Source organism: Solanum lycopersicum, chromosome 9, assembly GCF_036512215.1.
Source record: "Solanum lycopersicum chromosome 9, SLM_r2.1".
Classification (NCBI taxonomy): Eukaryota; Viridiplantae; Streptophyta; class Magnoliopsida; order Solanales; family Solanaceae; genus Solanum; species Solanum lycopersicum.
In genome coordinates, this window is record NC_090808.1 from 7179897 (window position 1) to 7251985 (window position 72089).

The 72089-nt window shown below is 36.6% G+C and overlaps 5 protein-coding genes across 5 annotated transcripts; 2 read left to right on the forward strand and 3 right to left on the reverse strand.

Moving 5' to 3' along the window:
- The first annotated feature begins 1030 nt into the window (after positions 1-1030).
- On the forward strand, positions 1031-4063 carry LOC138338280 (uncharacterized). The gene is made up of 5 exons (XM_069289075.1): positions 1031-1154; positions 1740-1876; positions 2556-2720; positions 3497-3766; positions 3866-4063. The coding sequence occupies exons 1-5, from the start codon at positions 1031-1033 to the stop codon at positions 4061-4063; spliced, it is 894 nt and encodes a 297-aa protein (XP_069145176.1).
- A 3057-nt stretch (positions 4064-7120) lies between these two features.
- On the reverse strand, positions 7121-8729 carry LOC101265363 (uncharacterized). The gene is made up of 2 exons (XM_004246788.1): positions 8578-8729; positions 7121-7814 (listed from the first exon to the last, which is right to left on the reverse strand). Exons 1-2 carry the CDS (start codon positions 8727-8729, stop codon positions 7121-7123), a joined length of 846 nt encoding a protein of 281 aa, XP_004246836.1.
- A 24977-nt stretch (positions 8730-33706) lies between these two features.
- On the forward strand, positions 33707-34105 carry LOC101264754 (LOB domain-containing protein 24-like). The gene has a single exon (XM_004246786.2). The coding sequence runs from the start codon at positions 33707-33709 to the stop codon at positions 34103-34105; it is 399 nt and encodes a 132-aa protein (XP_004246834.2).
- A 10139-nt stretch (positions 34106-44244) lies between these two features.
- On the reverse strand, positions 44245-45167 carry LOC138338281 (uncharacterized). The gene is made up of 2 exons (XM_069289076.1): positions 44633-45167; positions 44245-44396 (listed from the first exon to the last, which is right to left on the reverse strand). Exons 1-2 carry the CDS (start codon positions 45165-45167, stop codon positions 44245-44247), a joined length of 687 nt encoding a protein of 228 aa, XP_069145177.1.
- Positions 45168-48043: 2876 nt separating this feature from the next.
- LOC101264456 (uncharacterized) lies at positions 48044-48532 on the reverse strand. Its single transcript, XM_004246785.1, has one exon. It carries the CDS (start codon positions 48530-48532, stop codon positions 48044-48046), a length of 489 nt encoding a protein of 162 aa, XP_004246833.1.
- Positions 48533-72089: the final 23557 nt, after the last annotated feature.

The window sequence follows — 72089 nt, forward strand, 5'->3', positions numbered from 1 at the left end:
TTTTGTGAAGGGATTGAGATTAGATTTGCAGATTTCAGCCTCAGAGGTATTTGCTGCAGCAAAATCCTTTCAGGAAGTGGTTGACTTTGTGATAGAGGTGGAGGGGGTGAAGCCAGACAACTTCACCATGGCGTCGACCTCTAAGAATTTCCGCACGGGAGGTGAGTTTAGTGGTTCTTACTCCAGAGGGTAGAGTTCAGAAGGTTACCCAGCCCGACCTATTCAGTCTTCACTACAGGCTGTAGCTGGGGGTCCACCGCAGACCAGTCAACATTTCTCTGAGTTTGGAGGTTATCCCCAGACTTCGTCATTCTCACAGAGACCTATGCTAGACTCCAGAGATTGTTATGGATGTAGAGAGACTGGACATATTAGGAGAAATTGCCCAAAACAGAGTTACAAACCCCCAATAATAAGAGGTAGAGGTGGTCATGGGAGAGGCCGCCATCCTGGAGGACGTGTTGGTCAAGGTAATGGTGGTCACCAAATCAGCCGAGGTGGCGGGCAAGTAAGAACTACTGCATCACAACATGGTAGGGGCAACAGACAGATAGGTGATAAGGCCCATTATTATGCTTTCCCTGGGAGACCTGAAGCAGAGACAACTGATGTTGTTATCATAGGTAATCTTTTGGTTTGTGATTGCATGGCTTTTGTATTATTTGATCCTGGATCCACATTTTCATATGTATCTTCCTCATTTTCTACTGGTCTTGATTTACATTGTGATTTGTTTGACATGCCTATTTGTGTCTCTTCTCCTGTGGGTGAGTCTGTGATAGTTGAGAAGGTGTATAGGTCTTTTCTTGTGACTTTTGTGGGGAGTAATACTCATGTACACTTTATTATTCTAGAGATGGTTGATTTCGATGTAATTCTTGGTATGACTTGGCTTTCTCCAAATTCTGCAATCTTAGATTGTAATGCTAAAACTGTGACATTGGCCAAGCCTGGAACAGATCCTCTAGTGTGGGAGGGTGATTAAACTTCCACCCCTGTTCGTATTACCTCCTTTCTTCGTGCTAAGAGAATGGTTAGTAAGGGTTGTTTAGATTTCTTGGCACATCTCAGGGATGATACTTTCCAAGTACCTTCGATTGAGTCTGTTTCGGTTGTCCGCGAGTTTCTGGATGTGTTTCCTGCAGACCTTCCTGGTATGCCACCAGATAGGGATATTGATTTTTGTATCGATCTGGAGCCGGGTACTCGCCCCATTTCCATACCCCTTTATAGAATGGCTCCAGCTGAGTTAAGGGAGTTAAAGGCCCAACTTTAAGAGTTGTTAGGTAAAGGCTTTATTAGGACAAGTGCATCCCCTTGGGGTGCTCCGGTTTTATTTATAAAGAAGAAGGATGGAAGTTTTCGGATGTGCATAGACTACAGGCAACTGAATAAGGTAACTATTAAGAACAAGTATCCTCTTCCTCGCATTGATGATTTGTTCGATCAGTTACAAGGTGCTTGTACCTTCTCAAAAATCGATTTGAGATCTGGTTATCATCAATTGAAAATACGGGCAGCAGATGTGCAAAAGACTGCTTTTCGAACCAGGTATGGGCCTTATGAATTCTTAGTAATGTTGTTTGGGCTTACGAATGCCCCTGCTGCTTTCATGAGCCTGATGAACGGGATTTTTAAGCCATATCTAGATCTCTTTGTCATTGTATTCATTGATGATATGTTGATATATTCAAAGAGCAGGAAAGAACATAAGGATCATTTGAGAATGGTATTGGAAGTGTTGAGAGAGAAAAAGCTTTATGCCAAATTCTCCAAGTCTGAGTTTTGGCTAGATTCAGTGTCTTTCTGGAGGCACGTAGTTTCAAAGGATGGAGTGATGGTGGATCCTTATAAGATTGAAGCAGTAAAGAGTTGGGTAAGACCTACTAATATTACAGAGGTAAGGAGCTTTGTTGGTTTAGCTAGCTACTACCGTCGTTTTGTCAAGGGATTTTCTTCTATTGCTTCCCAATTGACAAATTTGACAAGAGCACAATGTTCCATTTGTATGGTCGGACCAATGTGAAGAAAGCTTCCAAAAACTCAAGACCTTGTTGACTACTGCATCAATTCTTACCTTGCCAGTGGAAGGTCAGAACATCATTGTTTATTGTGATGCATCTTATTCTGGTTTGGATGCAGTGCTAATGCAGGAGAGCAATGTAATTTCTTATACTTCGAGGCAATTAAAGGTGCATGAACGTAACTATCCGACCAATATTTTGGAGTTGGCTGCAGTTGTGTTTGCATTAAAGCAATGGAGACATTATCTATATGGGGTTAAGTGTGAAGTCTATATAGATCAACGTAGTTTACAGTATGTCTTTACTCAGAAAGATTTGAATTTGAGACAGAGGAGGTGGATGGAACTACTGAAGGACTATGATATTACTATCTTGTATCACCCAGGAAAAGCTAATGTTGTGGCAGATGCTTTAAGTAGAAAGGCAGGGAGCATGAGAAGTCTAGCTCACTTACAGGTTTCTGGAGGCCCATTGGCTAGAGAGGTTCAGACTCTGGCTAATGACTTTATGAGGTTGGAAGTACTGGAGAAGGGAGGATTTTTGGCTTGTGTGGAGGCAAGATCTTTCTTTCTTGACAAGATTAAGGGAAAACAGTTTACAGATGAGAAACTGAGCCGGATTCGAGATATGGTATTGCGAGGAGAGGCTAAAGAAGCAAGAATTCATGAAGAAGGCATTTTGAGAATTAAAGGAAGGGTATGTGTGCCCCGCTCGATGATTTGATTCACACTATTCTGACAGAGGCTCATAGTTCAAGGTATTCTATACGTCCTGGTGCAACCAATATGTATCGTGACCTAAAGCAACATTTCTGGTGGAGTAGGATGAAGCGGGACATTGTTGATTTTGTTGCCCAATGCTCGAATTGTCAGCAGGTAAAGTATGAACACCAGAGGCCTGGAGGGACACTTCAGAGAATGCCCATTCCTGAATGGAAGTGGGAGAGGATTGCAATGGATTTTGTAGTTGGTCTTCCAAAGACATTGGGTAAGTATGACTCCATTTGGGTAATTGTTGATAGGTTAACTAAGTCTGCTCACATCATTCAGGTCAAGATGACTTATAACGCAGAGAAGTTAGCCATACTCTATATCTCAGAAATCATTCGATTGCATGGAGTTCCACTTTCCATCATATCAGATAGAGGTACGCAGTTTACTTCTAAGTTTTGGAGAACCTTGCATGCTGAATTAGGTACTAGATTGGATCTTAGTACTGCATTTCACCCTCAGACCGATGGTCAGTCTGAGCGAACGATTCAGGTGTTGGAAGATATGCTTCGTGCATGTGTGATAGAATTTGGTGGTCATTGGGATAACTTCTTACCCATAGCAGAGTTCTCATACAATAATAGCTATCACTCAAGTATTGATATGGCCACATTTAAGGCATTGTATGGGAGGAGATGTAGGTCTCCCATTGGTTGGTTTGATGCATTTGAGGTGAGACCATGGGGTACCGATCTTTTGAAGGAATCGTTGGATAAAGTAAAATGCATTATAGAGAAGTTTCTAGCAGCTCAGAACAGGCAGAAAGAATACGCAGATCGAAAGGTTAAGGACTTGGATTTTATGGAGGGTGAACAAGTCTTGCTTAAAGTTTCACCAATAAAGGGTGTGATGTGGTTTGGTAAGCGAGGTAAGCTTAGCCCAAGGTATATTGGTCCATTTGAAGTTCTGAAGCGCGTGGGGGAGGTAGCTTATGAATTAGCCTTGCCTCCAGGACTGTCAGGAGTGCACCCGGTATGTCATGTGTCGATGCTTAAAAGATACCATTGAGATGGAAACTACATTATTCGTTGGGATTCAGTTCTTCTTGATGGGAATTTCTCTTATGAGGAGGAGCCTGTTGCCATTTTAGATAGAGAAGTCCGCAATTTGAAATCAAGGGAGATTGCATCCATCAAGGTTCAGTGGAAGAATCGGCCAGTTGAAGATTCCACTTGGGAGAAGGAGGCTGACATACAAGAAATATATCCACATCTCTTTACAGATTCAGGTACTCTTTCTCGCCCTTGTTTTCTTTTTGTGATCGTTTGAGGACAAACGATGGGTAAATTGGTATCTATTGTAACGACCTATTTAGTTGTTTCGAGCAGTAGAATTACTTTTGATAAAAACAGACTGGGTCGACGGGTCACGTGACGGACCGTCATGGTCTCGATGGACCGTGACGGACTCCGTCGTCGCACACTTGTGTAATTCTTCTGCTGCTCTCCGCATTTCCTTCGACGACAGGTAGAATGAACTGTCATAAGTACAACGGTTCATCGAGGATCTTCGTTCCAAAACACTTAAAATCAAAAATCTGGGTGCTAGGATCATCTCTCTGAACTTCACGACGGAATTGCAGCATGGACCGTCGTAGAAACGACGGACCGTCACAAATATCCTTACCAAACTTGACTCTCTGAACTTTGTGACGAACCTGCAGGACGGACCGTCGCAGGTACGACGGGCCGTCACGGGCTGCGTAACCTCGACTAGGTCGGGTTTCTGCTAAAAGTTTTAAGGGGTGTTTAGGACTATTCATGACAAACTGTATGAAATTAGTGGGGTAAGTTTAATAATTTAATTACTTGGGGGTTACAGAAGATAACCTTGAAATAAATAGTGGGTTACTTTTATCATCTTTTATAATTAATTATATGGTAATTAGGGTAAACGAAAAAGGGTCTGAAGAAGGAAAAATAAAAAGAACAGAAGAGGGGGAACGAGCGAGAGAGAGAGAACGAAGAGGAAAGAAAAAATGCATTGAGAAGTAACTTGCTTGATCGCGATTCTTCGGTGGAGGTAGGTTATGGTTTATGCTATTTCATAGTAAACTCTAAATAGCGATTGATATGTATTGGGTGGTATTGTAAAGCCTTCTATATGCTTGATTGTGTGGTTGCATGTTATGAATATGTAATGGTGATGGATTAGAATGATGAGACTGTTTAATCTTTAAACTTAAATCCTTTCTATTAAGATGATGCATTGACATAAAAGAGGATTGATGAACTATAACAATGAGATAGGGGATCGGGTGTCACGTTCCTACACGTAGCATTAAGGGATCGGGTGTCACATTCCGACACGTAGTAATAGGGGATCGGGTGTCACGTTCCAACACGTAGTAATAGGGGATCGACTGTCACGTTCCGACACATAGCATTAGGGGATCGGAGTGTCACATTACGACACGATAATATTGGAGGGTATGAATCTTGAATTATGTAAATGTAATTAAATTCAAAGAACCTATTTCCCAAATGATTATGGTGTGGAGGCTTGAGTCCTCATGGGTGCGCTTGGTGTTGTTGCCAATGATTCTTGTACTTGTTGTTGTCACCAGTTAAGTTTTGTAGTTGATTTTATATTATTATTCGATATATATTGCTTTCTATTTTGAGTTAGCCGATGATACCTACTCAGTACGTGTTCCTTGTACTAACCCCTACTTGTAATTTTCTTCTTTGTTATTTGTGGAGTGCAGCAAACGTGCCATCGACTTCGACTCGTCCACAACTCTAGCCAGTCCTCAGCGCATCAGATTTCAGGGTGAGCTATTACTCCTAGCTCGTGCTGGATTCACTCCTTCACGTCTTGATGTCCTGAAGTTCGGACACGGACATCCTTTTACTTATTTTAGCTTCTTAATATTCTTAGATTTAGAAACTTGAGGATAGATGTTCTTGATGTGATGACTTCCAGATTTTGAGGATGATAGTTGATAAATTATAGAAGCTTATTTACTGGTTATATTAATAAGATTTTGAGTCTTCCGCATTTTATTTGTTTCATTATGGTTGAACTGTTGGAGTTTAAATTTGTTGGTTCGCTCGCATAGTAGAATAAATGTGGGTGCCACTCGCGGCTTGTTTAGGGTCGTGACAATCATATCCGACATTATAATGCAAATGACGTCCTTTACTGAAACCATAAACTCTTCATTGAGATTTTCGCTTGATTCACCTTCAAATGTAGCTGGACGTTCTTTATAAATTTAATATTGTTGGAAATTGATTGAGATATTTCATGTTGTGGTAAATTGATTGAAAAAAACAATTCATATTCCAAGTCTCCGACATAAGCGATATAAAATTATTCCTTCTTTCTAGAAAAACTATTGATTTTAGGATAGTTTTCTCCTCCTTTGACTTCTCCATATTCATCCATTTGAAGAATTTGATGATTTCAGAACAAAGCTATAAACTTGGGTCCATAGAAAAATTGTCTGTTTTAAAAACGAACTAATCATTGTCGATTTCTTCAGTTTTCTACTCCTTGTCCTGCTATCTCCGGTTGATTTCTTGATCTCCCGACTCTTGATAGATGAGATAAACTATTTTGTGCCAAAACAGATGAAACACAAAAGGAAATCTTTAAGAAAATAAATTCAAGAAGTAACACTTTAAAAATGGTCACTGCAATGTGTCATGTCACTCCTGACTTAGCGAACTTCTATGAGAATGATGCATGGAGGTATATCTGATGGGGAAAATTCAAAGCCACTCTAGACTTTTCGATAAACCAATGTTTGAAATTTTGGAGGCCATCCTCAAAATTTATGTCCCAGTTAAAGGTATCGGCTTATCTTTCTACTGTCGCTAAGAAAATCGTGGAATTTTTGAGATCCTCTTAAGAATTGTGTCCCAGTTGCAAATCTCAAAATACCTTCAGTCTTGACTTGTTGAGGAAAAATCTTCTTCATGAGAATTTTAGAGTCCCTCTAAAAATTTTGTCCCACTTTCTATTGTAAAGAGGAATAAAAATATTATGGGAATATGATCGAACACTTGTGGCGCCTACGTATACCGTTGAGGTAGGAATCAGGTCAAACGTAATACCCTTCAAGGATTAACAAAAAAAGAACTTTACAAATAAACTAACCCAGGACGACAGAGGCCGCCTACGTATCTCATTCTTGAGAATTCAGGTCAAACGTAGTTCAAATACAAATAAATATTTAAATGGGATAAAAGGGGTGACCGAGGACGATAGGCCTTCTACCTATCTCATTCTTGAGAATTCAGGTGAGACGTAGTTCATTACAAGAGGGATAAAATTTTAAACAAAGCGAATTCAAGAAAACTAGAACAACAGAAATACAAACTAAGATTCACACATAGTATCTCTTGACACAACTGAGTTGATCAGTTTCGGCCATGCGGTGTCATCCATATCTGACAGGACCAAAGCACCTCCAAATAATACTTTGCGAACCATGTAGGGTCCTTGCCAATTAAGCGGAAATTTTCCTTTGTACTCATCCTGGTGTGGGAAAATGCACTTAAGTACTAACTGGCCGATTTCAAAATTTCTAACTCTTACTCTCTTGTAGAATGCACCAATCATCCTTTGTCGATATAATTGTCCATAACAAACGACAACCATTCTCTTCTCATCAATCAACGTTAACTGATCAATAAGCTTGCTGACCAACTCAGCATTACTTAATTCTGCTTCTTGGATGATTCTCAAAGACGATATCTCAACTTCAACCGGTATGACTGCTTCTGTTCCATATACCAGCAAGTATGGAGTAGCTCCAGTAAACGTTCTGACAGTCGTTCGATAACCCAATAAATCATATGGAAACATCTCATGCCAACATCGATGATTGTCAATCATTTTCCTTAGATTCTTCTTGATGTTCTTGTTGGCGACCTCTACAGCTCTGTTCATTTGAGGGCGATAACCAGTTGAGTTTCGGTGAGTAATCTTGAGTTGCTCACATATATCTCTCATCAAGTGACTGTTAAGATTTGCACCACTATCAGTAATAATGGATTCTAGTACCCCAAACCTGCATATCAAATTGTTGCGAACAAAATCCGTTACAACTTTCTTGGTTAGAGACTTCTACGAAGGTGCTTTCACCTACTTAGTGGAGTAATCAATAGCAACCAAAATGAATCTGTGTCCATTTGAACCGGTTGACTCTATCGTACCGATGACATCCATACGTCAAGCTAAAAATGGCCAAGGTGAACTCATAGCATTAAGTTCGTGAGGCGGCACTCGGATAAAATCACCATGCACTTGACATTTATGACACTTCTGCAAAAACTTGCACAATCATTCTCCATATTCATCCATAAATAACCGGCTCGAATGATCTTTCTTGCCAAAATGAGCCAATTCATATGCGTGCCACAAACTCTAATATGTATCTGTTCAATAAGTTTCGTAGCTTCGACAACATCGACACATCTTAGAAGACCCAAATCTGGATTCCTCCTATATAATAATTCTTCCACTTAAAAAGAAATTTAGATCCATAAGGCGTATTTACTTCTTCTAGTTGGATGTAGCATCTTCAGGAAAATTTCAAGACTTCAAATACTTCTTTATATCAAAATACCATGGCAACCGTATGGTTCTGCCTCAACATCTAAACCATGTATCGGATGTTCTTTCAGCTCTATGTCCAGAGGATCAATATAATAAGTATCTGGATGCTTAATCATCGAAGCGATGGTGGCAAGGGCATCAGCCAACCATTCTGTATTATAGGAGTAGGTATGAACTCGCTCATGCGAAATCTTTTGCACAACTTCTGTACATACTGTACGTAAGGTTTAATCTTCGGGTTCTTCACGGCCCATTCTCCTTGAACCTGATGAATCAACAAATCTGAGTCACCGAAAACCAATAGCTCCTGGACATTCATGTCGATGGCAATTTTCAAACCAAGAATACAAGTTTCGTATTCGTCCATGTTGTTCATGCAATTAAATCGGAGTTCAGCCTCCATAGGATAGTGTTGACCAGATTCTATCACTAAGACTTATCCAATACCATTACGTTAATTATTGGACGCTCCATCAAATAATATCGACATCAATGTCCACGAGCTATTGGTTTTCAGAGACTCAGATTTGTTGATTCATCAGGTTCAACAAGAATGGGCCGTGGAGAACCCGAAGATTATACCTTACGTATAGTATGTACAGAAGTTGTGCAAATTATTTCGCATGAGCGAGTTCATACCTACTCCTAGAATACAGAATGAGTTGGCTGATGCCCTTGCCACCATCCCTTCGATGATTAAGCATCCAGATACTTATTATATTGATCTTCTAGAAATAAAGCTAAAAGAACATTCGATACATTATTCACATGTTGAGGCGAAACCAGATGGTTTGCCATGGTATTTTAATATCAAAAAGTATTTGGAGTCTTCAAATTATCCTGAAGATGCTACATCGAAAAAGAAGAAGTTGATACGCGTATAACTCTAAATTTTTTCTAAGTGGAGAAATCCAGTATAGGAGGACTCTAGATTTGGGTCTTCTACGATGTGACGATGTTGTCAAAGATGCAAAACTTATTGAACAGATACATGCTAGAGTTTGTGGCACGCATATGAATGGGCTCACCTTGGCAAGAAAGATCCTTCGAGTCGGTTATTTATGGATGACTATGGAGAATGATTGTTTCAAGTTTGTGCAGAAGTGTCACAAATGTCAAGTGCATGGTGATTTGATCCTTGCGAACTTAATGTTATGAGTTCACCTTGGCCATTTGTAGCTTAGGATACGGATGTCATTGGTACGATAGAGTCAGCCTCTCCAAATTGACACAAATTCATTTTAGTTGCTATTGATTACTCCACCAAGAGGGTGGAAGCACTTTCGTACAAGTCGGTAACCAAGAAAGTTGTAACAAATTTTGTTCGCAACAATTTGATAAGCTGGTTTGGGGTACTAGAATCCATCATCACTGATAATGGTGTGAATCTTAACAGTCACTTGATGAGAGATATATGTGAGCAACTCAAGATTACTCACCTAAACTCAACTGGTTATCGCCCTCAAATGGACGAAGCTGTAGAGGCCGCCAATAAGAACATCAAGAAGATTCCGAGGAAAATGATTGACAATCATCGAGGTTGGCATGAGATGTTTCCATATGATTTATTGGGTTATCGAACGAATGTCAGAACGGTTACTGGAGCTACTCCATACTTGCTGGTATATGGAACAGAAGCAGTCATACCGGTTGAAGTTGAGATATCGTCTTTGAGAATCATCCAAGAAGCAGAAATAAGTAATGCTGAGTTGGTCAGCAAGCTTATTGATCAGTTAACGTTGATTGATGAGAAGAGAATGGTTGTCGTTTTTCATGGACACCGACAAAGGATGATTCGTGCACTCCACAAGAGAGTAAGAGTTACGAATTTTGAAATCGGTCAGTTAGAACTTCAGGGCATTTTTCATCATCTATATGAGTACAAAGGAAAATTTCCGCTAAATTGGAAAGGACCCTACATGGTTCGCAAAGTATTATTTGAAGGTGCTTTGGTCCTTTCACAGATGGATGACACCACATGGCCGAAACCGATCAACTCAGATGATGTCATGATATACTATGTGTGAAGCATAGTTTGTATTTCTATTGTTCTATTTGGCTTGTATTTGCTTTGTTTAAAATTTTATCCCTCTTGTAATGAAATACCTTCAAACTGAATTCTCAATAAGGAGATACGTAGGCGGCCTATGTCTTCCTCGGTCACCCCTTTTATCCCCTATAAATATTTAGTTGTATTTGAACTACGTTCTACCTGAATTCTCAAGAATGAGATACGTAGGCGGCTTATGTCGGCCTTGATTGGTTTATTTGTAATGTTTTTATTTTTTAATCCTTGAAGGGAACTACGTTTGACCTGATTCCTGCCTCAACGGTATACAAAGGCGCCACAAGGGTTCGATCATATTCCCGTAAGATTTCTATTCCTCTTTACAGTAGAAACTAGGACAGAATTTTTGAGAGGGACTCAAAAAATCTCAAGAAGAAGATTTTTCATCAACAAGTCAAGACTGAAGGTATTTTGTGATTTGCAACTGGAACAAAATTATTGGGAGCATCTAAAAAATTCCACTATTTTCTTAGCAACAGTTGAAAGATAAGCCGATTCCTTTAACTGGGACATAAATTTTGAGGATGGCCTCAAAATTTCAAACATGGGTTAATCGAATTGTCAAGAGTGGCTTTGAATACTCCTCGTCGGATAATCAGATATACCTCCAAGCATCAGTCTTAGAGAAGTTCGCTAAGTCTGGCGTGACATGACACTAGGCAGTGACCATTTTAAAAATGTTACTTCTCAAATTTTGTTTTAAAGATTTTCCTTTTGTGTTTCATCTGTTTTGGCATAACATAGTTTGTCTCATCTCTCAAGAGTCGGGAGATCAGGAAATCAACTGGATATAGAAGGATAAGGTGTAGACAACTGAAGAAATCGACGCAGATTAGTTCCTTTTTAAAACTAACAATTTTTCCGTGGAAGCAAGTTTATAGATTTGCTCTGAAATCAGCAAATTCTTCCAATGGATGAATATGGAGAAGTCAAAGGAGGAGAAAACAATCCTAAAATCAATAGTTTTTCTAGAAAGCAGGAATCATTTTATATCGCTTATGTCGGAGACTTTTTTGGAATATGAATTGTTTATTACAATCAATTTCACACAATATGAAATTTCTCAATCAATTTCCACTAATATGAAATTTATAAAGAAGGTCCAGCTAGATTCGAAGGTGAATCAAGCAAACATATCAAGAAAGAGTTTATGGTTTTAGTAAAGGACGTCATTTGCATAATAATGTCGGATATGATATTATGCATTACCCGGAGGGGTCAGTTATTTTATTGTCAATCAAGACGATATACTATTTGGAAGTCATTTTATCGTTATAATCATTGGAGACGATATGATTATACAGAAAGCTCCCAGAAGATCACTATGTTTGTCGATTTAAGCATTATCTTCATTTGGTACCGAGGATGACATCAAGAGTTAAGATCATGCATCGTGAGAAGATTTCATACCTCACAGAAATTTATGTATCGCGACAAGATTTCATGCCTCGCAGAAAAGTTATGCATCGCGAGAAGATTTCATACATCGCAGAAACTTATGCATCGTGATAAGAATTCATAGCTCGCAGAAATTTATGCATTACGAGAAGATTTTATGCCTCGTTTAAACATATGCATCGCGAGAGGATTTCATGCCTCGTAGAAAAGTTATGCATCGCAAGAAGAATTCATACCTCGCAGAAATTTATGCATGGCGAGAAGATTTCATACCTCGTAGAAATTTATGCTTCGCGAGAGGATTTCTTGCCTCGCAGAAAAGTTATGCATCGCAAGAAGATTTCATACGTCGCAGAAATTTATGCATCGCGAGAAGATTTCATACCTCGCAAAAATTTATGCAACGCGAGAAGATTTCATACCTTATAGAAATTTATGCGTCGCAGGAAGATTTCATACCTCAAAGAAATTTATGCATTACGAGAAGATTTCATGCCTCATTGAAATTTATGCATCGCGAGAGGATTTCATGCACCGCAGAAAAGTTATGCATTGCCACAAGAATTCATACCTCGGAGAAATTTATGCATCGCGAGAAGATTTCATACCTCGCAGAAATTTATGCATCGCGAGAGGATTTCATGCCTCGCAGAAATTTATGCATCGCGAGAGGATTTCATTCCTCGCAGAAAATTTATGCATCGCGAAAAGATTTCATACCTCGCAAAAATTTATGCATCGCGAGAAGATTTCATACCTCGCAGAAATTTATGCATCACGAGAAGATTACATGCCTCGTTCAAATTTATGCATCACGAGAGGATTTCATGCCACGCAAAAAGTTATGCATCATTAGAAGATTTCATACCTCGCAGAAATTTACGCATAGTGAGAAGATATTCATGCCCCACAAGAAGTCATGCACTGCCAGAAAACGAAATCGTGTATCCCAATGGAAATGTTTACCCATCGGCATCAACTGCATTCTTTATTTTGATAAAAGTAAACATCAAAGGAGCATGGAAGACGACATCAAGAGAAACATCAGCACTGCATCAACTTTCATTTATGTTAATATCAAATGAACAATATATTGAAGATTACATTACAAACATAAGACTTAAACTTTGCTTTACGTCAAACTGATCAAGGTGACGTCAAATGAAGAAGGAGAACAACTGAGTGTCAACACGGTAAAAGACACTCTCTCCCATTTGAATTGCATTTTTAAGATGACGAGTTTTACCTCAGTCATTGTCGAGAGCATCCGAAAGGATGAATTCTCCAAAAACATAACAACAGGTGCGGACGACATCTAAAATGATGCAGCACAATGTGGAACTTTAGCGACTTCCACCACAATAAAACAACACCCCTATAATAAAGGCATGTGGGTTTTTCTTTAGGTCTGTGCGTTTCAGTCTTGCATCCGAAAATTTGGTATCCGTCAGAATCAAGTTTCCAATCTGAGTGATAATGCACCAAGAGCTTTAAAAATTATGTCCGTGTAGGTTCTTAATTATGGGTTTGAAGCGTGCCACATTCATGGATAAGAGGTTACAAGCCTCCTTTTCATACTCGATTGTATTTTTCACTTATACTGAACCGAAGGTTATATAACTTGAAATTTCAACGGAAAATAACGTACATCACAAAAGTATACAACATTCAATATTATAAGTACACTTACTGTTTTGTAGCAAGATACAAAATTCAATAAACACATAAAAATGATACCCACAAAAATATTTATATAAAAAATTAATTTCTAAATATTATAAGTTCCTCAGTAATTTAAACAAGGAACCAAAACTCCTATTAATATGTATAGGTTGGTTTGAAGACTGAAATAGTAAAAAAAATATTGAAATTAGTTTTATCTAATTTGAAATATATATGGTTTTAACTAGACAACCATTTATCCAATATATTAACTTCATTCCTCGTTTAAATAAAAAATACAAACAATAACAATATATCAGTTGTGATTTTATAAGTTAGGTTAACGGAGGTAATATTATGGAGACATTATTTCTATCTTTGTAGGGTAGAAAGTTGTTCTAGATAGGCCGTTAATGTAAAATAAATGTAATCAAAGCATCATAGAAAGAAAATAGTTCGGCCAGAAAATAGCTAGCTAGATAAATAAACAAATGAAGCAATATGTAATAGTGAAAATTAGGTAAAAAAGATACTACATGCACACTAAATAATACTACAACACTCAGCCACCTATTATTCATTAAAACATTATCTTAGGGTTATATCCTTAGTAAGTTGAAGAAGCGATACAGTGTCCCTAATTAACCCACCCCCCCCATAGTTTCTTCTTTGTTTACCTATACTTCTCATCAAACTTCTCACACCTCCTTAATGATGCATAAGGGCTCCTATTCTTCACATGCACATACCACTAGTCTCATTTTCTTAATTTTTTCTACTACGAAATTTGTTATATAAGAAATGTATACATAAGAAGAGAGAAATTTTATGCAAAAAACATAAGAGAAATTCTCTCTATTTATAGCCGACAACGGTTAAAGGTCAACACTTTTTATAAAAAAAAAAGACAATCTTTTAGAAAGGTCACATGCAACCCTTTGGAAAAGGCACAACCTTTCCAATGGTCAAAACCCTCTAGAAATGATCCAACCTTTCTTAAAGTTCACAATTCTTTGGTAAAGTCACAACCTTCAGGAGAGTCACAACCCTTCATTTCCTGTAACACTCTTAAAACCCAACACCTAGTAAAATATTGCTGATGCACCAGATCGATAATTTGTAAGATTGATGCATAATAAATGTACAATCATTGTCAAACAAGTCACTATTCATATTGATAATATTCACAAACACTTGTATGTTATTTTATGCCTTTTATATATATACTCAAAGACATAATTTGATAGATAATTTTTTAAAACATAGTGTACCGATAGTTCAACTTATATGTGCAAGACACGTGAGCAGAAACTATTTAAATAAAAATACAACGAGATTGTAATGTTGAAATATTCTCCAACTTTTATGTTCTCTCTTATTTCATCACTAGATCATGATGGTGAATAAACATTATAAGATATCATTTTACGTCATCAAAATTAACTTTCTTAAAATCATTATATATAGAAATTATTATCTTCATCTCCTCGTCATTGCAAATTCCAGTGTTACCTAGGTTCCATCATTATCATTTGAAATGGAACCTATGATAGGATCAAACATACTTCTCGAATAAGAAGTAAAGCGGTCGTGTCAAGTAAATAACCCAACTAGTGAGGTTGGGATCGTTCCCACGAGGAAAAGAGTCTAGACTTAACTTCAACCTATTATTACTATTGTTTGGTCAATGACTTCCTTGGAAAGTAAAAACATAAAAAGGGGGGTTTCTATCTCTAAATAAGTGAAAATAAATAGCGAACTTGAAGGAGACAATTGACAGCTTTTAGTGTTGGGTTTTAATTAGTTAATCAAAGTAACTAGGGTTTACGTGTTCCCCACAGGTTCATAACTTAATAACTCTAACTATAACAATTCATTCCTAGTATCTTGCATGCAAAGTGATAAGTTATGTATTTCTAAATCCTTGGTATGGCATCCAGAAAATCTCACTCCGCACCTTGGTCCGGCTACATGTGTTGCTATCCTAACCCTTATCCTTACCTCATATTAAGCATCGTATTCGATATTTGACTAAGTTATTACCTCGTACCAATCAATAATAGCCTATTAGATAGTATACACTAAATTTATGTTAATAATTCTTTTCCTATTGGCTACCTCCTTGGTCCGGAAAGTAGCATTAAGGCGTGTTCTAACGTTGGCCATCCGTTAAAAAGACTTCTAAACGAAAGAATTATTAATACATGCATGACACTATTCTAGAATTGTTATAGCCAAATGATTGCAAAGGATAAAACATGGATACTATTGTATAAAGATTTTGTAGTGAGTCATAGTGTGTCGCTTGAGGACAAACAACGAATTTAAGTTGAGGGTGTTGATATACCGTGGTTTCACGGTATAATTAATACTTTTTCCTTAAGTTTAGTGTGTCCGAAAGTCTTTTTGTGCTAGTTTTTGTATGAGTTTCTCTTTGTTTTGCAGGAAATCTGTCCAAAGTTGAATGCGGAGATTTTGAGCGAAGAAATGCATAAGAGACCAGCTACGGAGCTTATGACGGTCCGTCGTGCTTGTGACGGTCCGTAGGTGGAAGCGTAGTGCAGCTGCTAAAGGAAGATGGGGAAGTCTGACCAAGTGTGGGATTATGAAGCTTGTGACGGTCCATCGTGGCTCTGACGGTCCGTCCTGCAGGTTCATCGTGAAGATCAGAGAAGTCATCCCAGTACCTAGATTCCAAGAGTTTAATTGTTTTGGAACGAGACCCTCGACGGACCGGTGTGCCTATGACGGTCCGTCATACTTGCAGTCGAGAGGAATGAAGATAGCAGCAGAAGAAATTGCATGCTATCACTATTAGGCTTGAATTTTGTGGGATTAGAACATGACACAGACTCACCATGCACTAACACATATCCTCTTCAATTTCTCACCGAGGTGCTAATAATTCTGGTATTGCAACTAGTGTCCTCACTTCAAAACAAAATCCTCATTTTTCACACAATAATTTCAGTTTTAGTATAAAGATTACTTTTCAACACTCGCTCTCAGAAAACAAAGTCACACTCATTCATACCTATTGCCATAAGCTTGCCCTTATTTTCACTGCCTTAAGTTCGCTATACAAACCTTAGGATCACGATAGGACTTTCTTCGCTTGTAACATAGGCTCAGAGTCATGTAGGGTATATTTAGGTATACTTTAGTGTCTTTTTTCCCTCCTTGACATATCGGCTAAACCTTCCACTTTCTATCACTTTGTCTCGCCCAGTTTCTCATATTCTCTCACCATGCTATTTTCCCTTCTTTCTTCATTTGTGTAAGTGACTCTTTTTTTTCTTTTTTTTCCTTACTTTTCTTTCAAAGAGTTCTTGAGTCACTTTACTTTTGTTCTTTCTCTTTTTGTTCTTTCAAACCCTCTTTCCAGAGCATTCCTTAAAACATCCACCCTAAACTCATGGCTTTGCCATGAGTCAAGGTAAACAATACCAAAATTTGGGTCAGGGCCATAACGAAGGTTGTTTATGCATTAGCCACCCTCAACTTATGCTTTTGGTATAAGCTGAGGTGCACATGTCCAAGGAGGGACCGTGGCCAACATATTCTTCAAGATCAGTTGGGGTGAAAAAGAAAGGTCAAATTTTAAGCTTAGATTATTTGGATCAAAGAAGGATAACTTTCATTTGGTTTCTTTTATTTAGGCTAGAAATGGGCTATCTTGAATAAGGGCCTATGATCCTTTCCTTATTGTCTGTTACAACTTACTTTTAGCAGGACGAACCAGACAAGTTTTAGCTCAGTACCAATAGTGGACTATTCAAATTTCCTCACACTCACTTGACATCTCATCACTATACCAGATTATTAGACACCTAGTTCGAATTGAGGATTTAGGGTAATGCAATGGTGCCATTCTATTTCATGCTTAGAGCCACACAATTATCAGTTACTATGCCTACTCGTGCAACATTTTCCAGTTTTATCAGGATATCATTTAAGCCATCATGCTTCAGAGTTAAACTATGTACAAAAGATATAAACATGCCGGTTCAACAGAAAAAGTAATCAGTCTTTTGGGGAAAAAGAACACAGGCAAGAAAACCCCAAAAGAGGATAGTGAGTTGGGGTACTCAAACTTCACCCTAACACTCACTTTCAATTTACCCCACCCCCAACAAAAAAGCATGCAATTGTTCCCAATGAAAAAAAATCTAAATATTAGAGTGGTAGGTGAAGCAAACCTGTGGCGCAAAGCGCCGTCGATAAGCAAGTTGGTGGGTCCGGTTCCCCGGAACCCACGTCCTCTGCAATCTGGACACTCTCAGTGGTGTCTTTAGCAACAACCGCACCATCAGTAGTGCCTCCTGTTGTCTCTATAGTGCAGCAGCTAGACGCCCCAGCCGCTAACTGTGATGCTTTGATCTTGTGCGCCTCCTCCTCAGCAAGTGAGGCTCTCCCCGCAGCCTCCATTTCTCGGCGCTCCTTCTTCCTTGCTCACGCCTCATCCTCTGCTCGACCCCTTTTGCCTCTTGTCACTCTCTCGAGGGGGAGGTGGTGGAATTTATGAAGTAGTAAATAGGGCTGCCAGCACGGTGTCCTCAGCAGGCTCGACAGAAGGGACCTCAGACTCCGGCACCCTCGCCTCTAGGATCGTGTCGATGTTTGCACAAAGATTGTCGACTGCAGCCTAAAGAGTCGACACATCCACCGGAGGGGCTGGTCGGGCTAACACTCTTAACTTAAAGGCGTCCAGGCGCTGGTTGACCTTAGCAATCTTTCGCTCTGTAAACTGCTACATGTTTCTCTCTAGATGCACTTCAGACTCAGTAATCGACTTCTGCATCCACGGCTAGATATGATGCAGAAGAGTGGCCATTTGTGCCTATAGTTTTTGGACCCTAGCAAGCGGGACCAGCACCGGTAGAAGGGCTTTGCGAGAGGAGCTCGGGGCTGGGCTACTACCCGGGATAGACTCGACCGGGGTAGTGTGAGTGGGCGCCTGTGTAGTTGTGCGTGCCTGGGCTACTATATCCGCAAGATCATCAGCAAGTGGGGGCAGCTCTGGACGAGGCCCTCTGCGTGGAGCCAACTCATTTGCCTCGTCTCTGATGAGGACGACGTCAACAGTGCTCTTCGGGGTCTTCAGCTCATCTACATGCCATATATCCACACCTGCAGACCTGCAAAGGGCAGGTAGTAGTGACCTTGAATTCCCTCTCGTGCATGACTGGCTGGAGAAGCCATGCGAAGTCCACCTCGAATCCGGCTATCATTGTCGCCATCAACAATGCTAGATCTAAAGTAAGGATGTTATCAGCAGCTGTGGGGGAAAGGCAGTGACGGACAAGCAGCCATAGGAATTTTGCGGTGAACGTGAGGTTGGCCTTCTTGATGGCCCCCTTCGACTCAGTCACCCAATCGTCACCCTCTCCATCGACTGATAGGTGCAGGGCCACCCACTTCTTGGTGGTCTCTCTCAGTGCTTGCTCGCGCAAGAACTTGCCATCCTTCACTATCTGCCACCGGTAGTCAAACTCGGCAGTGATGGGGGGTCCGAGTAGCATCTGCACTCTCGCCGTATAGAAACCGGCGGATGGCTGGCAGGGAAATGTCAACCTGCACGCCTCGGACTCGAACCTTTTCCAGTGGAGCCTGTTTAGCGGGAGCAGCCCGCCTATCGATTTGTGATCGGAGAGTCTCTACGTAGGATGCGTAGAACTCTCGGACCATTTCCTCGCAGTATCGTCCCAACGGACGTGCTGTCCACTCTAAGTGATGTCTGGTTAAGAGGTTGTGGATCTACGGCATTGTTAGGAGACTCCCTATAAGTACCTGCCGCTCCAAGGTGAGTGTTTGAGTCATTACTCCTTTATCTGTCAGGAACTTGGCGTCGGAGTAAACTTGAAATTGGCCGTCGACACACCACCGATTTGGCTGGTCAGAGGCTGGGGTGGGGACTTGAGCTGGTGCGCCGGTTGTAGAGTCTGAACTGTCAGCCTCATCAGACGAGGCCGACGCTGCAGCAGTGGCGGGTGCAGGAACCTCAGCAGAGCCAGAAGCTTCCTCAGACCATGATACTCCTAAGGAGCCAGACGCTCCTTCCTCATTTGTCGCTGACCCAGAGGGTATGCCGGTTAGTGTGAACTCCTCATCAGACTGGAAGGCAGTGACTACGCCGGACACCACCATCTTGGGTGTGGCTCAGGGAGCACGTGCAGCACGAGAAGGTGTGGAAGTGCCTGGGGGCACATACTCAGGGTGCCGCTCATAATCAGAGCCAATGATCATACGTGCAGACGGGGCGACGGACTTGGATTGCCCGCGTGCATAGGTTCAGTCTTTCTTGGGTGCCATAGTAGATAGTACCTGCAAAGGATCACTATTAGTATGAGTAGTGGCAAACAAGACAAGCGAAACCATATGAAATAAAATAGTGAAAATAGTATGTAATTGTTGTAGACACAGTGACACACGACGGGCCTGGTGACGGCTCGTCCGTCATGTTTTACTTGGACTATGTATATATAGAGAACCCTGAAGGAGAGTCTTGGACAAGCATGACGGTGTGTGCAGGACGGACCATCACACGAACGACGGTCCGTCGTAAATGTATGTCGTAGAACACTTGAGAAAAAATATGGAGACCCTTAGGAGAAGGGTCTCTGACCGTCATGACGGTCATGCAGGACGGACCATCGTGGGTACGACGGTCCGTAACATGTGTCCGTTGAGGGCCACTTAGAAAAAAATGAGAGACCATTAGAAACAGGGTCTCTGACAACCAGAACAGTTGTGCAGGACGGACCGTTGTGTGAACGACGGTCCGTCACATGTGTCCGTTGGGACAGGGTGCTAGGGCTTTTGCAACGGACCCTACGATCGTCTGTCGTGGGTACGACGGTCCGCCATCGGGGTCTTGTTCTGCATGACAGTGATAGAACTAAGGTTACCCTAAGCATCCCCGATGAACCCACATCGACCTTGTAGTGTTTTGGACCTATATGTGTCTAACCCAACTACCTAGAAAACTAGCAATGCAAAAGCACCTATGTCTAAGGTTGTAAACATATCAATTTCGAACATTTGTAACCTAGGTTAGGAAGAGTCATCTAGTGTAAACAAAATACAATGAGGAACTAAGCTTAATACTAACTAGTAAACACAAATGCAAGATCAATGAGTATAAATTTGAGACACATACCTTAGAAATGGAGAAAAACAAATGCACAAGTACGTGGTGGCAAGGTAGACACCTACAACAGCAGTTTTCACTAGTAGATGAACACTTTAGGGCTTGGAAGAATTGTGAGGGGGGCAATGATCGAAGGGAGGGAATATGGAAGTTGAACAGAGAGAGTAATGGGAGAAATAATAAAGTAATGGGGGGAAATATGGAGGGGTGGGAGTTTAAACAGTCTGATTTTGGAAAAGGGTCCAGCCGGGTCGGGTCGGGTATACCTCATTAATCACGTGACTAATCCCCGACGACGGTCCGTTGCAGTTGTGACGGCCCGTCGTTAGTTCCGTCGTGTGTGCCCTAGTTTCAAAATAGCAGAAAAATGTACCTGGTACGACGGATGTATACGACGGTCCGTCGATGTGTCCGTTAGTTACTACTGCAGAGTAATTTTCTGCAGAATTTCCTGGTGATGTGCCTGCAAATTTAAAACTGATTAATAAAAAAATGCTACCATTACTAAAAAGACGATAAGTATTGGGTTGCCTCCCAACAAGCGCCTGATTTAATGTCGCGGCACGACTGGGGACACTCGATTACTCAAACTTCATCAAGATTGTATGCCTCTATCACATCATTTGCCGATTCAGCATGCCCGAAATAGATTTTTATGCACTGTCCATTCACCTTGAACCGCACACCCTCCTTAGTTTCCAACTCAACTGCTCCATGAGGGAATAGTTGGGTAACCAAGTAAGGACCAGTCCATTGGGACTTGAGCTTGCCCGGAAACAAGCTCAACCTGGAATTGAATAAAAGCACCAAATCCCCGACCATAAATTCTTGCTTTTTAATTTTGTTGTCATGGTACTTCTTCATCTTTTATTTGTATAGTGTTGAGCTCCCATAGGCTTTTAGGCGAAATTCATCGAGTTCATTCAACCCATTTAACCGTTGCTCTGCAGCTTCGCTCCAATCCATTTTGAACTTCTTCATAGCCCACAAGGCTTTATGCTCTAACTCAACCGGAAGTTGACAAGTTTTCCCATATACAAGTTGGTATGCAAACATACCTATGGGAGTCTTATATGCTTTCCGGTAGGCCCAAAGAGAATCATCAAGCCTCCTTGACAAATCTGTTGTACTGAAATTCACTATTTTTGACAATATCTGTTTTATTTCCCGATTCGACACTTCAACTTGCCCACTAGTTTGAGGGTGGTAAGGAGTGGCCACATTATGGCGAACCCCGTATTTCTCCAATAACCCCTTGAATAATCTATTGCAGAAGTGGGAGCCCCCATCACTAATAATGGCCTTTGGGGTGCTAAAACGAGAGAATATGTTCTTTTTCAAGAATGTAGTGACACTCTTCCCTTCATTGTTTGCGAGGACTATGACTTCGACCCATTTAGATACATAATCGACTGCTATTAGAATGTACTTCATTCCATGAGAACTAACGAAAGGGCCCATAAAGTCAATACCCCAAACATCAAATAACTCAATCACAAGAATGGGGTTTAGAGGGAGCTCTTTCTTTCTTGAAATACCACCATCTCGTTGACATTTGTCACATGCTTTAGCGAACCCATGAGCATCTTGTTGAAGAGTTGGCCAATAATAACCACATTGTAATAACTTATGAGCGGTTCGGATACCACTGTGATGTCCGCCAACGGGTGAAGAATGGCATGCCTCCAACACACACAACATTTCACATTCTGGCACGCAACACCTAATAAGCCTGTCGGCAAAACTCCTATACAAGTATGGTTCATCCCAAAAGAACTTCTTCACATCGTACATGAATTTTTTCTTTGATGAAAGGACAAGTCTAATGGAACAATATCACTAGCCAGATAGTTCACAAAATCTGCGAACCATGGAATCAAGTCTTGTGAAGCAGCCAATATATGTTCATCGGGGAAAGTATCATCAATGTCAGTCTTATCCCCTAACTCTCTCATTGCTTCATCCTCGAGACGAGACAAGCGATCAACAACTTGATTTTCAGTTCCTTTTCTATCCAGCACTTCAAAGTCAAATTCTTGCAGAAGTAATACCCAACGAATCAGCCTAGGTTTCGCATCCTTCTTCGCCATCAAATATCTCTATGTTGAATGGTCAGTATGCACTATAACTCTAGTACCTAGAAAATAGGAGCAAAATTTCTCAAAAGCAAAGACTACTGCAAGGAGTTCTTGCTCAGTCACTGTGTAGTTCTTCTGAGCTTCATTTAGGGCTTTACTAGCATAGTAAATGGGGTGAAGGATTTTGTTTTTTCTCTGTCCCAATGCTACACCAAGAGCCACCCCACTAGCATCGCACATTACCTCAAATGGACTGTTCCAATCTGGAGAAATAATGATAGGCACAGATACTAACTTTTCTTTTAGCTCACCGAATGCTTTAAGACAGGATTCACCAAAACAAAATTTACATTCATTCTCCAACAATTTGCACAATAGGTGTGCAATATTTGAAAAGTCTTTGATGAATCTCCGGTAAAAACCTGCATGCCCAAGAAAGCTTCTCACACCTTTCACAGAGATCGGTGGGGGAAGTCTCTCTATTACCTCGACTTTTGCTCGATCAACCTCTATGCCCTTTTGTAAAATGTGATGACCCAACACAATACCCTCTTTCACCATGAAATGACACTATCCCCAGTTTAGTACTAAATTGCAGTCTTCACATCTCTTAAGAACCACAGATAAATTGGTCAAACACTGCTCGAATGAATCACCAACCACAGAAAAATCATCCATAAAAAAATCTATTGTATCCTCCACCATGTCAGAAAATATTGACATCATACATCTCCCAAAGGTTGCAGGTGCATTGCACAACCCAAACGACATTCTTCTGAACGCAAAGGTCCCCTATGGACAAGTGAAAGTGGGTTTCTCTTGATCTTCTGGTGCAATAGAAATCTGATTATACCCCGAATACTCATCAAGAAAACAGTACCACCCTTTTCCGGCAAGTCTATCAAACATCTGATCCATGAAGGGCATAGGAAAATGGTCCTTTTCAGTCCATGAGTTCAGTTTACGGTAATCCATACACACCCTCCATCCAGTAACCGGTCTCATTGGAACAAGTTCATTCATTTTGTTGGGGACCACTGTCACTCCTCCTTTCTTAGGTACACACTGAACCGGGCATACCCAACCACTATCGGCGATTGGATAGATTACTCTGGCATCCAACCACTTGATGATTTCCTTCTTCACAACCTCTTGCATAGGAGAATTTAAGCGTCTCTGGTGCTCAATACTCGGCTTATGATCAGGCATGAGTTGGATTTTATGAGAGCAAATACCAGGAGGGATCCCAATAATGTCCGCAATGGTCCACCCAATAGCTCTTTTAAACCTTTTTAGTACCTTCACCAAACTCTGAACCTGTTGTTTATCCAGGTCTGATGCAATGATTACCGGCAAGGTGTCACCATTTCCTAAGAATTCATACCTAAGATGTGGTAGGAGAGCTTTCAATTCAACTTTTAGAGCCTCCTCTATCGATGGTTTCGCGGGTAAGGACTCACAATTTATCATATCAAGCTCAAATTTCTTCAGTTTAAACCGAACATCACCTCGGTCAAGAGCCACGACTAATGACTCATACTTTTCAATGCAATCGCTATCAAAGTTCATTATCACTGCCGTTAATGCTTCGACACCTAGACGTTCTTCTATTTGTGTCTCAGATGTCTCACCTATGTTGTAGGATATAGCAGATGCCGATTGGAGCTCACCAGTATGCCTCATCGACCTACAAATATTAAAGGTCACTTCCTCATTGTTCAACAGAAATTTCATCTGCCCCTTTTCCATGTTTACTAAGGCTCTTCCCGTAGCTAGGAATGGCCTCCCAAGGATAATAGGCACTTCAAAATCAACCTCACAATCAAGAATAACAAAATCATCCGGAAAGATGAATGACTCCACTTTTACTAGAACATCATGAAGTATCCCTATGGGTCGTTTTACTATTCGATCAGCCATCAGTAGCCGCATCGCAGTGGGCTTGGGTCACCCAAACCCAACTTCTTGTAAATCGAGAGGGGCATGACATTTATGCTTGCCCCCAGATCACATAATGCTTTCGCAAAATGTAATAGCCCGATTGTACAAGGAATAGTGAACGCACCCAGATCTTCTTTCTTTTGGACCAGAGATCTTGTAGCAATAGCACTACAATGCTGCATTCTAGCATTATCCTCAATAGTAACCGATCTTTTCTTTGTGACCAGATCTTTCATAAACTTGGCGTAACCGGGCATTTTTTATTAAGCTTCTACCAAAGGGACATTGATAAAAAGTTGCTACAACAATGTTATAAAACGCCGATATTTACCATCCCCGGCAGCGGCGCCAAAACTTGATAGGATCAAACTTACTTCTCAAATAAGAAGTAAAGCGGTCGTGTCAACTAAATAACCCAACTAGTGAGGTTGGGATCGTTCCCACGAGGAAAATTGTCTAGACTTAACTTCAACCTATTATTACTATTGTTTGGTCAATGACTTCCTTGGAAAGTAAAAACATAAAAAGGGGGGTTTCTATCTCTAAATAAGTGAAAATAAATAATGAACTTTAATGAAACACTTGACAGCTTTTAATGTTGGGTTTTAATCAGTTAATTAAAGTAACTAGGGTTTACGTGTTCCCCACAGGTTCATAACGTGATAACTCTAACTATAACAATTCTTTCCTAGTATCTTGCATGCAAAGTGATAAGTTATGTATTTCTAAATCCTTTGTCCAGCATCTAGGAAATCTCACTCCGCACCTTTGTTCGGCTACGTGTGTTGCTATCCTAACCCTTATCATTACCTCATATTAAGCATCGTATTCGATATTTGACTAAGTTATTACCTCGTACCAATCAATACTAGCCTATTAGATAGTATACACTAAATCTATGTTAATAATTCTTTTCCTATTGTCTACCTCCTTGGCTCCAGCAAGTAGCATTAAGGTGAGTTCTAACGTTGGACATCCGTTAAAAAGACTTCAAAATGAAAGAATTATTAATACATGCAAGACACTATTCTAGAATTGTTCTTTTAATTAGGGGTTATCTCATTATTTGCCTATGGTTCCCACAACCCTAGTTATGGAGTTTAGTTACTCATATCCATAAACACAATATTCAAATATATTAAATAAGAATTCATGTACTTACTTCAATATGAAAGACTAAAGTCCGAAAGTTTGCTTGATTATTCACCAAAAATCACTTGTAAGAATCTCAAAATCTAACACTAATCAACAATCATAAGTTCCAATAATCCAACAATCCAAAACTCTAATAATATGGAGCCTAACAATACGGAGTCTAACATCAAAAATGAGGTTTTTTGAACTATTTATAAAAAATAAAAACCTAATTAAACAAGGACTCTGTTTGCTGGAAATCTGCCAAAACGCAGCTGGGTCGACGGACCACGCGATGGACCGTCATGGACTCCGTCGTCCCACACTTGTGCAATTTCTTCTGTTGCTATCTTCATTCCCCTCGACGGCAAGTATGACGGACCGTCATAGGCACAACGGTCCGTCGAGGTTCTCATTCTAAAGCACTTCAACTCTTGGAATTTGGGTATTGGGATCACTTCTCTGATCTTCACGACGACCTGCAGGACGGACCGTCAAAGCCACGATGGACCGTCACAAGCTTCGTAATCCCACACTTGGTCAGACTTCCCCATCTTCCTTCAGCAGCTGCGCTACGCTGCCACCTACGGACCGTCACAAGCACGACGGACCGTCATAAGCTCCGTAGGTGGTCTCTTCTGCATTTCTTCGCTCAAAATCTCCGCATTCAACTTTGGACAGATTTCCTGCAAAACAAAGAGAAACTCATAGAAAAACTAGCACAAAAAGACTTTCGGAGACACTAAACTTAAGGAAAAAGTATTAATTATACCGTGAAACCACGATATATCAACCTACAGTATAGAAAAATAAATATGCATATTAGACATTGCACACAATGTTTAGAAGCAAAATTGATAGTATAAATTTTTTAGAGTTTTAACTTACTTTAAAGGTGAATTTAAAATTTTCAAAAAAAAGGTTCATACGGATTGATATAGAGTTTCCTTCAAGAATAATTATCAAAAATCTCCTTAAAAGTAATTTGATTAAGTATATACACTTTTATAATGCAACATGACCTATTTTTTTCCACATCTTGATCGGAAAGATTCTCAGTAATGCTCGTTGCTTTTTCCAAAGTCGAGTCAGACTTGTTCCCTTGAAAGCATTGTGTGCCACTTGTAGAAGTTTCTTCCTTTTTCTGCATAAAATGAAATAATTCTGTAATCGTCTAATTGATTATTTATCATAGAAAATAGATTTTTCTACCTGAAATATCTAATTTAATTCTTTTATGTATAAAAAAAATACATAAACTTATGCATGATATGGTATGTTTTAAGTGTGTAATCTTTTGATATTTACTTTTTCCTTTTTTTTTTGCTGCATGTGAACCCCTCCGAGTTCACTATAAGATCTCAGCTTCCCTTGTATTTATGAGAGAGGGTCTCAAAGATTCATATTTTATCCATATCAAGTCTCCCACCCATAAAACCCGACAAATAAATCTTTGAGTCAAAAGCTGAAGTGAGTGGAGGATTTGAAGAACTTGGGTTAAAGGAGCCCTTGTCGTCTTTCTTTTGCAATTATTATTAAATTGTATGTTTAGTTTTAGACAGGTACAAAGTGAAATGGGTCTAAGGCCCAACACTAATAGGGTTCAAATACCGGTGCAGGCAGACAGATAATTCGGATTTGGACCCAACTCTCTTTCTCTCTCTCTCTCTTATTATCGTTTATTTGCTTTTATTTGTCGATAGATTTTAAAGTTCAAAACTTCAAATCCCCGCAAGACGCCACTATATTTCAACTTTTTAAACTAAATCAATCGCCTGTTAATAGACTTAAAAAAGACTTATATAAATTTCGTGAGTTAAATAATTCACTTAGAAGATAGGTTAGTAATTACAGAGATTAAGCAATTTTTTCAATCCAATTAAAGGTAGATAATTTTTAGCCAAAGTAAAGTTGTTGCATATTCACTAGTCAGTGAATATTTTAGGTGTTGTAAACCTTCCCAAAATATAAATAAGAATCTCCGAACCAAAGTTTTCAAAAAGATTTTTTGGTTTAAGTCATTTTGAAAAAAATGTTTTCTTGTTTTATCCTTAAAAATTTAGTGGCGACTCTAAAAAGTTGAAAACTTTACAAAAAATATTATTTTTCTTTTCCATAATAAAACAGAAATGGCGACTCCACTAGGGACTTGGAGAATTCTAACCTTAAAACTAATTTTATTTGGCTACGTGATATAATTGCTTACTTGTTTTCGTTGTCTTATTACTGAAACTGTTGCATGTTAATGGCATCGATTCTGCCAATCGGCAATAGTTTGCATTAGGACAACGGAAGCTACGTCGCTTACAAAAAATATTTTTTTCATTTTCTGTAATAAAACAATTTTTTTGTTTTATAACTAACGTATATTATTTAATAATATTTTATTTAATATATATATTTTAATTATACTCATTGGCAGGAGGACAAGTTTAACGAACGTATCCAGAGTGCTTTCAAGCATGTAAGCATTTTCAAAATTTAACTAGATATTTGGATGAAATACTACATAAATTATTTTTTTCTTATATAATAAAATATCTATAATTATAAAAACTATATAAGTATCTCAGCTACAATATTTGTTTTGACAGATTTTAAAGATATTTAATTACTTAAAATTCAACTATTTTATCAACGTAATGATATTTTTATACATAATCATTTTTATCTGTAGACATACAATTCATGCGCGACACACATACGCTAAACTAGTCAATCAAATATGAACATATTTACTAGCAAGAAAGATTTCCCACAAAAAAAGGTAAGAAATATCACTAACCTCTAAAGGAAAAAATTCAAATCTATTAAATATCTAATTAAGTGGGTGTTTGGATTGACTTAGATGTTAATCAAACCTATTTTTCATTAAATTTTTCACATCTAAAAGTGATTTACAAATATAACAATAATATAAAATAAGTCAAAACTAACATAAAATAAATTAGGAGATGTTTGATAATATAAAAACTAACTTAAACTTATTTTAAGATGACTTAAAATAAGTCAAAAACAAAAAGTAGGTCTCCCTGTACTTTTTATTTTTTGACTTAAAAGTCATTTCAGTTTGTCTTTATATTATATGATTAGCCACTCTATTCTTCTATAATTTCATGGTAAGAGAGGCAAATATAAGGAATAGACTTCTCTATTAAGTAATTATTTAGGACTAGTTTTTAACTATTGTGAGAAAGATGAATGATGCAGGTGCAAGGGGTAAATGTGCAGCATGTAAGTACCAAAGAAAACAGTGTTAGGAGAATTGTCCGTTAGCTCCTCTTTTTCCATCCAATAAATTTGAAGTAATGTTAATCGACTTTAAAAATTAAGCACTATCATAGAAATGCTTAATTCTGTTGCTTACAATGAGAAAAATTCAAAAACGGTTGAAACCCTAATTTTAGAGGCTAAGATTAGATCTGAAAATCCTGTGTACGGGAGCATTGACATTCAAACTAAATTGAAGTTACAAAATGAAGAAACTTTGAAGGAGATTGATTTAGTGAAGAAAACAACCGATTATTTCAAAGAACTTTGTAAAAGAGCATTCTGCCCCAAGGTAAATTTTTCATTAATTTCCATTTGATTTTCTATATATATACATATATCTTAATGACTTTCTCCTATTTTATTTGAAGTTCACTGTCAATCTTTTTGACTTATCAATTGAGATCTTTTGATTTTATATATATGAATTAGTTGTCAAAACATGAACGAATGATATGTATTATAACTTTTCATCGTTATGATTTACTATCAACATCTCATTCATACGAGTACTTTTCTATATATAAAATTTAGTATTTAAAGAATTTTACTAACCAAAAACTAGAAGATTTAGACAGCGGGGTCAAAGCCTTGGTCAAGCACCGTAAAAACAATCAATACATTATCTATCATAATTAAAGATATACATTAAGGTCGTGTAACCTCGCGGCCTGGCTAGTGTAGGTTGAGATGATCCTACGTAATAACTATGTACCCATACAATTGAAGAAACCTCTACAAGTGGCACACAAAGCTTTCAAGGGCACAAGTCTGACTCGACTTTGGAAAAAGCTACGAGCATTACTGAGAATCTTGCCAATTAACATGTGGAAAAAGATAGGTGATGTCGTATTATAAATGTTTATATATTTAATCAAATTACTTTTAAGGCAATTTTTGATAATTATTCTTGAAGGAAACTCTATAACAATCATATGAATTCTTTTTTAAAAAATTTTAAATTCACCTTTCAAGTAAGTTAAAACTCTAAGAAATTTTTACTATCAATTTTACCTATAAACATTGTGTTCAATGTCTAACATGCGTATTGATTTGTCTATATTGTAGGGTTCATTTCAATGAAAATGACGGGATCTAGGGAACCTTGGAATTTGCAATAAAGAGGAAATGAAGATTATAATTTCTCTAGATTATGATTTTAAGAAATTTGATTCGGATGACGTAAAATGATATTTGATATAGTTTTTTGATGATCATGTCCTAGTGATGAAATAAGAGAGAACATAAGAAGTCGGAGCACATTTTGACATTACTATCTCGTTGTGTTTTAATTTAAATAGTTTCAGCTCACGTGTCTTGCACGTATAAGTTGAGCTATCGGTACACTACTTTTTAAAAATGTATCTATTAAATTATGTCTTTGACTTTATATATGAAAGACATAAAATAACATACATGTTTTTCTGAATATTATCAATATGATCATATAGTGAGTTGTTTGATGATGATTGTACATATATTATGCATCAATTCTAGCAAGGTATCTATCTGGGGCATTAGCAATATTTTTCTAGGTGTTGGGTTTTAAGAGTGTTACAGGAAATTAAGGGTTGTTACTCTCCTGAAGGGTTGTGACTTTGTCAAAGATTTGTGACCTCTAAGAAATGTTGCATCTTTTCTAGAGGGTTGTGACCATTGGTAAGATTGTGGCTTTTCCAAAGGGTTGTGACCATTGGTAAGATTGCATAATAATTTTATTTTGTGCAGAAAAATGAAGAAACCTCTACAAGTGGCACACAAAGCTTTCAAGGGCACAAGTCTTACTCGACTTTGGAAAAAGCTACGAGCATTACTGAGAATCTTGCCAATCAAGATGTGGAAAAAGTTAGGTGATGTCGTATTATAAATGTTTATATATTTAATCAAATTACTTTTAAGGCAATTTTTGATAATTATTGTTGAAGGAAACTCTATAACAATCCATATGAACCCCTTTTTTAAAAAAATTTAAATTCACCTTTCAAATAAGTTAAAACTCTAAGAAATTTATACTATCAATTTTACCTATAAACATTGTGTGCAATGTCTAACATACTTATTGATTTTTCTATATTGTAGGGTTCATTTCAATGACAATGATGGGACCTAGGGAACACTGGAATTTGCAAAGAAGAGGAAATGAAAATCATAATTTATGTAGATTATGATTTTAAAAAAGTTTATTTCGATGACGTAAAATGATATTTGATAAAGTTTTTTGACGATCATGTCCTAGTGACGAAATAAGAGAGAACATAAGAAGTTGGAGCACATTTCGACATTACTATCTCGTTGTGTTTTAATTTAAATAGTTTCAGCTCACGTGTCATGCATGTATAATTTAAGCTATCGGTACACTACTTTTTAAAAATTTATCTATTAAATTATGTCTTTGACTTTATATATGAAAGAAACAAAATAACATACAAGTTTTTGTGAATAGTATCAATATGATCATATAGTGAGTTGTTTGATGATGATTGTACATATATTATTCATCAATCCTAGCAAGGTATCTATCTGGAGCATTAGCAATATTTTTCTAGGTGTTGGGTTTTAAGAGTGTTATGGGAAATGAAGGGTTGTGACTTTGCCAAAGAGTTGTGACCTTTAAGAAATGTTGTATCTTTTCTAGAGGGTTGTTACCATTGGAAATATTGTGCCTTTTCCAAAGGATTGCATGTGACCTTTCTAAAAGATTGTCTTTTTTCTAAAAAGTATGGATCTATAACCTTTGTCGGCTATAAATAGAAAGAATTTCTCTTATTTTTTTGCATATAATTCCTCCCTTCTTTTGTATGCATTTCTCATAGAAAAAAATCTGTAGTAGAAAAAAATAAGAAAGTGAGACTGATGGTACGTGCATGTGAAGAATAGGAGCCAATATGCATCTTTAAGGAGGTGTGAGAAGTTTGACGAGATGTATAGGTAAAAAAAGATGAAACTTGGGGGGGGGGGGGAAGATAATTAGGGACACTGTACGCTTCTTTAACTTACTAAGGATATAACCCTAAGATAAAGGTAAAAAGAATAATAAGGTAGCATAGTGTTGTAGTATGATTTTGTGTGTATGTACTATCTTATTTACCTAATTTTCACTATCATATTTTGCTTCATTTGTTTATTTATCCATCTAGCTATTTTGTTGCCAAATTATTTTCTTTCTATGATGTTTTGATTACATTTATTTTACATTAATGGCCTATCTAGAACAACTTTTCTACCTTACAAAGATAGAAATAATGTCTGCATAATCTTACCTCCGTTAATCTGACTTGTAAAATCACAACTGATATATTCTTATTGTTTGTATTCTTTATTTAAACATAGTACGAAGTTTAACATTTAGGATAACATGTTGTCTAGTTAAAACCATATATATTTCAAATTAGATAAAACTAATTTCAATAAGTTTTTTACTATTTCAGTCTTTAAAACCAACCTATACATATTAATAGGAGTTTTGGTTCCCTGTTTAAATTACTGAGGAACTTATAGTATTTAAATATTAATTATTTTATATCAATATTTTTTTGTGCGTATCATTTTTATGTTTTTAGTGAATTTTCCATCTTGCTACAAAACGTACAGTAAGTCTTCATATAATATTGAATATTGAATACTTTTGTAATGTACATTATTTTTCGTTGACATGTCAATATTGAAATCTTTTATAATGTATTTTGTTTTTCTATTTAGAGCTCATTGAATATCATAAATTTTTATTATTTTCAGGAAATTAAATATTCATTATATTTTTTGTTTTATAACTAACGTATATTAATTAATAATGTTTCATTTAATATATTTTTTTTAATTATACTCATTGGCAGGAGCACAAGTTTAACAAACATATCCAGAGATCTTTCAAGCATGTATGCATTTTCAAAATTCAACTAGATATTTGGATCAAATACAACATAATTAGTTTTTTTCTTATAAAATAAAATATCTATAATTATAAAAACTATATAAGCAACTCAGCTACAATATTTGTTTTGAAAGATATTTAATTACTTAAAATTCAACTATTGTAACAACGTAATGATATTTTTTTATTTAAATAAGTATTTCATTTATATTGAAATCAATTGTTGTTATACATAATATTTTTTATTTGTAGACATACAATTCATGCGCGACACACATACGCTAAACTAGTCAATCAAATGTGAACATATTTACTAGCAAGAAAGAATTCCCACAAAAAAAGGTAAAAAATATCACTAACCTCTAAAGGAAAAAACTCAAATCTATTAAATATCTAACTAAGTGGGTGTTTGGATTGACATAAAAATTGGTCAAACCTATTTTAAAGTAAATTTTCGACTTGTGAAAGTGATTGAAAAATGTAAAAATAATATAAAATTAGTCAAAACTCACTTATAATAAGTTGGGAAATGTTTGATAATATAAAAACTAACTTAAAATTATTTTAAGATGACTTAATATAAGTCAAAAATAAAAAGTAGGTGTCCCTGTACTTATTATTTTTTGACTTAAAAGTCATTTCAGTTTGTCTTTATATATTATGATTAGCCACTCTATTCTTCTATAATTTCATAATAAGAGAGGCAAATATAAGAAATACACTACTCTATTAAGTAATTATTTAGGACTAATTTTTAACTATTGTGAGAAAGATGAATGATGCAGGTGCAAGGGGTAAATGTGCAGCATGTAAGTACCAAAGAAAATGGTGTCAGGAGAATTATCCGTTAGCTCCATTTTTTCCATCCAATAAATTTGAAGATTTCAAAAATATTAATCGACTTTACAAAGTAAGAACTATCATAGAGATGCTTAATTCTGTTGCTGACAATGAGAAGAAGGCAAAAACGGTTGAAACCCTAATTTTAGAGGCTAAGAATAGATCTGAAAATCCTGTGTACGGGAGCATTGCCATTCAAAATAAATTGAGGTTACAAATTGAAGAAACTATGAAGGAGATTGATTTAGTGACGAAAACAACCGCTTATTTCAAAGAATTGCGTAAAAAGCGCATTCTGCCCCAAGCTAAATTTTCTTTAATTTCCATTTGATTTTCTATATATATATACATATATCTTAATGAGTTTCTCCTATTTTATTTGAAGTTTACTGTCAAACTTTTTGACTTACCAATTGAGATCTTTTGATTTTATATATATGAATTAGTTGTCAAAACATGAACGAATGATATGTATTATAACTTTTAGTTGTTATGATTTAGTATCAACATCTCATTCATACGAGTCCTTTTCTATATATAAGATTTAGTATTTAAAGAATTTTACTAACAAAAAATTAGCAGATTTAGACATCGGGGTCAAAGCCTTGGTCAAGCACCGTAAAAATAATCAATATTTTATCTATCATAATTAAGGATATACATTAAGGTCGTGTAATCTCGGGGCCTGGCTAGTGTAGGTTGAGATGATCCTCCGTAATAGAATTTGTCCTTTTTTCTTTTATAAGTTTCATAGTAGGTTTTCAAGTACAACTTTGTTGTGTACCTCGATAAAGTTCACACTCCAACGAATTTGGGGAAATTATAACGTTTTCCAAGCAATAAACAGTTTATAAGGGCATTAACATATTAAGTTTATAAAAACATTTTGCAAATGGATCAAATGGCTTGTATGATCTACTTAGGTCGTGCAAAGACTTGTAACTAGAATATTTGCATGGAAAACAAGATATGTTTGCCTAACTGAGTTTTGCCGGTATAAGATAGAAATCTAGTGGTCTAACTTAAAATTCTTCTCAACACATCTTAAAAAATGATCAATTACAGAACATGATAAATCATTTTCTATTTGAGTTACCTATTGAGATCTTTTAATTTTATATTTAGCAATTAGTTGTCGAACCATGAACTAAGGACATGTATCTCACCTTTTCATTTTTATGATTTAGCATCGATATATCGTTTATACAAGTACTTTTTATATATAAGATATTGTATTTAAAGAACTTTACAAACAAAAACTAGCAAATTTGGACAGTTGGCCCCAACTCTCACTCAACCACCATAAACACAACTAATACATTATCAATCATATTTAAGGATATACACTTAGGTCATGTAATTTCCTGGCTTGGCTAGTTTAGGTCAATATGATCATGTACACATACCATCCACAGTTTGTCCTTTTTTCTTGCATAAGTTTCATAGTAGGTTTTCAAGAATCACTTTCTTGTATACCTCTAGGAAGTTCACACCTCCAACGGATTTGGGTCAACATAACATTTCCAAAGAAATCAATACTGTTTAGGGGCATCAACATATTAAGTTCATAAAAACCTTTTGCACAATGAGCCAATGAATTGTACGATCTTCTTAGGTTGTGAGAGAACTTGTGACTAGATTATTTCTATGGTAAATAAGATACTTTTGCCAACTGAAAATCTAGTCTTCTAACTTAAAATTCTTCTCAACTCATTTTATAAATTAGGAAAGACTAAAAAATGAGTAAAATCTTTCTCTCGGATAATGATTGAATAAATAACCCTAATAATAGACTACACTATCCAGCTAACTATTAATATTCGAAGAAACTTTAGTTCGCATTAAGTTTTGCTTGAGCAAATAGGTTTATAGAATTTATTTATGTATTTTTTCACCATAGAACCTTTTTTACATGCCCTTCCTATTTTTGATATCATTATTGATAGCTCTTCTTGTAACATAGTTGTATGATATATTTGCACCTGTTATTGAAATCATCACATGTGACAATCTTGTTGTGATCATATTTATAAGATATTTTATTTTATATAAATACTCATTTAAAAAAAGTACCTGTTATTGAAATCATCACATGTGACAATCTTGTTGTGATCATATTTATAAGATATTTTATTTTATATAAATTTTTTTTACCTACTATACAATGCAACAATCAGTAAAATGCATACACAATTAACACATACCAAATCATGTATAAGTTTATGTATTTTTTTATACATAACAGAATTAAATTTGATATTTCACGTAGAAAAATCTATTTTCTATGATAAATAACTAATTAGGTTATTGCATAGCAATCTTATTTTGTGTAGAAAAATGAAGAAACCTCTACAAGTGGCACACTAAGCTTTCAAGGGCACAAGTCTGACTCAACTTTGGAAAAAGCTACGAGCATTACCGAGAATGTTGCCAATCAAGATGTGGAAAAAAATAGGCCATGTCGTATTATAAATGTTCATATATTTAATCAAATTACTTTTAAGACAATTTTTGATAATTATTCTTGAAGGAAACTCTATAACAATCCATATGAGCCCTTTTTAAAAAAATTTTAAATTCACGTTTCAAGTAAGTTAAAACTCTAAGAAATTTATACTATCAATTTTACCTATAAACATTGTGTGCAATGTCTAACATGCGTATTGATTTTTCTATATTGTAGGGTTCGTTTCAATGACAATGACGGGACTAGGGAACACTGGAATTTGCAATGAAGAGGAAATGAAGATCATAATTTCTTCTAATTTTATATATATGATTTAGCTGTCAAAACATGAACGAATGATATGTATTCCAACTTTTCATTGTTATGATTTAGTATCAACATCTCATTCATACATGTACTTTCCTATATATAAAATTTAGTATTTAAAGAATTTTACAAATAAAAAACTAGCAGATTTAGACATCGGGGCCCAAGCCTTGCTCAAGCACCATTAACACAATCAATACATTATCTATCATAATTAGGATATACATTAAGGTCGTGTAATCTTAGGGCCTGGCTAGTGTAGGTTGAGATGATCCTCCATAATAACTATGTACCCATCCCATTCACAATTTGTCCTTTTTTCTTGTATAAGTTTCATAGTAGGTTTTCAAGTACAACTTTGTTGTATACCTCTAAAAAGTTCACACCTCCAACGAATTTGAAGCATAATAATGTTTTCCAAGCAATCAATACGTTTTAGGGGCATCAACATATTCAGTTTATAAAAACCTTTTGCAAATAGATCCTATGGCTTGTATGATCTATTTAGGTCGTGCTACGACTTGTAACTAGAATATTTGCATGGAAAACAAGATATGTTTACCTAACTAAGTTATATCAGTATAAGATAGATATCTAGTGGTCCAACTTAAAATTCTTCTCAACACGTCTTATAAAATAATCAATTACAGAACATGATACATCACTTTCTCTTTGACTTACCAATTGAGATCTTTTGATTTTATATTTAACAATTAGTTGTCAAACCATGAACGAAAGATATGTATTCTCACTTTTCATTGTTATGATTTAATATCGATATATCGTTCATACAAGTACTTGTTATAGATAAGATATAGTATTTAAAGAACTTTACAAATAAAAAACTAGTAGATTAGGACAGTTGGCCCCAAGTCTTGCTCAAGCACCTTAAACACAACTAATACATTATCGATCATATTTAAGGTTATACGTTTAGGTCATGTAATCTCCTTGCTTGACTAGTTAAGGTCGATATTATCCTCCTTAATAATTATGTACCCATACCATCCACCATTTGTCCTTTTTTCTTGCATAAGTTTCATAATTGTTTTTCAAGAACCACTTTCTTGCATACCTCAAGGAAATTTACACCACCAATCAATTTGAGGAAACATAACTTTTCCAAATCAATTAATACTTTTTAGGGGCATCAACATATTCAGTTCATAAAAACCTTTTGCAGATAGATCCAATGAATTGTACGATCTTCTTAGGCTGTGTGAAAACTTGTGACTTGAATATCTCTATGGAAAATAAGATACTTTTTCCTAACTGAGTTATGCAAGCATTAAATACAAATCTAGTGGTCCAACTTAAAATTCTTCAAAACTCATTTCATAAATGAGGGAAGACTAAAAAATGAGTAAAATCTTTGTCACAGATCATGATTGAATAAATAACCCTAATAACACATTACACCGTCCAACTAACTATTAATATTTGTAGAAACTTAAGTTAACATTAGATTTAATTTGAGCAAATAGGGTTATAGGCTTTCTTTATATCTATTTTTGCCCGTAGATCCTTTTTTGACATGCCCTTCCTATTTTTGATATCATTATTTATAACTCTTCTTTATTACAAAGTTGTATGATATATAAGTACCTATTATTCAAACCATCACATATGACAATCTTGTTGTGCTAATTCTTTATATGATATTTTATTTTATATAAATACTCCTTTTAAAAAATACCTACTTATCCTCTATGAAACATTTTTTTAACCTACAATACAATGCAACAATCAGCAAAACGCATACACACTTAACACATACAAAATCATGTATAAGTTTGTGTATTTTTTTTATACATAAGGGAATTAAAGTAGATATTTCATGTAGAAAATCTATTTCTATGATAAATAATTAGCTAATTGATTGCAAAATTATATCATTTTGTGGAGGAAAATGAAGAAACCTCTACAAGTGGCACACAAAGCTTTCAAGGCACAAGTCTGACTTAACTTTGGAAAAAGCTACGAGCACTACTGAGAATATGGCCAATCAAGATGTGGAAAAAATAGGTCATGCCGTACTATATATGTTTATATTTTTAGTTAAATTACTTTTAAGGCAATTTTTGTTAATTGTTCTTGAAGGAAACTCTACATCAATTCGTATGAACGTTTTTTTTTAATTTTAAATTCGCCTTTCAAGTAAGGTAAAACTCTAAGAAACTTATACTATCAATTTTGCCTATAAACATTGTGTGCAACGTCTAAGATGCGTTTTTATTTTTCTATATTATAAGATTCATTGCAATGACAATTACTGGACCGAGGAAGCATTGTAATTTGCAATGAAGTGGCGATGAAGATCGTAATTTCTATAGATTATGATTTTAAGAAAGCTGATTTTTATGATGAAAAAGATATCTTATAAAATTTATTGATGCTCATGTCCTAGTGTTGAAATAAGAGGGAACATAAAAAGTTAGAGAATATTTCAACATTACAATCTCTTTGTGTTTTCATTTAAATAGTTTCTGATCACGTTTCTTGCACGTATAAGTTGAACTATCGTTGCACTATTTTTTTTAAAAAAATCTACTAAATTATGTAATTGAGTTATATATGAAAGACATAAGAATAACATATAACTTTTCATGAATATTATCAAAATGAATTATCATATAGTGACTTGTTTGATGATGATTGTATATATATTATTCATCAATCCTAGAAAGGTGTCTATCTGGAGCACTAGCAATATTTTTCTAGGTGTTGGGTTTAATTATTATAGAAAATGAAGGATTGTGACTTCGCCGAAGAATTGTGACATTTAAGAAAGGTTGTATCTTTCTAAAGGATTGTGACGTTGAAAAGGTTGTGCCTTTTCCAAAGGGTTGCATGTGACCTTTCTGAAAGGTTTTCTTTTTGGTAACAGGTGTTGACCTTTAACCTTTGTCGCCTATAAATAGAGAGGATTTCTCTTATTTTTTCTGCATAAAATTCCTCCCTTCTTATGCATAGATTTCTTACAAAATAAATTTGATCGATCGTGTTAGTATGTGTGATTTGTTGCGGTCATTTTGAGTTCGTTGAATATTTCTGTTTTCTAATATGAATAGTTCTTTTCTTTTTCTTTTTATCTTTTATTATCTCTGGTTTGCTAATATGAATATAGGAGACAACAAGCTCAAGAAATTTAAATATTTATTGTATTTTATGTGGTAAGGAAAGTTCTTCTATTTTCAATGTTAGTTTTTAGGAAAAGATAAAATAGAAAAAGATAATTATTTTATCATATGATAAAAGAAATTTGGGATGAATTAATTCTACTTTAATATATTCGAGTATATTTACTGTACTACATTTTCCTTGGAAGGGTAAGGTTATTTTTATTTTCTTTCCAAGTGCATTGAAACAAATCACCTCTTCAGTTCTCTTTTCAATTAGAAAAGTTATTCTATGCATAGAGGTTATATGCACTTAATATTTTTTTTTGTATATTCTTAGTTTTATATAACTATGTCACAAATCAAATCTATTGTTATTGGCACCCACACTTACAAGCCGGTGGGAGAACCACTACTACCCAACTCAAGAAATCATTCTAAAACTAAGAATTTAAGTTAGAGAAGAAATTTAAATGACTGAAAGCGAATTTCATTTCTAAACAAACGATCTAATAACCAATATTTAAGGAAGATAAACCTAGAACTTGAAAGTCTTACAAAAACTACTATCAAATAATCAAGTATAAACAAGGAATTACTAATGAACGTGTAACATCTCACAATTTGAAATAACTAAGAAACTAAAAATATTCATTTTGGGAAAGAAAAGGAAAACTCTGCAAAATTGCCTAATGTTAAGAAAGTGAGTTTTGGTCATTTTCAAACAGTCATAACTTCTAGCTCATGATTAGTTAGAGGTAGTTCTTGATAAGATTGAAAAGCCCTTGGAAAGATATTTCAATATCCACCAAGTTTGTGCATTTTCAATATCGTATGAAGGATATGCCTAATGGAAGTTGGGTTGTTAAAGTAAGGAAAGACCCAATTCGGGTTTATGGAAGGACAAACTAGTCTTTACCAATTAATTTACTATTTCATTTTAGGGGTTTATTGGGGTAAAAAGACTGAGTTTAGTTCACTTTGGAAAATAAAATCACGCTTAGGTCTTGGATAAGAGAGAAAACAAGAAGGAACGGGAGAAAAGTCAAGAATCCGCAAGAACGCCAAGGTTTAAGAGTGGAATTCGTCCAGGTTGATCCCTATAAAGTTACATGACATATTTTCTTGTTGGGTTAGTTCACCCACACACCTAATTATTTAAATTCAGTGATTTTGAGTTGATATAATGATAAAAGGTGAAGTTGTTTAAGAACATGGTTGAATTCTTTTTGGTTGAGTTGTTGCATGCCTAGTGTTGATTTGAATTGTGTTTTCGGGTTAATTTTCGAGTAAAATATGCAAGACAATGGTGATTAGGCTAAGGTTTAGGTGAAACTAAATTTTCTCTCGGGTAACTTACAGAATATCAAATGGGTTACTCTCAGACACCCACTCGTCTAAACTAACGTGTGTACGCCTTGTCCACACCCTGACCTTTCGATAGATGGTGTTTGATGGGACTAGGGCTCACTCTATTAGGTTAGACATAATGTCGACCCACAAATTATGACATAAGTCTAATGGTCTTGGTTTTTCGTCACGCCCTGAGCTATCCCCGAGACACGGACACAGAACCTAGGACCACAAGTGATCCCAAGCTAACCCTGCTGGCATGATCATGAGCATACTAAAGACAGTAAACTGTTGTGGAAGTTAAATCATACTTAAAATGAAAAGATGGGGAATACCTATATTCTATGAGTGAGATATTTGAAAATAATGAGTTTAATACAAAAGAAATATTAACTAAATACTAAGTTGAAACTAACTATGTCAGAAAATAGCCTCTATACTAGACTAGAAATATTGGGACAAGCCCCAGCTAAAGCTAGCAAAAACTGATACTAAATGACTAAAAACTGAAATGAAACTCATGACTGTTGTCCTCGGAGAATGAGGACTCACCACTGAATTTGCTGAACTGCAGATCGGGAAATCGATCTATCCATGATCAGGATGCTGAGAAACTGAACCTATATCACAAGAAGATGTAGCACATGTATACGTCAGTACTTGATAGGTAATGAGCATGTAGGATAGAGTACAACTGAAATAAAACATAACTGAACAAACACAAAAACACGTATAATAATCTGAATGTGATGTGCTGATGCAATGACAAATTTATAACATGCTGAAACTAATAATGAATATACTGAAAAATGGTCAATGCAGAGAGTCTGACTGAACTGTGGGAGCTACTAATAACCGATAATAAAACCACATGATCTAAATGTAGAGTCCGATGTATACGCCCCATCGAGAGGACCCAATATACCCTGCCAAAGGTATAAAGGCATGCTGGCGTGATCACTAAACTAATTGCCCACAGAGGGGACTTACAATCTACTTGGCTAGTAGTTCTGGGTCTATTGGGTACGCTAAACTCTAGTCCAACTCGGTATTATGCTACTCCCAATGAATTCTGTAAATTAACCAATTATATCTGAATTTTTGTAAATACTGGATAGCTCAAAACTGAACATGCAAACTGAGAATGCAACAATTAATCTGGTAATTATGCATTTATAACTGAGGAATGTATATCTGAAGTGTCTGAAATATATGACCTAGCATGTGTAATTTAAGAACTAAAGAAATACAAAGCTAGGGTTCTGAAATTCATGTGATAATTTGAGTAATAACATGATAATATGATTTGGAACATATATTTAATAAATTCATGAAGTTATACAAAGTTCTAGAAACCCTATGTTTAATCGTGATAAGAGAATCAAGAACTGACTGAAACTAAGGACCCTATGGGTGAAAGGAACCCACTAGTGAAATCCCACATACCTTGTGATAAAAATCACGGAAAAATACTTAATTTTTGGGGTTGGAACTGCTAGAACTTGTGGCGTGCTTGAACTAGGGTTCTTGAGCTTTTTTTATCCTTTCTAGCTTCTAATTTTCTAAGTTTTTATTTAATGATTTGACTTGGATATGTTTTAATTATGTTTCTAGGCTTAAATTGACTAAAATATGATGATTTCGGGTAAAAAAACTACGTAACTTAGGGTTTAAACAGAGTGGGAAAGGTAAAAAAGACCCCTGGGAATGTTGTTGTTAGGCCTCACGATGCCCAGGACTGACGGTTCGTCGTGCGCCCGACGCCCCGTCTTTGGGTCCGTCGTGAGGGACTGTTCGACAGGCCTGTACTAAAATGGGCATAACTTTTTACTCGTAGGTCTAATTGTAGCAAAGTCGGTGGCTATGGAAAGATAGTTCAATTATATGTCTGTGGGTAGGTAATAGGAGACCTAATTCATTTTGAGATTAGAGTTATGATCATTTTAATTCGGTCCAACTGTATTTCCCCTTAAAATGCTTTAAAAATTCCACCTACGGACCGTAGGTCCACCAACGAACCATGCTAGTCATCCATAGCTCTTGTCATAGAGTGGTTGAAGGGAGTCTTGATCGATGGTAACGGACTACGGACCATCGTTTGACCTACAGGCCGTAAGTAAGTCCGTTTTCCAAGACTAAAATAATTTTTCTAGGCTGCAATTTTGGGAGTTACTGATCCCATCGACGGTTGTGCAGGACGAACCGTGGTTCAGGCTATGGTACGTCGATGAAACCGTTGGTAGCACCTGCAAATTTTTCTGAAAAACTAATTTTTGTCATGTTTTGGCTACGGGATGTTACAATATCTCCCCCTTGGGAACATTCTTCCTCATATAAAGACTAAACTAGCTGAAATAGAGGGAGAGAGATGCAAACCCCACTACTAAACACTGAGAATTGAGTTCTGACTGAATTGAGTTCTAAGTACATGCAATTACGCTAAAAATTATAGTACAAACTGAGGGAACATGATTCTTAAACTGAATTACGCATGAATGATTGTAAAACTGAAGAGGAACTATTACCTCAAGCTGGAGTGGAATCGGAAGGAAAAAGGTAAGGATACTTGGCTTTCATGGCTGCTTCTGCTTCCCAAGTAGCTCCCTCTACGGACTGACTCCTCCACAAAACCTTGACTGAAGTTACTTCTTTATTTCTCAACCTTCTAACCTGATGGTCAAGAATCTTACCTGATACATCCTCATAAGAAACACTATCTTTCACCGCCACACTCTCTAATGACACTATAGAGGTTGGGTCACCCACGCACTTGTTCAAGAGTGAGATGTGGAAGACCGAATGCACTACTGCTAAATTTGGTGGCAACTCTAACTCAAATGCCACCTTGCCAATCCATTTCAAGATCTTGTAAGGGATTACATATCTCGGAATGAACTTCCCTTTCTTTCCAAATCTCATCACCCCTTTCATAGGTGAGACTTTCAGAAAAACCTAATCATCAAAATGGAACTCTAGTTACCTTCTCCTTACATCTGCATAAGATTTCTAATGACTTTGGGCTTTCTTAAGTGTATCTCTAATTAGTTCCACTTTGTCCATAGCATAAAGGACTGAATCTGGCCCTATCAAAGCTGTTTCACCTACTTTAAACCAACCAACAAGAGATCTACATCTACGCCAATATAAAGCCTCATATGGGGCCATCTGAATGCTGGAATGGTAGCTATTATTGTACGCAAACTCAATAAGAGGAAGTTGATCATCCTAACTCCCTTTAAAATCGATCACACAAGCTCTCAACATATCCTCTAAGGTCTGAATGGTACTCTCTGCCTGCCCATCCATCTGTGGATGAAATGTTGTACTAAGGTTAAATTGAGTATCAAGACCTTTAGCGGTAAATTGAGGACATCTATCTGAAATGATAGAAAAAGGAACCCCATGCAACCTCACAATTTAAGTAAGGTAAAGATTGGCATAGTACTCTGCCGAATATGTAGTCTTGACCGCCAAAAGCGAGAACCCTTAGGCATCCTATCAACTATCACCCAAATTGAGTCATGTTGTCTGCGAGTACAAGGTAACCCTCTGATGAAATCCATATTGATCACATCCTACTTCCAAGTAGGAATATAGATTTTGTGAGTCATACCTCCTGGTTTCTGATGTTCTACCTTGACTTGCTGGCAATTGGGGCACTTACTCACAAAGTCTACTATATCCATCTTCATGCCATTCGACCAATAGAATTCCCACAGATCGCGGTACATCTTAGTGGAACCTGGATGAATAGAATATTTGGAGTTATGAGACTCTGTAAGAATATGCTGCCTCAACTCTCCCACATCAAGAACACACAATCTACCTTGGTAGCAAAGTTTACCATCTCCCCCTTGGGAGAAAACCTCTACCCTCTGATTGTTGACTACACCCTTTAGTTCAAGAAAGATCGGATCACTCTCTTGATTTTTCTTAACCTCCACTACCAAAGACGATCTTGCCCCATTTTGAATTGTTACACGGCTGTCTGATATGCTCATAAGGAGAACTCTCAAGCGAGCAAGCCTGTGAACATCCTTCACTAGCTCCTTTCTTTTTTCCTCAACATAGGATGCACTACCCATAGATAATCTAGTAAGAGTATCGGCCTCTACATTCTCCTTTCCAGGATGATAATGCACACTCATATCATAATCCTTAAGGAACTCAAGCCATCTCCTCTAGTGAAGATTCAACTCTTTCTGGGTGAACACTTACTGAAGTCTCTTATGTTCAGTGAACACATCTACATGAGCACCATAAAAGTAGTATCTTCATATCTTAAGTGCAAACACCACTGCTGCACCTTAAGCTTTCTAGAGGCATAAGATATAACATTATCTCTTTGCATCAACACACAACCAAGGCCAACTCTGGATGCATCATAATAGATCACATAACCATCCGAACCCTCTGGTAGAGTCAAGACAGGAGTTGTAGTCAATCTAGTTTTCAATTCTTCAAAGCTTTTCTCACAATCATCTGACCATTGGAACTCGACCATCTTCTGAGTCAACCTAGTAAATTGTGAGGCTATGGGTGAAAATCCTTCCAGGAACCTTCTGTAATAACTTGCTAGACCTAAGAAACTTCTAATATCTGTAGCAGAGGTAGGTCTGGGCCATCGTTTCACTGCTTTTATCTTTTGTGAATCTACGCGGATCCCTTCACTAGATACAATGTGACCAAGGAAAGCAACGGATTGCAACCAAAAACCACATTTACTAAACATAGATAATTGGCAATCTTTGATACTATGCAGAACAACTCTCAAATGACTTGCATGTTCTTTCTCTCTCCTAGATTAAATGAGGATATCATCAATGAATACGATACCGAACAAGTCTAAGTATTGTTTGAACACTCTGTTCATCGAATCCATGAAAGCTGCAGGAGCATTGGTTAGTCCAAATGACATAACGACAAATTCATAATGACCATACCGAGTTTTGAAGGATATTTTTTGAATGTCACTATCTTTGACTCTGAGCTGTTGATAACCCGATCTGAAATCTATCTTTGAGAAATGACTAGCACCCTGAAGTTGGTCAAAAAAGTCATCAATCCTGGGGATGGGATACTTATTCTTGATTGGACCTTGTTCAACTGTCTATAGTCAATGCACATTCTGAGAGAACCATCTTTCTTCTTTGCGACCAATACTGGTGCAGCCCATGGTGAAATACTAGGTCTGATGAAACCCTTATCTAGAAGGTCTTTCAACTGCTCTTTCAATTCCTTAAGCTCTGCTGGAGCCATTCTGTAAGTAGGAATAGAAATAGGCTGGGTATCTTGAAGGAGATCAATTCCAAAGTCAATTTCCCTTTCGGAAGGAACTCCAGGAAGATCTTATGGAAATTCACAGACTACTGGAGCTGACTCAAGAGATGGGGTTTCAAGGGTAGAATCCTTAATCCGAACTAGATGATAGAGATAATCCTTATATATCATCTTTCTGGCCTTAAGGTAATAAATAAATCGACCCATAGGTATTAGACTACTACCCTTCCATTCTAAGATTGGTTCATCTGGAAACTGAAAACAAACAATCCTAGTTCTACAATTGAATGATGCATAACATGAGTGTAACCAATCCATGCATAGAATAACACCGAAGCCTACCATTCTAAATCTACTAGAGCTGTAGAGGTGACTTTCTGAGAGACTATGACAGGGCAATTTATGTATACCCGTCTATATATAACTAGGTCACCGACTGGAGTAGAGACTGAGAAGAGTTCTGTGAGAGTTTCTGTACTGACACTGAATTGGACTGCTATGTAAAGAGTTATAAAAGGCAAAGTTATGTCTCTTTCCTTTCCACTAAGTGAACCATGTGTGAGTCACATCCTTGAGTTTGTAGAATGCCAATCTCACCTATCACTATGAGTTACTGACATCACACCAAATATTTTCTTGACCTTATCTATGAACTTATGTGGGTCCTCACACAACTTAGGACCCTGAAACTCAGGTGAATCTTCCTAAACAAATGTCGAGTACTAGCTGCCACTGATCTTCCATTGTTATTAGTAGGAACTCAAACCTTTTGTTTTGTCCAGGTTGTCATACTTTTAGCCGAAAGCTGAACTTGCGTTCTGAAACTCTACATTAGAACTTCCTTATCTAGTACTAGATGAACTACGTTAGCATTGCGTGCATTATAAGTCCATGCCTAAGCTCGAAGAGGAGGCATGATCTAAAATGTTGAACGTCAAGCTAGAATGGAATAAGATCATATCTCACGCACGATAAGATTAACAAGAACGTGAAGTTTTTCCTAAAACACTTTATAGCCTCCCTAACATTAGATGTGGTGCACTTCACACCCATGAAAAGGACTCTACTTAGTGCGGCTTTTTCAGACACCTTAGGACTCATGAACCTAGTGCTCTGATACCAAGTTTTGTCACGCCACGAGCTACTCTCGATAAACCTATGTTTGAAATTTTGGAGGACATCCTCAAAATTTATGTCCCAGTTAAAGGTATCGGCTCATCTTTAAAATGTCGCTAAGAAAATCGTGGAATTTTTGAAATCCTCTAAAGAATTGTGTCCCTGTTGCAAATCTCAAAATACCTTCAGTCTTGACTTGTTGAGGAAAAATCTTCTTCATGAGAATTTTTGAGTCCCTCTCAAAATTCTGTCCCTGTTTCTATTGTAAAGAGGAATAAAAATCTTACTGGAATATGATCGAACCCTTGTGGAGCCTACGTATACCGTTGAGGCAGGAATCAGGTCAAACGTAGTACCCTTCAAGGATTAACAAAATAAGAACTTTACAAATAAACTGACCAAGGCCAATATAGGCCGCCTACGTATCTCATTCTTGAGAATTCAGGTCAAACGTAGTTCAAATACAAAGAAATATTTAAATGGGACAAAAGGGGTGACCGAGGACGATAGACCTCCTACCTATCTCATTCTTGAGAATACAGGTGAGACGTAGTTCATTACAAGAGGGATAAAATTGTAAACAAAGCGAATACAAGAAAAATAGAACAATAGAAATACAAACTAAGATTCACACATAGTATCTCTTGACATCATCTGAGTTGATCAGTTTCGGCCATGCGGTGTCATCCATATCTGACAGGACCAAAGCACCTCCAGATAATACTTTTCGAACCACGTAGGGTCCTTGCCAATTTAGTGCAAATTTTCCTTTGTACTCATCCTTGTGAGGGAAAATGTGCTTAAGTACTAACTGACCGATTTCAAAATTTCTAACTCTTACTCTCTTGTGGAATGCACCAGTCATCCTTTGTCGATATAACTGTCTATGACAAACAACAACCATTCTCCTCTCATTAATCAACGTTAATTGACCAATGCGCTTGCTGACCCACTTAGCATTACTTAATTCTTCTTCTCGGATGATTCTCATAGACGGTATCTCAACTTCAGTTTGTATGACTGCTTCTGTTCCATACACCAGCAAAGTATGGAGTAGCTCCACTTGACATTCTGACAGTCGTTCGATAACCCAATAAAGCATATGGAAACATCTCATGCTAACATCGATGATTGTCAATCATTTTCCTTAGAATCTTCTTGATGTTCTTCTTGGCAGCCTCTACATCTACGTTCATTTGAGGGCGATAACCAAATGAGTTTCGGTGAGTAATCTTGAGTTGCTCACATATATCTCTCATCAAGTGACTGTTAAGATTTTTACCACTGTCAGTAATGATGGATTCTAGTACCCCCAACCTGCATATCAAATTGTTGCGAACAAAATCTTTTAGAACTTTCTTGGTTAGAGACTTCTACGAAGGTGCTTCCACTCACTTAGTGGAGTAATCTATAGCAACCAAAATGAATCTGTGTCCATTTGAAGAGGTTGACTCTATCGGACCGATGACATCCATACCTCAAGCTTCAAATGACCAATGTGAACTCATAGCATTAATTTCGTGAGGCGGCACTCGGATCAAATCACCATGCACTTGACATTTATGACACTTCTGCAAAAACTTGCACAATTATTCTCCATTGTAATCCATAAATAACCGGCTCGAACGATCTTTCTTGCCAAGGTGAGCCCATTCATATATGTGCCACAAACTCTAACATGTATCTATTCAATAAGTTTCGTAGCTTCGACAACATCGACACATCTTAGAAGACCCAAATCTGGAGTCCTCCTATACAATTATTCTTCCACTTAGAAAGAAATTTAGATCCATAAGGCGTATTTACTTCTTCTGGTTGGATGTAGCATATTCAGGATAATTTCAAGACTCCAAATACTTCTTTCTATCAAAATACCATGGCAAATCGCCTGGTTCCGCCTCAACATCTCAACTATGTATTGGATGTTCTTTCAGCTCTATGTCCAGAGGATCAATATAATAAGTATCTGGATGCTTAATCATCGACGCGATGGTGGCAAGGGCATCAGCCAACTCATTCTGTATTCTAGGAGTAGGTATGAACTCGCTCATGCGAAATCTTTTGCACAACTTCTGTACATACAGTACGTAAGGTATAATCTTCGGGTTCTTCACGGCTCATTCTCCTTGAACCTGACGAATCAACAAATCTGGGTCTCCAAAGACCAATAGCTCGTGGACATTCATGTCGATGGCAATTTTCAAACCAAGAATACAAGCTTCGTATTCGTCCATGTTGTTCATGCAATTAAATCGGAGTTCAGCCGCCATAGGATAGTGTTGACCAGATTCTACCACTAAGACTAATCCAATACCGTTATGTTGATATATGACGCTCCATCAAAGAATATCGACATCAATGTCCACGAGCTATTGGTTTTCAGAGACTCAAATTTGTTTATTCATCAGGTTCAAGAAGAATGTACAGAAGTTGTGCAAATTATTTAGCATGAGTGAGTTCATACCTACTCCTGCAATACAGAATGAGTTGGTTGATGCCCTTGCCACCATCGCTTCGATGATAAAGCATCTAGATAGTGATTATATTGATCCTCTAGACATAGAGCTGAAAGAACATCCAGTACATTGTTCACATGTTGAGGCGAAACCTGACGGTTTGCCATTGTATTTTGATATAAAAAAGTATTTGGAGTCTTGAAATTATCCTGAAGATGCTACATCCAACCAGAAGAAGTCGATACGCATATAAATCTAAATTTCCTTCTAAGTGGAGAAATCTTGTATAGGAGGACTCTAGATTTGGGTCTTCTAAGATGTGACGATGTTGTCGAAGATTCAAAACTTATTGAACAGATACATGCTAGAGTTTGTGGCACGCATATGAATGGGCTCACCTTTGCAAGAAAGATCCTTCGAGCCGGTTATTTATGGATGACTATGGGGAATGATAGTTGTAAGTTTGTGCCGAAGTGTCATAAATGTCAAGTGCATGGTAATTTGATCCTCACGAACTTAATGTAATGAGTTCACCTAGGCCATTTGTAGCTTAGGATATGGATGTCATCATTACGATAGAGTCAGCCGCTTCAAATGGACACAAATTCATTTTAGTTGCTACTGATTACTCCACCAAGTGGGTGGAAGCACCTTCGTACAAGTCGGTAACCAAGAAAGTTGTAACAAATTTTGTTCGCAACAATTTGATAAGCAGGTTTGGGGTACTAGAATCCATCATTACTGATAATGTGTGAATCTTAACAGTCACTTGATGAGAGATATATGTGAGCAACTCAAGATTACTCACCTAAACTCAACTTGTTATCGCCCTCAAATGAACGGAGCTGTAGAGGCCGCCAATAAGAACATCAAAAAGATTATGAGGAAATGATTGACAATCATCGAGGTTGGCATGAGCTGTTTCCATATGATTTATTGGGTTATCGAATGACTTTTAGAACGTTGACTGGAGCTACTCCATACTTGCTGGTATATGGAACAGAAGCAGTCATAAGGTTGAAGTTGGGATACCGTCTTTGAGAATCATCCAAGAAGCAGAATTAAGTAATGCTGAGTTGGTCAGCAATCTCATGGATCAGTTAATGTTGATTGATGAGAAGAGAATGGTTGTCGTTTTTCATGGACAATTATATCGACAAAGGATGATTCGTGCACTCCACAAGAGAGTAAGAGTTACAAATTTTCAAATCGGTCAGTTAGTACTTAAGGGCATTTTTCCTCATCAGGATGAGTACAAAGGAAAATTTGCACTATATTTGCAAGGAACCTACATGGTTTGCAAAGTATTATTTAGATTTGCTTTGGTCCTGTCATAGATGGATGACACCGCATGGCCGAAACCGATCAACTCTTAGATGTCAAGATATACTATGTATGAGCTTAGTTTGTATTTCTATTGTTCTATTTTGCTTCCATTTGCTTTGTTTAAAATTTTATCCCTCTTGTAATGAACTACGCTTGACCTGAATTCTCAACAATAAGATACGTAGGCGGCCTATGTCGTCCTCAGTCACCCCTTTTATCCCCTTTAAATATTTATTTGTATTTGAACTACGTTCTACCTGAATTCTAAAGAATGAGATACGTAGGCGGCCTATGTCGTCCTTGATTGGTTTATTTGTAAGGTTTTTATTTTTTTAATCCTTGAAGGGAACTATGTTTGACCTGATTTCTTCCTCAACGGTATACATAGGCGCCACAAGGGTTCGATTGTATTCCCGTAAGATTTCTATTCCTCTTTACAGTAGAAACTAGGACATATTTTTTGAGAGGGATTTCATGCCTCACAGAAAAGTTATGATTTAGCATCGATGTATCGTTCATACAAGTACTTTTTATATATAAGATAGAGTATTTGAAGAACTTTACAAACAAAAAACTAGCGATTTGGACAGTTGGCCCCAAGTCTTGCTCAAGCACCTTAAACACAACTAATACATTATCGATCATATTTAAGGATATACACTAAGCTCATGTTATCTCCTGGATTGTCTTGTTTAGGTCGATATGATCCTCCGTATTAATTATTTACCCATACCATCCACAGTTTGTCCTTTTTTCTTGCATAAGTTTCATACTAGGTTTTCAAGAATCACTTTCTTGTATACCTCTAGGAAATTCACAGCTCCAACGGATTTGGGGCAACATAACATTTCCAAAGAAATCTATACTTTTTAGGGGCATAAACATATTAAGTTCATAAAAACCTTTTGCACATTGAGCCAATGAATTGTACGATCTTCTTAGGTTGTGAGAAAACTTGTGACTAGAATATTTCTATGGAAAATAAGATACATTTGCCTAACTGAAAATCTAGTGTTCTAACTTAAAATTCTTCTCAACACATTTTTTAAATTAGGAAAGACTAAAAAATGAGTAAAATCTTTCCCTCGGATAATGATTGAATAAATAACCCTAATAATAGACTACATTATCAAGCTAACTATTAAAATTCGAAGAAACTTAAGTTCACTTTAAGTTTGTTGGAGCAAATAGGTTAATAATATTTCTTTATGTATGTTTTTACCATAGAACCTTTTTTACATGCCCTTCCTATTTTTGATATCATTATTGATAGCTCTTCTTGTAACAAAGTTATATGATATATTTGCACCTGTTATTAAAATCATCACATGTGACAATCTTGTTATGATCATCTTTTATATGATATTTTATTATATATAAATACTCCTTTAAAAAAGTAAATATTTATCCACTATGAAACATTTTTTGTTAACCTACTATACAATGCATTAATCAGCAAAATGCATACACACTTAACACATACCAAATCATAAATAAGTTTTTTTTTCTTTTATACATAACGAAATTGAATTAGATATTCCACGTAAAAAAAAATCTATTTTCTATGATAAATAATTAATTAGTTGATTGCATAAAAAATTTATTTTGTGCAGAAAATTGAAGAAACCTCTACAAGTGGCACACAAAGCTTTCAAGGGCACAAGTCTGACTCGACTTTGGAAAAAGCTACGAGCATTACTGAGAATCTTGCCAATCAAGATGTGGAAAAAGATAGGTGATGTCGTATTATAAATGTTTATATATTTAAACAAATTACTTTTTAGGCGATTTTTGATAATTATTGTTGAAGGAAACTCTATAACAATCCATATGAACCCTTTTTTTAAAAAAATTAAATTCACCTTTCAAGTAAGTTAAAATTCTAAGAAATTTATACTATCAATTTTACCTATAAACATTGTGTTCAATTTCTAAGATGCGTATTGATTTTTCTATATTGTAGGGTTCATTTCAATGACAATGACGGGACCTAGGGAACACTGCAATTTGCAATGAAGAGGAATTGAAGATCATAATTTATGTAGATTATGATTTTAAGAAAGTTTATTTTGATGACGTAAAATGATATTTGATATAGTTTTTTGACGATCATTTCCTAGTGATGAAATAAGAGAGAACATAAGAAGTTGGAGCACATTTCGACATTACAATCTCGTTGTGTTTTAATTTACATAGTTTCAGCTCGCGTGTCTTGCACGTATAAGTTGAGCTATCGGTACACTACTTTTTAAATATTTATCTATTAAATTATGTCTTTGACTTTATATATGAAAGACACAAAATAACACACAAGTTTTTGTTAATATGATCATATAGTGAGTTCTTTGATGATGATTGTACATATATTATGCATCAATCCTAGCAAGGTATCTATCTGGAGCACTAGCAATATTTTTCTAGGTGTTGGGTTTTAAGAGTGTTTCAGGAAATGAAGGGTTGTGACTCTCTTGAAGGGTTGTGACTTTGCCAAACAGTTGTGACCTTTAAGAAATGTTGTATCTTTTCTAGAGGGTTGTGACCATTGGAAAGATTGTGCCTTTTCCAAAGGTTGCATATGACCTTTCTAAAAGATTGTCTTTTTTCTAAAAAGTGTTGACCTATAACCTTTGTCGGCTATAAATAGAGAGAATTTCTCTTATTTTTTTGCATATAATTCCTCCCTTCTTCTGTATACATTTCTTACATAACAAATTCTGTAGTAGAAAAAATTAAGAAAGTGAGACTGGTGGTACGTACATGTGAAGAATAGGAGCCAATATGCATCATTAAGGAGGTGTGAGAAGTTTGACGAGATGTATAGGTAAACAAAGATGAAACTTGGGGGGGGGGGGGAAGGTAATTAGGGATACTGTATCGCTTCTTCAACTTACTAAGGATAAACCCTAAGATAAAGGTAAAACGAATAATAAGGTAACAGAGTGTTGTAGTATGATTTAGTGTGTGTGTAGTATCCTATTTACCTAATTTTCACTATCACAATTTTCTTCATTTGTTTATTTATCCAGCTGGCTATTTTGTTGCTAAATTATTTTCTTTCTATGATGCTTTGATTACATTTATTTTACATTAATGTCCTATCTAGAACAACTTTTCTACCCTACAAAGATAGAAATAATGTCTTCATAATCTTACCTCCGTTAATTTGACTTATAAAATCACAACTGATATATTGTTATTGTTTGTATTCTTTATTTAAACTAGGTACGAAGTTTAATATTCAGGATAAAATATTGTCTAGTTAAAACCAAATATATTTCAAATTAGATAAAACTAATTTCAATATTGTTTTTACTATTTCAGTCTTTAAAACCAACCTATACATATTAATAGGAGTTTTGGTTCCCTGTTTATATTACGCAGGAACATATAGTATTTAGAAATTAATTATTTTATATCAATATTTTTTGTGTGTGTATCATTTTTATGTATTTAGTGAATTTTCCATCTTGCTACAAAACGTATAGTAAGTCTTCTTATAATATTGAATATTGAATACTTTTGTAATGTACGTTACTTTTCGTTTACATGCCAATATTGAAAACTTTTGTGATGTATTTTGTTTTTCTATTTAAAGCTCATTGAAAATCATAAATTTTTATTATTTTCAGGAAATTAAATATTCATTATATTTTTTGTTTTATAACTAACGTATATTATTTAAAAATATTTCATTTAATATATATTTCTTAATTATACTCATTGGTTGGAGCACAAATTTAACAAACGTATCCATATTGCTTTCAAGCATGTATGCATTTTAAAAATTCATAGATATTTGGATCAAATAATACATAATTTATTTTTTTCTTGTCAAATAAAATATCTATAATTATAAAAACTATATAAGTAACTCAGCTACAATATTTGTTTTGAAAGATATTTATTTACTTAAAATTCAACTATTGTATCAACGCAATGATATTTTTTATTTAAATAATTATTTTATTTATAATTGAAATCAATTTTTGTTATACATAATAATTTTTATTTGTAGACATACAATTCTTGCACGATACACATACGCTAAACGGTCAATCAAAAGTGAACATATTTACTAGCAAGAGGATTTCCCACAAAAAAAAAGGTAAAAATATCACTAACCTCTAAAAGAAAAAATTTAAATCTAATAAATATGTAATTAGGTGGGTGTTTGGATTAACTTAAAAGTTGGTCAAACCTATTTTAAAGTAATTTTTTACTTCTGAAAGTTATTGAGAAATATAAAAATAATATATAATAAGTCAAAACTGACTTAAAATAAGTTGGGAAATGTTTGATAATATAAAAACTAAGTTAAATTTATTTTAAGATGACTTAAAATAAGTCAAAAACAAAAAGCAGGTCTCCCCCTACTTTTTATTTTTTGACTTAAAAGTCATTTCAGTTTATCTTTATATAATATGATTAGCCACTCTATTCTTCTATAATTTCATGGTAAGTGAGGCAAATATAAGAAATAGACTTCTCTATTAAGTAATTATTTAGGACTAATTTTTAACTATTGTGAGAAAGATGAATGACGCAGGTGCAAGGGGTAAATGTGCAACATGTAAGTACCAAAGAAAACGGTGTCAGGAGAATTGTCCGTTAGCTCAATTTTTTCCATCCAATAAATTTGAAGATTTCCAAAATGTTAGTCGACTTTACAAAGTAAGCACTATCATAGAGATGCTTAATACTGTTGCTGACAATGAGAAAATGGCAAAAATGGTTGAAACCCTAATTTTAGAGGCTAAGATTAGATCTGAAAATCCTGTGTACGGGAGCATTGCCATTCAAAATAAATTGAAGTTACAAATTGAAGAAACTATGAAGGAGATTGATTTAGTGAGGAAAACAACCGATTATTTCAAAGAATTGCGTAAAAGAGCATTCTGCCCCAAGGTAAATTTTTCTTTAATTTCCATTTGATTTTCTATATATATACATTTATCTTAATGAGTTTCTCCTATTTTATTTGAAGTTCACTGTCAATCTTTTTGACTTACCAATTGAGATCTTTTGATATTATATATATAAGTTAGTTTTCAAAATATGAACGTATGACATGTATTATAACTATTCATTGTTATGATTTAGTATCAACATGTCATTCATACGAGTAGTTTTCTATTTTTAAAATTTAGTATTTAAAGAATTTTACTAAAAAAAACTAGCATTTTTAGACATCGTGGTTAAAGCCTTGGTCAAGCACCGTAAAGACAATCAATACATTATCTATCATAATTTAGGATACACATTAAGGTCGTGTAATCTCAGGGCCCGGCTAGTGTAGGTTGAGATTGTCACGACCCAAAACCGAGATCGCGACTGGAACCCACACTTACCCTCCTATGTGAGCGAACCAACCAATCTAAACCTTAACATTTCAATATAATATCAACAGAAAGTAATGCGGAAGACTTAACTCATTAATAAAAACCAATTCAATAACTTCTAAAAACTCAACAACTATTATTATCCCCAAAATCTGGAAGTCATCACCACAAGAACATCTATGATCAAATTACTAAACTAAGAGTATTCTAAAAAGCTAAAAAAATAAAAGCTAGTCCATGCCGGAACTTCAAGGCATCAAGACATGAGGAAGAAGATCCAGTCCAAGCTAGAAGCATTAGCTCACCCTGAAGATCCGGTGTGACGAAGACTGGCTAGAATTACTGTTGAGTTGAAGACGACGGCACGTTTGCTGCACTCTACAAATAACAAAGAAGAAAACATAAAAGTAGGGGGTCAGTACAAACACAGGTACTGAGTAGATATCATCGGCCAACTCAAAATAGAAAACAGTATATGTTAAGCAATATCATAAAATCAACTAATATCCTTAGCATGCAGCATTTACACTTACCATAACCCTTGGTTACAACACCAAGCACATCAATGAGGACTCACGCCTCCTCATCATACTCATTTGGGAATTCGGTTCATTAGATTGAATATATTAACATCTTTCAATATTCATTATCTTTATTCCCCTCGTGTCGGTACGTGACACTCCGCTCCTCAATATACTATCCTAGTGTCGGAACGTGACACTCCGATCCTCATTCTATCTTGGTATCGGAATGTGACACCCGATCCATATTCTATCCTGGTACCGGAACGTGGAACCCGATCCATATACTATCCTGGTGTCGGAACGTGACACTCCGATCCTCATATACTATCCTGGTACCAGAACATGGCACCCGATCCATATTCTATCCTGGTGTCGGAACGTGACACTCCGATCCTCATATACTATCCTGGTACCGGAACGTGGCACCAGATCCCCTAATCTCACTACTTTCGTTCATCAAGCCTTCTTTTATACCAAGACATCATCATTAACAAAGTAGATTAGGGTTATCTTTCAAGATTTAGGATTCAATAGCTTCATCATGCTTATTTTATCACAATCATATAATCACATTCATGCAAGCATACAATTAAGCATATAGAAGGGTTTACAATACTACCCATACATATCATTTGCTATTAAGAGTTTACTACGAATAGCATAAAAACCATAACCTACCTCCACCGAAGATTAGTGATAAAGCAAGCAAATTCCCAAAGCTTTGTGTTTTCCTCTTCGTTTCTCCTCTCTCAATCAATCCTCTCTCTCTCTTTGTTCTTTCTATTTTCTTTATTCAAACCCTCTTTCTTTTACCCTAATTAGCATATAATTAAGAATAAAAGATGGCAATAATAACCCACTAATTAACTTAAGGTTACCTCTTTTAACCCCCAAGTAATTAGACTTATTAACATTAACCCACTAACTTTATAATTAAAGCAGGAATAGTCAAAAACGTCCCTTCAAACGTATGAAGAAATCCGACCCAGACTGGGATTACGCAATCTGTGACGGCCCGTCGCACCTGCGACGGTCCGTCCTGCTGCTCCATCACAGACTTCAGAGACTCAATTTCTCTGAAGGGTCTGTGACGGTCCGTCTTGCCATTCCGTTACGAAGTTCAGAGAGTCGATTTCAGTACCCAATTTTCAGATTTTCTAAGTGTTTTGAAACGAGACCCTGTGACGGTCCGTCGTGCCCATGACGGTCCATCGTGGGGTCCGTCGCCTCAGCCTATTTTTCCAGAAATAAAATCTGCTGCTCCAAACGACTAAATAGGTCGTTACAATAGATACCAATTTACCCATCGTTCATCCCCGAACGATCACAAGAAGGAAAACAAGGGCGAAAAGGAGTACCTGAATCTTTAACAGATATGGGTATCTTTCTCGCATATCTGCCTCTTTTTCCCAAGTGGCTTCTTCAACGGGTCGATTCTTCCATTGAACTTTGATGGATGCAATCTCCCTTGATCTCAACTTGCGAATTTCTCTATCTAGAATGGCAACAGGCTCCTCCTCATAAGTCAAATTTTCGTCAAGCAAGACTGAATCCCAACGAATAATATAGTTTCCATCCCCATGGTATCTTTTCAACATAGACACATGGAATACCGGATGCACTCCGGACAGTCCTGGAGGCAAGGCTAACTCATAAGCCACCTCCCCTACTCGCTTAAGTACTTCAAATGGACCAATATACCTTGGGCTAAGTTTACCTCGCTTACCAAACCGCATCACCCCTTTCATTAGTGAAACCCTCATCAAGACTTGTTCACCCTCCATAAACTCCAAGTCTCTAACCTTCCGATCTGCATACTCCTTCTGTCTACTTTGCGCCGCTAGAAGCTTTTCTTGAATAGATATCACTTTATCTAACGATTCCCTCAGAAGGTCAGTACCCCAAGGTCTAACTTCAAATGCATCAAACCACCCAATGGAAGACCTACATCTTCTCCCATATAGTGCCTCAAATGGGGCCATTTCAATGCTTGAGTGATAGCTATTGTTGTAGGAGAACTCTACTAAGGGTAAAAAGCTATCCCACTGACCACCAAATTCTATCACACATGCACAAAGCATATCCTCCAACACTTGAATCGTTCGCTCAGACTGACCATCGGTCTGAGGATAGAACGCAGTACTAAGGTCTAACCTAGTACCCAATTCCGCATGCAATGCTTTCCAAAACATAGAAGTAAACTGCATACCTCTATCTGATATAATGGAGAGTGGAACCCCATGCAATCGCACCACTTCTGAGATGTAAAGTTTGGCTAACTTCTCTGCATTGTAAGTCACCTTGACCGAAATGAAGTGAGCATACTTAGTTAACCTATCAACAATTACCCAAATAGAGTCAAACTTTCCCAATGTCTTTGGAAGACCAACCACGAAATTCATTGCAATCCTTTCCCCCTTCCATTTAGGAATGGGCATTCTCTGAAGTGTTCCTCCGGGCGTTTGGTGTTCATACTTTACTTGTTGACAGTTTGGACATTTGGCAATAAAATCCACAATATCACGCTTCATTCTACTCCACCAAAAGTGTTGCTTTAGGTCACGGTACATCTTGGTTGCACCCGAATGTATCGAATACCTTGAACTATGAGTCTCTGTTAGAATAGTGTTGATCAAATAATCGACGCGGGGTACACATACCCTTCCCTTAATCCTCAAAACACCTTCCTCATCGATATGTGCTTCCTTATCCTCTCCTCGCAACACTTTATCTCGGATCCGGATCAATTTCTCATCATTAAACTGTTTTTCCTTAATATTGTCAAGAAAAGAAGATCTTGCCTCCACACAAGCCAACAATCCTCCCTTCTCATTTAATTCTAACCTCATAAGGTCGTTAGCCAGAATCTGAACTTCTCTAGCCAATGGGCGTCTAGAAGCTTGCAAGTGAGCTAGACTTCCCATGCTTCCCGCCTTTCTACTTAAAGCATCCGCTACAACATTCGCCTTCCCCGGATGATACAAAATAGTGATGTCGTAGTCCTTCAGTAGTTCCATCCATCTCCTCTGTCTCAAGTTCAAATCTTTCTGAGTAAAGACATACTGTAGGCTACGATGATCCTTATAGACCTCACACTTAACCCCGTATAAATAGTGTCTCCATTGCTTTAATGCAAACACTACTGCGGCCAATTCCAAATCATGAGTTGGATAGTTACGTTCATGCACTTGTAATTGTCTTGAAGCATAAGCAATCACATTCTTCTCTTGCATTAGCACTGCGTCCAAACCCGAATAGGATGCATCACAATAGACAATGAAATTCTTACCTTCTACTGGCAAGGGGAGAATTGGTGCAGTAGTCAACAGAGTCTTGAGCTTCTGAAAGCTTTCCTCACACTCATCCGACCATACAAATGGAACATTCTGCTTAATCAAGTTCGTCAATTGGGAGGCAATAGAAGAGAATCCCTTGACAAATCGGCGGTAGTAGCTAGCAAACCCAACAAAGCTCCTTATTTCTGACACGTTAGTAGGTCTTACCCAATTCTTAACTGTCTCAATCTTAGAAGGATCTACCATAACTCCATCCTTAGAAACCACGTGCCCCAAGAAGGACACTGCATCTAGCGAAAACTCACACTTAGAGAACTTGGCATAAAGCTTTTTCTCCCTCAACATTTCCAATACCATTCTCAAATGCACCTCATGTTCCTCCTTACTTTTAGAGTATATCAGTATATCATCAATAAATACGATCACAAAGAGATCCAAATATGGCTTAAAAATCCCGTTCATCAAACTCATGAACACAGCAAGGGCATTCGTAAGACCAAAAGACATCACTACAAATTCGTAATGCCCATACCTGGTTCTAAAAGCAGTCTTTGGCACATCCGTTGCCCGTATTTTCAATTGATGATAACCGGATCTCAAGTCAATCTTAGAGAAGACACAAGCACCTTGTAACTGATCGAACAGGTCATCAATGCGAGGAAGAGGATACTTGTTCTTTATGGTTACCTTGTTCAACTGCCGGTAGTCTATGCACATCCGAAAACTCCCATCCTTCTTCTTTACAAACAAAACCGGAGCACCCCAAGGAGATGCACTTGGTCTAATGAAGACTTTGCTCAACAACTCTTGAAGTTGGGGTTTTAACGCTCTTAACTCCGCGGAAGCCATTTTATAAGGGGATATAGAAATGGGGCGAGTACCCGGTTCAAGATCAATACAGAAGTCAATATCCCTATCTGGTGGCATACCAGGAAGATCTGCAGGGAACACATCTAGAAACTCACGGACCACCGAAACCGACTCAATCGAAGGTACTTGGGTAGTGTCATCCTTGAGATGTGCCAAGAAAGCTAAGCACCCTTTACTAACCATTTTCTTAGCACGAAGAAAGGAGACGATACGGACCGAATTGGAAGTGTAGTCACCCTCCCACACTAACGAATCTGTCCTAGGCTTGGCTAACGTCACAGTTTTAGCATTACAATCCAAGATCGTAAAATTCGGAGAAAGCCAAGTCATACCCAGAATTACATCAAAATCATCCATTTCTAAGATAACCAAATCTACATAAGTGTTGCTCCCCACAAAGTTCACCAAACAAGACCTATATACCTTTTCAACTACCACAGACTCACCCACTTGAGTAGAAACACGAATAGGCATATCAAGTAATTCACAATGTAAATTTAGACCATTAGCAAATGAGGAAGATACATAAGAAAATGTGGATCCAGGGTCAAACAATACAGAAGCCATGCAATCACAAACCAGAAGATTACCTGTGATGACAGCATCAGATGTCTCCGCCTCCGATCTCCCAGGGAAAGCGTAGCAATGGGCCCTCTCACCCGTCTGTCCGTTGCCCCTACCATGTTGTGATGTAGTGGCTCCAGTTTTCCCATCACCCTGATCGTTTTGGTGACCACCATTACCTCGACTACCGCGTCCTCCAGAATGACGACCTCTTCCATAACCACATCTACCTCTAACATTTGGAGGTATGTAACTCTGTTTTGGACAATACCTCTTAATGTGTCCAGTCTCCCCACATCCATAACATTCTCTGGATTCAAGCATCGGTCTCTCAGAGAAGTGTTGACCGGTCTGAGGTGGACCCCCAACTACAGTTTGTAGTGAAGACTGAATTGGTCGGACTGAGTAACCTCCGGAACCTTGTCCTCTAGAGTAAGAACCATTAAACTCACCTCCCTTTCGAAACCTTTTTGATGTAGTTGCCATGGTGAAGTCATCTAGCTTCACTCCCTCTACCTCTATCACGAAGTCTACTACTTCTTGAAAAGATTTCGCTGTAGCCGCTACCTGTAAGGCTGAAATCCGCAACTCTGATCTCAACCCCTTCACAAAACGGCGAATCCGCTTTTGTGGACTGAAACATAAATGGGTGGCATACCGGGATAATGCACGAAACTTAGCCTCATATGCAGTAACTGACATCCTACCTTGCTCTAGGCTAAAAAATTCATCTCTTTTCCTATCCCTCAAAGTCCGGGGAATATACTGCTCCATAAACAAGCTAGAGAATGATGCCCAAGTCATAGGTGGCGCCTCTGTTGGTTGACACTCAACATGTGACCGCCACCACATTTTGGCGTTCCCTTGAAACTGATAAGTCACAAACTCAACACCAAACCGTTCTACTATACCCATCTTGTGTAGTAGCTCATGACAGTCAACCAGAAAATCGTAAGCATCCTCCGATTCAGCACCCTTGAAGACTGGAGGTTTCAATTTCAAGAACTTACTGAAAAATTCATGTTGATCATTTTCATTAGAGGCCCTGCAGTCAGACGAAGAAATGTGCCTATTTCCAATGAGGCATCCATGCGGGGAGCCACAGTAGACGCATGTTGTACCTCCGGAGCCTAAGGTGCTGGTGCAGAAAACACTGGAGGTGTTTGGCCTTGATCAGATAACCCACTAAGATAAGCAAGCACCTGATTTATCATCTCTGGGGTAGGTTGGGGTGGCAATCCCTCATTCTGCACTTGTTCATTTTCACCATCCTCCCCTTCTCTTACTACTTCTTCAGTCGGTGGAGGAGTCACCTCCCTAGTATCAGATGGGCTAGGTGCTCATCCCCTTCCTCTAGAGGACGTCCTCCCACGACCTCTACCACGGCCTCTTGCCACTACTCTTCCTCGAGCTACAGCCCAGTGGCTGGCTCAGACGCTTGTTATCTTGCCGATGTTGATGTTGGCGCGGTTGTTGCTCTAGTTCTAACCATCTGCGAAATAGAGTGAAGATGGTCAGATACTAATTTGTATCACCTAGATACCAATTGGACCCAAGTAATAGCACGAAAGAAAGAAAGAAAGAATGGAATTTTCCTAAAGTCTTATAGCCTCTCAAAGAAAAGTAAAGGCGTCCCCCTACCGTTCCTTAAGACTCTACTAGACTCGTTCTTGTGTGATGAGACCAACGAACCTAATGCTCTGATACCAAGTTTGTCACGATCCAAAACCGAGATCGCGACTGGCACCCACACTTACCCTCCTATGTGAGCGAACCAACCAATCTAAACCTTAATATTTCAATATAATATCAACAGAAAGTAATGCGGAAGACTTAACTCATTAATAAAAACCAATTCGAGAAACGAAGAGGAAAACACAAAGCTTTGGGAATTTGTTTGCTTGATCACTAATCTTCGGTGGAGGTAGGTTATGGTTTTTATGCTATTCGTAGTAAACTCTTAATAGCGAATGATATGTATGGGTAGTATTGTAAACCCTTCTATACGCTTAATTGTATGCTTGCATGAATGTGATTATATGATTGTAATAAAATAAGCATGATGAAGCTATTGAATCCTAAATCTTGAAAGATAACCCTAATCTACTTTGTTAATGATGATGCCTTGGTATAAAAGAAGGTTTGATGAACGAAAGTAGTGAGATTAGGGGATCGGGTGCCACGTTCTGGTACCAGGATAGTATATGATGATCGGAGTGTCACGTTCCGACACCAGGATAGAATATGGATCGGGTGCCACGTTCCGGTACCAGGATAGTATATAAGGATCGGAGTGTCACGTTCCGACACCAGGATAGTATATGGATCGGGTGCCACGTTCCGGTACCAGGATAGAATATGGATCGGGTGTCACGTTCCGACACCAGGATAGAATGAGGATCGGAGTCTCACGTTCCGACACCAGGATAGTATATTGAGGAGCGGAGTGTCACGTACCGACACGAGGGGAATAAAGATAATGAATCTTGAAAGATGTTAATATATTCAATCTAATGAACCGAATTCCCAAATGAGTATGATAAGGAGGCGTGAGTCCTCATTGATGTGCTTGGTGTTGTAACCAAGGGTTATGGTAACTGTAAATGCTGCATGCTAAGGATATTAGTTGATTTTATGATATTTCTTAATATATACTGTTTTCTATTTTGAGTTGGCCGATGATATCTACTCAATACCTGTGTTTGAACTGACCCCCTACATTTATGTTTTCTTCTTCGTTTCTCCTCTCTCGATCAATCCTCTCTCTCTCTCTTTGTTCTTTCTATTTTCTTTATTCAAACCCTCTTTCTTTTACCCTAATTAGCATATAATTAAGAATAAAAGATGGCAATAATAACCCACTAATTAACTTAAGGTTACCTCTTTTGACCCCCAAGTAATTAGACTTATTAACATTAACCCACTAACTTTATAATTAAAGCAGGAATAGTCAAAAACGTCCCTTAAAACGTATGAAGAAATCCGACCCAGACTGGAATTACGCAATCTGTGACGGCCCGTCGCGCTTGCGACAGTCCGTCCTGCTGCTTTGTCACAGACTTCAGAGACTCAATTTCTCTGAAGGGTCTGTGACGGTCCGTCACACCTGTGACGGTCCGTCCTTCCATTCCGTTACGAAGTTCAGAGAGTCGATTGCAGTACCCAATTTTCAGATTTTCTAAGTGTTTTGAAACGAGACCCTGCGACGGTCCGTCTTGCCCATGACGGTCCGTCGTGGGGTCCGTCGCCTCAGCCAGTTTTTCCAGAAATAAAATCTGCTGCTCCAAACGACTAAAGAGGTCGTTACAGAGATGATCCTCCATAATAACTATGTACCCATACCATTCACAATTTTTCCTTTTTTCTTGTATAAGTTTCATAGTAGGTTTTTAAGTACAACTTTGTTGTGTACCTCGATAAAGTTCACACTCCAACAAATTTGGGGCATCATAGTGTTTTCCAAGCAATCAACAGGTTTTTAGGAGCATTAACATATTAAGTTTATAAAACCTTTTGCAAATAGATCAAATGGCTTGTATGATCTACTTAGGTCGTGCAAAGACTTGTAACTAGAATATTTGCATGGAAAACAAGATATGTTCGCCTAACTGAGTTCTCCCAGCATAAGATAAAAATCTAGTTGTCCAACTTAAAATTCTTCTCAACACATCTTATAAAATGATCAATTAGAGAACATCATACATCACTTTCTCTTTGAATTACCTATTGAGATCTTTTGATTTTATATTTATCAATTAGTTGTCGAACCATGAATGAAACATATGTATCTCACTTTTCATTGTTATGATTTAGCATCGATATATCGTTCATACAAGTACTTTTTATATATAAGATGTAGTATTTAAAGAACTATACAAACAAAAAACTAGCAGATTAGGACAGTTGGCCCCAAGTCTTTCTCAAGCACCTTAAACACAAATAATACATTATCGATAATATTTAAGGATATACACTAAGGTCATGTTATCTCCTGGATTGGCTAGTTTAGGTCGATATGATCCTCGGTATTAAATATGTATCCATACCATCCACAGTTTGTCCTTTTTTCTTCCATAAGTTTCATAGTAGGTTTTCAAGAATCACTTTCTTGTATACCTTTAGGAAGTTCACTCCTCCAATGGATTTGGGGCAACATAACATTTCCAAAGAAATCAATACTTTCTAGGGGCATCAACATATTATGATCATAAAAACCTTTTTAACATTGAGCCAATGAATTGTACGATCTTCTTAGGTTGTGAGAAAACTTGTGACTAGAATATTTCTATGGCAAATAAGATATTTTTGCCAAACTGAAAATCTAGTGTTCTAACTTAAAATTCTTCTCAACACATTTTATAAATTAGGAAAGACTAAAAAATGAGTAAAATCTTTTTCTCGGATAATGATTGAATAAATAACCCTAATAACAGACTACATTATCAAGCTAACTATTAAAATTCAAAGAAACTTAAGTTCACATTAAGTTTGTTGGAACAAATAGGTTTATAGGTTTTCTTTATGTATGTTGTTACCATAGAACCTTTTTACATGCCCTTCCTATTTTTGATATCATTATTGTTAGCTTTTCTTGTAACAAAGTTGTATGATATATTTGCACTTGTTATTAAAATTATCACATGTGACAATCTTTTTGTGATCATCTTTTATATGATATTTTATTATATATAAATGATCCTATAAAAAAGTACCTATTTATCCTCTATGAAACATTTTTGTTTACCTACTATACAATGCAACAATCAGCAAAATGCATACACACTTAATACATACCAAATCATGTATGAGTTTATGTATATTTTTTATCCATAACGGAATTGAATTGGATATTTCACATGGAAAAATCTATTTTCTATGATAAATAATTAATTAGTTGATTGCATAATAATTTTATTTTGTGCAGAAAATTGAAGAAACCTCAAGAAGTGGCACACAAAGCTTTCAAGGGCACAAGTCTGACTCGACTTTGGAAAAAGCTACGAGCATTACTAAGAATCTTGCCAATCAAGATGTGGAAAAAGATAGGTGATGTTGTATTATAAATATTTATATATTTAATCAAATTACTTTTAAGGCAATTTTTGATAATTATTCTTGAAGGAAACTCTATAACAATCCATATGAACCCTTTTTTAAAAAAATTTAAATTCACCTTTCAAGTAAGTTAAAATTCTAAGAAATTTATACTATCAGTTTTACCTATAAACATTGTGTGCAATGTCTAACATGTGTATTGATTTTTCTATATTGTAGGGTTCATTTCAATGACAATGACAGGACTTAGGGAACACTGGAATTTGCAATGAAGAGGAAATGAAGATCATAATTTCTGTAGATTATGATTTTAAGAAAGTTTATTTTGATGATGTAAAATGATATTTGATATAGTTTTTTGACGATCATATCCTAGTGATAAAATAAGAGAGAACATAAGAAGTTGGAGCACATTTCGACATTACAATCTCGTTGTGTTTTAATTTAAATAGTTTCAGCTCACGTGTCTTGCACGTATAAGTTGAGCTATCGGTACACTACTTTTTAAAAATTTATCTATTAAATTATGTCTTTGACTTTATATATGAAAGACACCAAAATAACATACAAGTTTTTGTGAATATTGTCAATATGATCATATAGTGAGTTGTTTGATGATGATTGTACATAGTAGTATCTCCACCATCCCTAGTAGTAACTTCACGATTTTGAGGAGAGACATAGGGACCATTCCTGTTGTTTCTATTTGCACAGTTACCCCTGTTAAAGTTGTTGCCGCGGTTGTAGTTTCTATATCTGACATAATGACCCTCGTGGTTGTAGTTACTATAGTTCTGACCTTGGTTCCCTTGACCTTGGCGCCTGTTATCCTGATTTGAGCCTTGGGCGCTTGGCCGGAAACCTCCGATCTGCTCATTTACTACATAAGTGTCCTCCGCATAATAGCACTCATCATTAGGAGGTGGTGGCTTAGCCAAGTAGTTGACTGCATTTATCTTTTCTGCACCCCCTGTGACATGTTTTATTACCAACCCAAGCTCAGTTCTCATCTTAGTGATTTCTTCACGAACCTTATTTGTGGCTGGGTTGTGAGTGGACTGCACTGCGAAGGTGTTTCTTCCTGTATCATACTTCCTAGTACTCCAAGCTTTGTTATTTCGGGAGATTTTCTATAATTTTTCTGCAATCTCAGCATAAGGACATTCTCCATAACATCCACCTGCTATAGTGTCCAACACTGCTTTATTGCTATCATCCTGTCCCCGATAGAAGTATTCCTTCAGTGACTCATCATCTATACAGTGGTTTGGAACACTTCTCAAGAATGAGGCGAATCTATCCCAAGAACTACTAACTGACTCTCCTGGTAGTGCCACAAAATTGTTCACCCTGTCTTTGTGGTTTAATTTCTTAGAGATTGGATAGTAGCGTGCTAAGAAGACATCCCTTAGTTGGTTCCAAGTGAAGATGGAGTTGTATGGGAGCTCAGTGAACCACATAGCAGCCTCTCCCGTCAGTGAGAGAGGAAACACTCTGAGACCTATTACATCTAGATCCAAATCAGGCCTCCCCACACAACTTTTACACACTGCCCTTACCTTAGCTATATAGGCATGTGGATCCTCAAAAGGTAGCTCTGAAAACAAACCTGTGGCAGTGAGCATTTGCATCAGGCTACTAGTTACCACAAAATTTTGGCCTGTGGGTAGAAGGGGCATGACAAGTGGCCCATCCGAGTCTGCTATGTTATCATACCCTCTGTAGTATGCTTGAGGCCGTGGAACGGGATTTTGTCCCCTCTGTTAATGTTCACCCGGAGCATCGGGTAAAATCTGACCATGAACATCCACTGGAGCTGGGATATTCTGGTTCGGATCCTCATCATTTATTCCTATGTTTCGATTTATATTGCGTAGTGTATGCTCTAGCTCGTGATCGTAGGGAAACAAGTGTTATCTTCCTCTCCGTGTATTTGGCATACAAGGAGGATAGTTCTGAAAAGAAATCAAAAACAACAAAACAAAGTAAAATCAAGAAAATATCAACTAAACTATAGTAATAAGTTTAAGTTAATCTAAAAGCTAAAGTCCCCGGCAAAGGCGCCAAAATTTGATACACTCAAACTTACTTCTCGAATAAAAAGTAAAGCGGTCGTGTCAAGTAAATAACCCAACTAGTGAGGTTGGGCTCGTTCCCACGAGGAAAATAGTCTATACTTAACTTCAACTTGTTATTACTATTGTTTGGTTAATGACTTCCTTGGAAAGTAAAAACAATAACTGGGGGTTTCTATTTCTAAATGAGTGAAAATAAATAACGAACTTGAAAGAAAAACTTAACAGCTTTGAATGTTGGGTTTTAACCAATTAATCAAAGTAACTAGGGTTTACGTGTTCCCCACAGGTTCATAACTTGATAATTCTAACTATAACAATTCTATCCTAGTATCTTGCAAGCAAAGTGATAAGTTATGTATTTCTAAATCCTTGGTCCGGCATCTAGAAAATCTCACTTCGCACCTTGGTCCGGCTACGTGTGTTGCTATCCTAACCCTTATCCTTACCTCATATTAAGCATCGTATTCGATATTTGACTAAGTTATTACCTCTTACCAATCAATACTAGCCTATTACATAGTATACACTAAATCTATGAAAATAATTCTTTTCCTATTATCTACCGCCTTGGTCCGGCAAGTAGCATTAAGGCGAGTTCTAATGTTGGCCATCCGTGAAAAGGACTTTTAAGCGAAAGAATTGTTAATACATGCAAGATACTAATCTAGAATTGTTATTTTAGTTAGGATTTATCTCATTATTTGCCTACGGCTCCCACAACCCTAGTTAAGGAGTTTAGTTACTTATAGCCATAAACACAATATTTAAATATATTAAATACGAATTCATGTACTTACTTCAATGAGAAAGAATAAAATCCGAAGTTTGCTTGATTAATCTCCAAAAATCACTTGCAAGAATCTCAAAATCTAACAATAATACACAAAGTCTAATAATACGGAGTCTAACTATCTGGTGTCTAACTATTTGGTGTCTAACCTCAAAAATGAGGTTTTTCGAACTATTTATAAAAAACAAAAAACCTAATTAAACAAGGATTATAATTGCTGGAAATTTGCCAAAACGCGGCTGGGTCGACGGATCTCACGACGGACCATCGTGGTATCGACGGACCGTCGTGGACTCCGTCGTCCCATACTTGTGCAATTTCTTCTGCTGCTCTCTTAATTCCCCTCAACGGCAAGTATGACGGACCGTCATAGGCACAAAGGTCCGTCAAGGGTCTTCGTTCTAAAACACTTCAACTCTTGCTATCCGGCTACTGGGATCACTTCTCTGATCTTCACGACGAACCTGCAGGACGGACCGTTAGAGCAACGACGGACCGTCACAAGCTTCGTAATCCCACACTTAGTAAGACTTCCCCATCTTCCTTCAGCAGCTGCACTACGCTGCCACCTACGGACCGTCACAAGCACGACGAACCGTCATAAGCTCCGTAGGTGGTCTCTTCTGCATTTCTTCGCTCAAACTCTCCGCATCCAACTATGGAAAGATTTCCTGCAAAACAAAGAGAAACTTATATAAAAATTAGCACAAAAAGACTTTTGTACACACTAAACTTAAGGAAAAAGTATTAATAATACCGTGAAACCACGGTATATCAGCGTATCATTTTTATGTAATTAGTGAATTTTCCATCTTGCTACAAAACGTACAATAAGTCTTCTTATAATATTGAATATTGAATACTTTTGTAATGCACGTTATTTTTCGTTGACATGCCAATATTGAAAACTTTTGTGATGTATTTTGTTTTTCTATTTAAATCTCATTGAATATCATAAATTTTTATTATTTTCAAGAAATTAAATATTCATTATATTTTTTGTTTTATAACTAACGTATATTATTTAAAAATATTTCATTTAATATATATTTTTTAATTATACTCATTGGTTGGAGCACAAGTTTAACAAACGTATCCAGATTGCTTTCCAGCATGTATGCATTTTAAAAATTCAACTAGATATTTGGATCAAATACTACATAATTAATTTTTTTTCTTATAAAATAAAATATCTATAATTATAAAATCTATATAAGTAACTCAGCTAAAATATTTGTTTTGAAAGATATTTAATTACTTAAAATTCAACTATTGTATCAACGTAATGATATTTTTTATTTAAATAATTATTTCCTTTATAATTGAAATCAATTGTTGTTATACCTAATAATTTTTATTTGTAGACATTCAATTCAAGCGCGACACACATACGCTAAACTAATCAATCAAATGTGAACATATTTACTAGCAAGAGGATTTCCCACAAAAAAAAAGGTAAAAAATATCATAACCTCTAACGGAAAAAATTTAAATCTATTAATATCTAATTAAGTGGGTGTTTGGATTTACTTAAAAGTTGGTCAAACCTATTTTAAAGTAATTTTTTTACACTTGAAAGTGATTGAGAAATATAAAAATAATATAAAATAAGTCAAAACTGACTTAAAATAAGTTGGGAAATGTTTTATAATATAAAAACAATCTTAAAATTATTTTAAGATGACTTAAAATAAGTCAAAAACAAAAAGCAGGTCTCCCCCTGCTTTTTATTTTTTTACTTAAAAGTCATTTCAGTTTATCTTTATATAATATGATTAGCCACTCTATTCTTCTATAATTTCATGGTAAGAGAGGCGAATATAAGGAATAGAATTCTCTATTAAGTAATTATTTAGGACTAATTTATAAATATTGTGAGAAAGATGAATGACGCAGGTGCAAGGGGTACATGTGCAGCATGTAAGTACCAAAGAAAACGGTGTCAGGAGAATTGTCCGTTAGCTCCATTTTTTCCATCCAATAAATTTGAAGATTTCAAAAATGTTAGTCGACTTTACAAAGTAAGCACTATCATAGAGATGCTTAATTCTGTTGCTGACAATGAGAAAAAGGCAAAAATGGTTGAAACCCTAATTTTAGAGGCTAAAATTAGATTTGAAAATCCTGTGTACGGGAGCATTGCCATTCAAAACAAATTGATGTTACAAATTGAAGAAACTATGAAGGAGATTGATTTAGTGAAGAAAACAACCGATTATTTCAAAGAATTGCGTAAAAGAGCATTCTGCCCCAAGGTAAATTTTTCTTTAATTTCCATTTGATTTTCTATATATATACATATATCTTAATGAGTTTCTCCTATTTTATTTGAAGTTCACTGTCAATCTTTTTGACTTACCAATTGAGATCTTTTGA

Excerpts from the sequence above, each read along its gene's own strand:
- LOC138338280 (XM_069289075.1), top strand. The coding sequence starts at position 1,031 with ATGGTTAGTAAGGGTTGTTTAGATTTCTTGGCACATCTCAGGGATGAT. Across the intron at positions 1,877-2,555 it reads TTGAAGCAGTAAAGAGTTGG|GGAGGATTTTTGGCTTGTGT; the intron begins GTAAGACCTACT and ends GTACTGGAGAAG. Across the intron at positions 3,767-3,865 it reads GACTGTCAGGAGTGCACCCG|GAGCCTGTTGCCATTTTAGA; the intron begins GTATGTCATGTG and ends TCTTATGAGGAG.
- LOC101265363 (XM_004246788.1), bottom strand. The coding sequence starts at position 8,729 with ATGGACGAATACGAAACTTGTATTCTTGGTTTGAAAATTGCCATCGAC. Across the intron at positions 7,815-8,577 it reads AAGATTAAACCTTACGTACA|GTTTGGGGTACTAGAATCCA; the intron begins GTATGTACAGAA and ends TTTGATATGCAG.
- LOC101264754 (XM_004246786.2), top strand. The coding sequence starts at position 33,707 with ATGAATGATGCAGGTGCAAGGGGTAAATGTGCAGCATGTAAGTACCAA.
- LOC138338281 (XM_069289076.1), bottom strand. The coding sequence starts at position 45,167 with ATGAGTGTGCATTATCATCCTGGAAAGGAGAATGTAGAGGCCGATACT. Across the intron at positions 44,397-44,632 it reads AGAACATCAGAAACCAGGAG|ATAGATGTCCTCAATTTACC; the intron begins GTATGACTCACA and ends CTATCATTTCAG.
- LOC101264456 (XM_004246785.1), bottom strand. The coding sequence starts at position 48,532 with ATGAGATGTTTCCATATGCTTTATTGGGTTATCGAACGACTGTCAGAA.